At 41.9% G+C, this 70,238-nt stretch overlaps 5 protein-coding genes across 9 annotated transcripts; 2 read left to right on the forward strand and 3 right to left on the reverse strand.

Moving 5' to 3' along the window:
• The first annotated feature begins 21,321 nt into the window (after positions 1 to 21,321).
• On the forward strand, positions 21,322 to 24,928 carry glrx2 (glutaredoxin 2). 3 transcript variants are annotated; one of them, XM_047587420.1, is made up of 4 exons: positions 21,322 to 21,384; positions 22,563 to 22,629; positions 23,148 to 23,324; positions 24,216 to 24,928. In XM_047587420.1, the coding sequence occupies exons 2-4, from the start codon at positions 22,564 to 22,566 to the stop codon at positions 24,378 to 24,380; spliced, it is 408 nt and encodes a 135-aa protein (XP_047443376.1). In that variant the 5' UTR covers positions 21,322 to 21,384; position 22,563; the 3' UTR covers positions 24,381 to 24,928. The 3 variants fall into 3 exon arrangements, with proteins under 3 accessions (XP_047443376.1, XP_047443373.1, XP_047443375.1); XM_047587417.1 differs by lacking the exon at positions 21,322 to 21,384 and adding an exon at positions 21,391 to 21,594; XM_047587419.1 differs by lacking the exon at positions 21,322 to 21,384 and adding an exon at positions 21,654 to 22,453.
• Positions 24,929 to 25,615: 687 nt separating this feature from the next.
• On the forward strand, positions 25,616 to 32,687 carry uchl5 (ubiquitin carboxyl-terminal hydrolase L5). Its single transcript, XM_047587416.1, has 11 exons — positions 25,616 to 25,796; positions 26,242 to 26,305; positions 26,390 to 26,495; positions 27,839 to 27,964; positions 28,438 to 28,499; positions 28,897 to 29,027; positions 29,233 to 29,296; positions 29,382 to 29,484; positions 31,265 to 31,378; positions 31,597 to 31,695; positions 32,278 to 32,687. The coding sequence occupies exons 1-11, from the start codon at positions 25,721 to 25,723 to the stop codon at positions 32,320 to 32,322; spliced, it is 990 nt and encodes a 329-aa protein (XP_047443372.1). The 5' UTR covers positions 25,616 to 25,720; the 3' UTR covers positions 32,323 to 32,687.
• A 5,111-nt stretch (positions 32,688 to 37,798) lies between these two features.
• Positions 37,799 to 40,092, reverse strand: rgs2 (regulator of G protein signaling 2). Its single transcript, XM_047586167.1, has 5 exons — positions 39,921 to 40,092; positions 39,712 to 39,801; positions 39,244 to 39,305; positions 38,853 to 39,019; positions 37,799 to 38,677 (listed from the first exon to the last, which is right to left on the reverse strand). The coding sequence occupies exons 1-5, from the start codon at positions 40,013 to 40,015 to the stop codon at positions 38,489 to 38,491; spliced, it is 603 nt and encodes a 200-aa protein (XP_047442123.1). The 5' UTR covers positions 40,016 to 40,092; the 3' UTR covers positions 37,799 to 38,488.
• Positions 40,093 to 53,445: 13,353 nt separating this feature from the next.
• On the reverse strand, positions 53,446 to 56,121 carry LOC125009843 (regulator of G-protein signaling 21-like). 2 transcript variants are annotated; one of them, XM_047588059.1, is made up of 5 exons: positions 55,893 to 56,121; positions 55,592 to 55,651; positions 55,232 to 55,293; positions 54,943 to 55,109; positions 53,446 to 54,822 (listed from the first exon to the last, which is right to left on the reverse strand). In XM_047588059.1, exons 1-5 carry the CDS (start codon positions 55,970 to 55,972, stop codon positions 54,634 to 54,636), a joined length of 558 nt encoding a protein of 185 aa, XP_047444015.1. In that variant the 5' UTR covers positions 55,973 to 56,121; the 3' UTR covers positions 53,446 to 54,633. The 2 variants fall into 2 exon arrangements, with proteins under 2 accessions (XP_047444015.1, XP_047444014.1); XM_047588058.1 differs by having other exon boundaries at positions 55,232 to 55,296; positions 55,893 to 56,117.
• A 4,948-nt stretch (positions 56,122 to 61,069) lies between these two features.
• si:ch211-117l17.6 (regulator of G-protein signaling 1) lies at positions 61,070 to 64,841 on the reverse strand. 2 transcript variants are annotated; one of them, XM_047586201.1, is made up of 5 exons: positions 64,670 to 64,841; positions 64,477 to 64,569; positions 64,330 to 64,385; positions 64,057 to 64,223; positions 61,070 to 62,422 (listed from the first exon to the last, which is right to left on the reverse strand). In XM_047586201.1, exons 1-5 carry the CDS (start codon positions 64,744 to 64,746, stop codon positions 62,237 to 62,239), a joined length of 579 nt encoding a protein of 192 aa, XP_047442157.1. In that variant the 5' UTR covers positions 64,747 to 64,841; the 3' UTR covers positions 61,070 to 62,236. The 2 variants fall into 2 exon arrangements, with proteins under 2 accessions (XP_047442157.1, XP_047442158.1); XM_047586202.1 differs by lacking the exon at positions 64,477 to 64,569 and having other exon boundaries at positions 64,670 to 64,837.
• Between the last annotated feature and the right edge of the window lie 5,397 nt (positions 64,842 to 70,238).

The raw sequence follows: 70,238 nt of genomic DNA on the forward strand, positions 1-70,238 counted from the left end.
TCATCTCTGACAATCTAAGTTTTACTCCTAGTTTAATATTACAATATATCATTTTTGGTAAGCCAAGTTTGCCATTTGTCATTTAAATGTCCCAGTACCTCCGTATGTACCTGAGTCTCGAAGCAGCAGTCCAAGTGAAGGCCTAGTTTTCACCCGTGCTGCATAATTTCCCCTGTGGCTGCTAATATCAAACTCAAACCCCTCTCGTAATCGAGGTGTAACCTTGTATTGTCCAGGTTTCACTCGTGTACCAACCGTCTTTTCTCTGCTAAACTGGCAGCTCTCCCTTCTCCACGGTGGCCCCGGACATCACTCAGCCCGCGCTCCAGAGCTATTCTACACGGCTTTCCCCCCAGTGGCAGCGTGACCTTTCCACTGCAGGAAGGACTGCAAAGTCACTCCATAATATCAGCAAAGTGACGTTTCATTTCAGAAATTACAGCTCCATCTTGATAACTGGCAGGAAAATGCCAGGCAGTAACATGAAAGCAGGAAAGGCGAGGAAAGGGCGCCGCCCAAAGAAAGTGGAGGTGCCTCTTTTACGTAATGTTATTCTTTATCATCAAACATTTCAGGCCAGCTGCGTTGCTAATTATCCGCATGGTGTGTGAAGTTTACTGACATCACCTCACATCATTCCTGGGTAATGAGGATGAAAATTTAAACAGCCTCCTCTTGATGCCACTTTTATCGTAGAAAGTGCTTGGTGTGACTGTGAGTTTTAAGCTTCCTCTTCAGTTTTTAGTTGATAAGTAGATGAGGCAGTAACAGTTAAAGACTGTTTTTTAGTTTTAGTTTAATAGAGCTGCCTCTACAACAATCTGTAGTTACATCTTTTGAAGACATTCACGATAGATTTAGTTGCAACCCCTAAATGCACTATAAATATACACCTGTACAGGTAGTCAGATGATGGTTAAATGTTGCAGATACATTTTTCTTTTGTCATTTAAATGAGAAGTGAAAGTTATTGGGTTTGGCAAAGGTAGTCAGGACAAAAAAATGTAGCAACCAGAATTGACAAAAACATGATTTACTAAAAACATTTCAAGAATGAAGAGAAGTATGTCCAACCATAACGTAGGTATATCAGCATTTTTAGATGGGATCATGAGATCCACTACTGTCAGAAATTTAAAATGAATGAAGGCTGTGAATGTAGACATTATGGACAGGTGAATTATTCAAAAAATTTTGTTTTCAACCAAAGAGCACTGAAGAAGCTCCTTGGATTGAAATACCTCCAAAAAGAAAGAACAAGTCCAATTGCCTTCATCTCACCTTTTGTTTTTTTGTGTTTTTTTTTTTTTTTTTGGATATACCATGCCCTGGATGACTGAGCACCCTCAGAGAGACTTCTTTTCATGCTTACCTGGTATCCACGTGGACTCCCGGCTACATTGTGATCTGTATCTTTTTGATCCGAGCAAATAACTTCACCATGTCTCGTTATCTTATCGGCGGAGAGTACTGTTACTGTAGGCTCGACTTCAGACCGAGGCGGACGACGCAGACGGGGGAAGAAAGTTCAGAGAGGCTTCATTATAACTCAAGTCACTGCGAGCGGAGGAAGGCGCGGGGAGATTCACGGGAGGATTCGGGAGATTGAGGCAGATTTTGAGGCTGAGTTGACGGAGAGTTCAGTGTGGCGAGGCGGGCAGAGAGCGGGCAGACATGCTGAGGGATGAGCGGGTCAAAAAGGCCGAAGACAAGGAGAACAAAGTTTACAACACAGACGATCCACTAAAAACTAGAGTCTTGGCCTAAAGCGTCTATCCGTCACAGTAGGTGCTGTAACGATCGGGGCAAGATGGGGAGACCAAGGTTTGTACACTGCAGAGATTGATGAGCAGGAGAACATAAGGTGGAGCAGGGACAGGAGGGATCGTCACGCACATATACACATAAATACCACTTTCCACACTGAGAATCTAATGCATGTTTTCTAATGTGTATTTAAGTCTGAGTTTTACACCACCACCAGGAGTCATACGCGCAGCACTCCGTGTTCATTGGCTGAGAGTTTCCAGAGACTTTGATGTGCAGCAGAACAGTCTGTTCAGCCTCCAAAGACTCCTTATTCAGTGCATCCTTCACTGGCTATCCAGCCACTGTAACATTTTATGAAGTGCAACTGCAGCTGTTGCAGCTTCACCACAGCCACAACTTTCAGAAGTCATGCAGGAATTTGCGGTTGGCTGGTTTCTGGTCCGGGCGATATTACCCTCTGGAGGGAGGGGGCATCAATCTCGCTTGTCAGGGGGAACAAAAGCCCGCGTCTGCAGCTGGGAGTGTTAATTAATTTATTTTTATTTCCCGCCTTTGTTCCCCTCCGAGTGTTCTCTTCCTGCTTTCATTAAGAGCTCAGTAGGATTCTTGAAAGCTCCATATCGCATCAAAAACAAATTAAAATAAAAAATAGCTTCAGATAAAACTCCAAATGGTATCAGAGCAAGGAGGGAAGGCTTCATGTGTGCACCGTGCATGTGTGTGTGCGTGTGTGTGGAGGAGGATGTCGACTGCTTTTCTTTGACTCCTCTGTAGGACACTGGAAAATGTGAGAGTGTTTCAGCAGATGATGAATAAGTGATAACAGAACCACAGGCATGCAGAGGAGACTTAATGTGATTTTAATCTCTGACAACAAGACGTTTCACTTGGTTTCCCAAATTGAATCAATTGAGTCAAACATTTAGAAATGAAGCCACGCTGTCAGTTTTGCCATTTCATCTTCACATCGTTGGCCCTGTTCTGATCTGGCATTAACGTGGGTCCCGGGCGATCTGATCACAGGTGGTGGAGCACTTGTGTTCCCACCGAGCATTAAAATGAGTCTCCGCTTGCTTCTTGAGTGAACACTTGTGATCTGTTCCCAGTTCCACATCCTTCATGCAAATAAGAAGTATCCCATGTTGTTTGGGAAACTGCAGAGTATTATGCACATATTATGCAAACTCAGAGAAAATGTGGAACCTAATGGGCTGTGGACTCTTCTCTCTCGCAACCAAAAAGCACACACGTTAAGTCATTATTTATCATTTTTTCTCCGCTCCAATGATTTTTTTCTTTTTGTGTGTGTGTGCAAAACTCAGATTATAGGGTCCTCTGTGGACACTGGTCTGGTCTAAGTGGATGCTACATGTCTAAGGAACATACACACGAATGAGTGTCAGGTACAAAGGTTTCCCCATTATGACCCCTATCTGGGGTTGTAATGTTATGCCGGCTTTTCAGATTCCTGTTTGCTGTGCATTGATTGAAGGTGTCCAGTTCAAAAGGGACTTTGTAGAGAAAGCTTCTGTTTCTTCCTATGACCCAACACGACTCCTGAACCATCATATGTCCTAAGCCTTCATATGTGAGTGTCTTGTGCAGCCATGTTTTGTTCTGAAGCAGTGGTAAGACACCATTTTTGTTATCTTCCTGTTTTCTCCTGTTTCTGGTCTGATAGCCTTGGGAACATCTCCTCCGCCTTATGTTCTCCTGCTCCATGTTTTCCTGCATTTTTATTTATTTTAGAACTTGTGTTGGCTAGTAATTGTCATATTTTTCACATTGCTCACCCCAAAGCTTATTCCGAAGGTAAATAAAGATTATTCTGGACTTTACTGAAGAACTAGTTCTTCTTTGGAGCAGGGAAAGTGGGGCATCATCCTTTATGCTGCATACTGTTTTCCCCTCGGCCGGTTGTAAGTGTTCGCACAGCTGAAAGGCTCACAGTCGGCCCAGACCGCCTTCAAACAGCACCTCCCAGTGCATCTTGGGTTGTGTTCAGGCCTTAAGCTGTCCCCGTGTGATCTGATCCCACCTCCTGGTGTTTGGCTTCCTTTATGTGACGCCCCTTTAACCGCTTGAACACCACATTATTCCAGCACTCACGGCGTTCACAAAACATGATTAATTTACTTAGTTTTGTATTCGGAGGCTTCCTAAAGTATATGACGCACTCTGTCTCTGCCAGGCCCCTTTCCTCTCTCTTATTGTATACTACTTCTTATTACCATGCACTGCAGTCTTTCTCTCACAAGGTCAGCACATGTGATGTACAACTACAGTTCACCATTCCCATTCTGGAGAGATAATAAAGTCAACTGTTTGGTGAAGGGAAGCGCCATCCTTCTTGGTTTATTCTAATTATCCGGCCTGTCTTCCTATAAATACACTCTGGATCAGTCATCGCCGGAAAGAGGAAAAGCAGAGAAGTCGTGGGTCTGGAAAGAAGAAAGAGAAAAAAAATAAAACTGACAAAGCAAACCGGAGAAAGGTACGTGGGAGGGGAGAGATAAGTAAAGGTGAAATCTGCAGGAGGATGTTGTAAGAAAGAGAAGAAGAGGGGTGAAGGAAAATGAAAGGGTGATGAAAACAGAGAATGCGTTTAGGATCCAATTTCCCATGAACTGCATCAGCTCTGCTGAAACAGATCTGTCTCTGATCATTTCCTCTCCGGCCACGCAGGAGCTGCGTGCCTGCAATTAGCCGTCGACCTTTCGGGGGAAAGAGAACCGCAACCATCGGAGCTTCTTTTGTTTTAGCGCTCAAACTTAAGTCAACAAACCCGGGAGGAGGCGCCAAGTGAGGGCGAAAACGTTGCTTTGCGATGACAGGCTCCTCCGCTGCAGCGCCTCTGTTATCCGCGCCCTGCTAGCATTTCAGAGATATTTCAATAAATAGCCTTCGCACAAAGAGTCTCTTTAACTAGACAGAAACAAAACAAGCCTGACAGCGCTCTGTGTATGTGTATGTGTGTGTGTGTGTGTACACCCCCCCCCCCTTTGAATTTGGTCATTATTCGGCACAGAGCTGAGAGGAAGCCAAGTGTGGCAGGTGAGAGCATCTCGACTAGACAGCTGTCAAAGCCGCTCTGAATGCAGGGGCAGTGCAGGAGAGCAGCATCACCGGCGGAGGCCTCGCCGCTCTGACTGGTGAGAGGCAGGTACAGTCGGCTTAAAGCAGACACGTGCAGAGGAGGAGTCACACACACACACACAGTAACACACACCTGCACGGGTGGTTTCGTCTCCTTGGCAACCGGTGATTGATCGCCTGAGTTATGCAGCAAAAGAGAGGGGGAATATTAATGGCGAGGAAGCGGTGGCGGTTGCGGGCGGGCGGGTGATGGGAAGTGACGGCATAGTGGGTGAGAAAACGGCTAATGTGCACACAGAGGATCTCCAGCTAATATGCCGAGGGAAGCATCAAAGGAGACCGGCGCTTAGAACGATTTGCGTTTGGCGGAGTCTGCGAGGCGACACTGTCACACTGAGGCCCCTTCATGTGCGAGTCAGGCTGCTGCTCGCTGCAGATCGAGTGGATGGCGGCGTGGACTGTCGGTTGTAGCCCATATACGACGAGGCTTTGACCACTTTGACCACATCATAAAGTGCACTGTATACACTATTCATTTATTAAATGTGTACATAGAGTGTACACTATATCTCTGGAGAAACATTGTCAAGTCTGCAAAAGTCAATCTCTATATCTAAGACATGAGGTCCAGAAGTTAGTTTTATTGTTACTTGAAGAACATTATGCCCTTTGAGGGAGTTCCTTGGCTACGTAGCTTGACATTTCTTCACTAAGATAAGACTAATTAGCCCATACTTTGTGTTCTAGTTAATTTATATGTTATATATATGTTTATATATATATTAAATTCATATGCAACTTATAGAGCTCCAGGAGGTGACGTCACTCTGTGCCGTTAATCACAATGCCGCCATATTGGCAGGAAGGCGCGCTTCTCTAATGACTATTCGGTTATCAACTGCGAGCAACTAACTAACCTGAGGCTGTCGTGTCCCAGGAAGCCAGAATAGTCGGAGGCAGGCAAAGTGGAAATCATTTTATAGGGTTCCCAAAGATCCCACAAGATGGCAGATGTGGATTAATGCAATAACACGTGTAATCGGAGCACTGAGATCTCTCAAGAAGCAGATTTCTCTTGCGCTTTCCAAGAATAATGTCTTGTTTATTTATCATGTTTTTAACACAATGTCCAACAGATTTCTTTTTCATTAAGGCAAGTTAGGCTAATGATTATAACGTGAATAGTTCCAGAGAAGCTAGGTTTTGGCGATCCCTACCGCATTAAAAACTGCACTAAAACCTATACGTCACCATTGGACACTAGAAATATCTGAGTTGGGGAATATAGAGGGTATGCACGTGACGTCACAGCAAGCAAAGTCTCCATGGTTATGGCCACTGAGTGGCAAAAAGTGACAGTTAAGCATAGAGATTAGCAGCATTAGCTTGAATCATAGACCTTAATAGCACTTAAATTGTAAAACTGATTTAAAAAATTGGGAAGAGCTGAGAAGTAAATGGATCGCTGGAGCGTTAGCATCTTTTATTTAGCTTCATTTATCATGATGAAACAACCAAAAACTAACTGAAACTAACTGAAACTGAGGCTAATTCAAATCCATACTAGTTGGCATGGATAATTATCGAGTACAATTACCTTTAATTTGACTGATAATCCACATTTTTCCTGGTCTCGCTGTATTTACTGCTACATTTCACCATGTTTTTGCCACTCAAGGGGTCATGGCCCCGGGCGGCAGTGATGCCAATGCATGCCCTCTATACAAGTGGGTTACCCAGGCAACCAGAGCCGGGAATGTCCCCTAGCGACCAACTGTCAGCAACAAAGCTTAGCAGGACTCCCTTTATGTGTGGATGTGGATTCAGGCTACAGAGAGAGAACTTGTCAGAACCGCAAACCGGTTCTGACAAGTTCGGCTTTTAATACACAGCAAAGTTTCATAATAGAGATGGTAGGGGGTTATGGACTTGTCCCAACTTTGAAAAATCAGACAACCAGAAACAGAACCATCCCTCTGATATGGATCATACTGCATAAAGAAGCTGCAAATTAAAATTCATTAAAACCATTTTATAATATGAAAACAGTTTGTTCTGCTGGTAGAAACAAAAAAAAAACAATACAGTCCAATTTTATTGCTATAGCATCAGTAACAAAAACCCCAGAGCAAGCACTCACGCCTATACAGTATGAGGGATTCAAATAAAGAGGAGGCGAGGAGAGCTCCAGGAGAAATGAGACAGACACCTGACCAAAACATGCATGTAGAATGTAATCGTGATAAAAGCAAGAGTACGCTATAAAAATCATGCATGTTACATGAGATTGAAAATGAATATAAATAAGAGCATAGGGGCATGAAAGTGTTAGGGATAATAATAGCTATGATGTCATAGTTTTCGGAAAATACAGTGGTTTGCGTTGAAATAAATGCTTTGTTAAGGTTAGAAAACCTTTTACTGTCGTAGTGATGAATGAGTAATGGCTCATCACCACGAGAGGCCACACAAAGCAAAATGTTCCCGTGGTTCATGGGGTCGCGTTTCAATAAATAATGTGTGTTGTCAGGATTTAAGCTGCATTAATAATGCAGCAAGAATCTACACTAGGTGATTATGTGGATCTAAAGAAGAGATGCTATAGAGTTTCATTTTGGGAGGCGGACGATCCCACGTTTCTGGGAATTGACCCACACTATGGACTTTGGATATCTTTCCCACTGCTGCTGCAAGAAAAAAAACAAAAAAACTGCAGTTTAAATCTGCATCTTATAACTTTATTCAGTTCTGTATGAAACCGAGTGTCCCTCGAGCATGCATAAAAACGCAGCAGAATAGAAAGATCACAGAGTCGGACTCACAGACTCAAAGGTGTAGCCCTCCGGCCATGGAGTCATTACCTGTAATGACGGTTATTCCGCCAGCATGAAGCTGTGTGGTTGCCTGGACAAGATTTGTTGCCATTTCTCTTGCTATTTTATTTAGCTCCGCTGTACCGCGACATTACCGCGCCTTAAACCATGAATGAATCATGAAGTCGCATAAACTGTGTACACACCTTAGATATCACAGCCATTTTTCTTGAAGAATGAACGTCTCCAGCGCCTTTTACACCTCGACATGTATTTTTAAGTTTCGGCAGTAATGAGGTGTCTGCAGCTGAATTTACTTTTTACAAATTTTTCATGTTTTTTTTTTGTCTTTTTTTTTGAATGTGTGAATCCAGGAGCCATCTTACCTCGGTTACTACTAATGAGGACTAAATGAGACTCCAGAGGCTAACGTGATTCATCAATCTGACCTGCAGTGTGTGTGTGAAACAGACCAAATCGTGTTAAGCGTCAGCAAATGTTTTCAATTTCCACCCGTTCATTCATTATTTACACTACAGGCATTTATCCTGTCTGTGCAGGGCTGCAGGCGCTGGTGCTCCTACCACATACAGACACATATAGATTTACATTTGCAAATTGACCTTTCTTTGCACCGTGGTGGGAGCTGGGAGGACACCAGAAGACACAGAGAAAATGTAAAGCCACCGTTTAAACCTCACCTGGAAGTCTTTTAGACGAAGCTGGAAACAAAAGAACATGCAAACGCCACACAGAGAGCCACTCGAGAATGATTAAATGAATAAATTCAAGAATTAATCACACAGTTATGTCTTGATTACCTCGAACTGTGATTTGATTGTTTTTCTGAAAGAATAATAGTGCATCTGGCGTCCTCTTACACCCACAAGTGATATCAAACAGAGGGAGTTTTTTAAAAAAAGAAAACAGCATATATTTATTTTATACATACAGCTCTGCACGTATTGGTGAGGTGCAAAAGTAAAGTTGTTTTCAGTATCTGTTGTGACCTCCTTGTGCAGCAATTACACACAACTGAACGTTTCTGGTAACTGCTGATCTGTCGTCAGACCACTAAGATTCAGACCCCCAGTTGAGAATCCCTGGTCTACAGCAGCTTGGAAGAATTTTAGCCCATTCCTCAAAACAGAACAACCTCAGTTTTGAGATGTTGGTGGGTTTCTATTTCTATCGGATTAAGGTCAGGACTTTGACCTGGCTGTTCCTAAACATTCATCTTGTTCTTCTTTAACCGTGCTTTTGTGTTCTTGCTGCATGATCCCAGTTTCCCTTTAGATTCATCCTAAGAACAGATGTCCTGACATTTTCTTTTAGAATTCACTGATAGAATTAAGAATTCATTGGTCCATCAACGACAACAAGCCACCCTGGTCCAGATGCAGCAGAACATGCCCAAACCAAGACATTACCACCCCCATATTTCACAAAGGGAAATGTTGTTTTGCTGTGTTCAGACATGACACCTCTCATTTAGACTAAACTATTCTACTTAGATCTCACCTGACCTCAAACATTGAGGTCAGGTTTTGCAAAGTGCAGACAGCGAGAAATGTTCTTTATTATGGAGCAGTGTCTTTGTCCATGGTTGTTGAGTGCTCTCCTGATTCATGAACATTAACATTAGCCAACGTGAGAGAGGCCTTTAGCTGCTTAGAAGAGGTTCCTCTGGGTTCTTGTGTCTTGCTTTTGGACTAATCTTTGTTGATGGACAGAGTTTCATCGCATTGATTGGAATCATTTGTAAGGATGGACTTTAATTTGGGCTTGACATTAACTCATAATCCTTGAGGTGCACGTAATATTGCATACTATGCACATAAGCATAGTATGCATAGTCATTTGTTTGATTAGGTTCTCTTTGTCTGTATTCAGGACCTGTGTCAAAATCTGCTGTTTTGAGTCATTTCTATGACTTGTTTTAAACAACACCATTTCTCTCATTTATGTTTGACTGAGTGTTTCCACAGCAAACACTGGTCAAGAAGTCATATCTGGACGTTCTGTGTCCTCACAACGCCACAAGAGCCCCTTCAGGCGGTAAAAAAAAATGGAAGAAGAAGAAGCAGAGTGCGCAGATAAGAGAAGTGTCATCCACGAGGAAGAAAGCGATAACTGGGTTGTTGTTCACAGGAACGCGGAGGATTGTCTCAGGGATGCATCAGAGAGCGGCTTATTATCAGAGAGGACTCGTAACAAATGCAAAATCCGTCAGTCGTCGGCGTGTGTAGGAACAAACGTAGTCGTCCAGTCGTTCTGATCAAATGCTTGTGATGCAGATGTAGAAAATGAGCCCGCCTCGACGCCACATGCAAAAATAACAACATGAAAAGAGTCTGTGCCTGTCACACGTTTTCTTTTCAAAAGGAATGATGCATAATCATGACAGGACGCTTATTATCCAGCTCCTGGTTTCTCTTACATACGGAGCACATCAATTATTAATGTTTCTTTCTTTGTAAGCATTTGTGGGCGCCGCTATGAAGATATATAGTTTTTATTTAGTTTCTTATGAGCACGTCGAGCCTGCCGAAACCTCTCTGTCTTTATTTCAGGCCAGCCTTCCCGTGGCCACGCCGACCCGACCCGGAGACCCTCAAGCCCCGCACCTCTTTGTTTTCTTTCTCCGGCTGTTGCGCCTTCCCGTGAAGGAGATTATTGCGCTTCTGATAAAGTGTTTAAGTTGCTGCAAGGTCAACGTTATTCCTGCCCCAGATAAAGCAACACACCGAGACCTGGTGCTGAAGCCGGCCGATAAAACTGCTCCGGGGGGAAGGATTCTTTGAAAAGATAAGAGACAGAGAGAGCGGAGGAAGGAAGAGAAGAAGAAGAAGGAGCAGGAACAGAAGGGAGAGATCGGGGGAAGATGGATCTGCAGCTTCTGCAGCCAACAGGACGTCATCTGTGATTGCTGCAGGCCACCCACGAAGGAGCCGCAGCAGCGACAGGCCTTTTGCTTATCTACCTCAGCCTACCCAGCCTCAGGGGTTGAGGATTATTAGAGATAAATGCTGCATTTTCCCTCTGATTCGTGGCACCGCCGCGCTCTACTTTGCTGCATTCGTCATTGTGCAATTTGTGGTGGCTTTGTAGCCCGCGTACGAGCCCGGGGTTACATTTGCAGGTGATATTTGAACCAAAGCGTGTTACAGTTGCATGAATGAGCGTGAACAGAGACAAATTTCCTCGCGTCGGAGGTGTCGGCTGTTTCCGATGCACCCAAAGTTTGTCACATCTCAGCTGATTAAATCCATCCCGGGGTTAAATATTCAGCATGAGGCCCCGTGACATTCGTACAACAAAGCAACTCTGCCCTCTTCAGTACGAAACCGGAACTGCAATAAACACACCTTTTTTAGTCTTGATTCTTGATCTGCCAGAGCGCAGGTAGAAAAAAAAAAGTTACACCATTTGAAACAGATTTTACCTCTGGGCTTTCTGAACTGTGAATGCTGCTAATTGTTAATTAAGTGCAATAACTTCTATTTTAAATGACACGGTAGGTTGTTATTTTTAAATCACATACTATAGATAGATAGATAGATAGATAGATAGATAGATAGATAGATAGATAGATAGACCGAGCATAAAGTGCACATGTGCAAGCTTATGCAGACAATAAGCTTCCCAGTGCAAACGGTGGAGACATTGCAAGAACAAGAAACAGTGCAAAACATTACAAAATGTGAAACAGTTTTAGAAAGCTTGAGACAAATTTACATCTCAGAAAACCTTTTTTACATATCATCAATCAAAATGAAAACACATTTACAAGTTCCGAAACAAATTCACATTTGAGAAAAGACAGAAAATACTTTCACAAACAGCGAAACAAATTTAACAATAGGAATGTACAATAAAAACATTTGACACACACGATACACACAACTTTAGTGATGTTTGAATGTAATGGTTGTTTGAACCTCCTGGCCACCGTACAATGCACCTATAGCAAGACACTACTTAAAAACAGAGAGCAGTGGCAACCAGTAAGCAAACTAACGCAGTATGAGTTTGACCGATCAGGAGCATCGCGTGTGCAAAAGGATGCAAACATGTGTGCAAAGGGCTGAGTGTAGGTTATGATATGACTGTGGCTGTGGGTGAGCGCGTCTGTTTACGTTCAGTCCAGTTTCAGCGAGTTCAAGAGTCTGACGCCTTGAGGGAAGAAACTCTTGCGTGAATGCCCGAATGCTCTGGTAGCTTTTCCCAGATGGAGGGAGGGAAAAGAGTGTTTGCGATGGGTGGATACAGCGGGTGGTGCAGATGTTTGTGCTGGAGGGTAGTGCAGAGGCTCCTTCTTCTTCTTCTTCTCTTCTCGGCTGTTCCCAAACCAGACAGTGATGCAGCTGCTCAGGATGCATTCAGATTCAAATTAAATCTTTGTCATATTTTAAATGTTTTTAGATGTCCGACAAAAAAATTATTAATTCCAAATATTCAATATAAAAAATGTTTGTACCTTATTTGGGCATTATGTGAAAATTACCAATTAAATGTGGAAAAAAAGAAAAATATATATGATTGACTGAATAATAACGCTGATTATTCCATTTTTTATCACCAGCGTTGCTTCCTATTTAAATGTCAGTCATATAAAAGAGGAAAATTACCAGGTATGAGGCACATTGCACATTAAATTAACGTGCATTATCGTTTTATTGTGACGTCCGTTTGACCGCCTGACGAACTTAACCCGTTCAGAGAAAATAACACAGCGTGGCCAGGTGCTGCTGACCTTATTTGGAGGGGACGGGAGGACTTCACGTCGTGAAGCGATACAGATCAGGGGAAGCAGGGTTCAGTGAGTGTTTCAGCGTCTTCCAGGGGGCCGTTTTATTTGCCACCGTGTATCGGGAGCTCTGGGATTACTGTGCTCAAGGAGCTGTGAAATCTCTTCCGACACCTCGAGCCACTGAAACAACTGGTGTCCGCCTCCCCTCCGCAGAAACACACACTGAGCGCCGTCCATCCTGAATAACAAGGAGATAACACTCCACCCCCCACTACCACCCCCCCAACCCTCACACACAACCTCTCTTTATATAAATATATATCTCACACATACATACATGCCGTCAAAAAGAATGGGAACCTGTCCTTTTCAGACCTCTAAACACTAACCTGACATGCCACCAATCCAATTTGTGTCAACAGCGGCCCCTCCACCCATCCCCTCGCCAACAAAAACAGCAATTCGTGTTGACAGCAGTCAGGAGAATACTTTCTTGACACACTGTCGTAACCTTCCCCCGAAACAAATGTCACCGTCAAGAGTGCCGGGGCGATCTCGTCTGACACGAGCCATGTCCGGTCCTTCTTTCAGCCGAGACGTTTAATAAAAAACAAAAAAAAAAAAAAACACAGATGACACGTGGGCAGGAGAGGAGACACGGGTTTCGTCTGGCCCAATTGTGAGCTTGTGTTTTTGATTTTCTTCTGCAGTGATCCTCCACTATCTAATCCACACCTTGGTGGATTTCTGTAAAACATTTTCTTTTCTTTTTTTTTTACATGTTTAATGTAGCAAGTTACCTGAGATAAGACCAACAGGAGGATTTAGGCTTGCAGAAACCCTGACAATGTAGCTCATAAATAATGAAAAAGCCTTCTCCTGCAAACTAAAGTTTTCTTTTCTTGTTCGCTAAACACAAAAGTCGCTGAGGGTTATTTGGACCCACATAAACGCACACCATCCTATAGTGGGATGCGGCAACTAAAATCACACTGTTTCAAGGCCGTGATCTGCAGTTCATGAACGATGTGACTGAGAATACTTCCATACAGCCTGATTAAGATTCCTATTAGCCTGATAAGAGAGTTGACAGATTACCTGAGACCTGCAGGTGTGTCATTTATGAAATTACCTCAACGGCAAACAGGCTGTCAGCAAGTTTGGTGTTTTGCTGATGAAGAGGTTCAGGGAATGAAACAGTGTGTGTGTGTGTGTGTGAAAGTATAGTGGAGTAATCCTTACGTCCTTACAGGTTTAAGTGGATGGCGTTTTGCGACCTCTTCTCCAGAGGTTGTGGATGTTGTTGCGCTTTGGCTGCAGCTCTCTCTTTTCTACAGCCGTGAAGGTGGCAACAATTTGACGTTTGTTCATAGCACATACATCGCATAATTCCCAATGTAGCAACACACAGGTGTCAATATAAATAAAGGTCTTATCCGACAGGTTACAGGCTACAATGGACACTAGTATTACACCAATGATCCGAATAATGACCCCACAAAAAAGCTTCTTGTAATCACATTTATCAGAAGAGACAGCCCTAACCAGAAGGAGATCGAGGGGGTGGTGCAAAGTGTTCAACAGAGGGTATACACTGACACTGCCACCCAGGGCCACACCCATTGAGTGGCAAAAACACAGGAGACCAGGGAAAATGTGGATTATCAGATCAAATTAAGGACTATTAATCCATTGTCTGTCTTGTTGGTCCTGTGTTGTCAGCGGCCACAGTTAGAAGCTTCCACCATCTGACCACTGGAAATTTGAATCATGTCTTCCTTCATGATTTTCTTTTTGTGCACTTGTTTGAATTTTCACTGGATCCAATTCCGCATCAAAGAAAAGCAGGAAAAACAAAAAAAAAAAAACAACAGTATGCATGATTGCACTCTGACAGCCATTCAGAAAACCTGAGTCATGTGTGCAATCAGGAATGGCTGCTACATCGGCCATGTCCTGCTGGAGAGTTGCTGATCGTCCACTAGGAAGAAGTGGGGTCTGGAGAGATGGTGGTTGATCGGGGTGGGGGAGGGTTGTGCAGCCAAGGAAATTCACGGCGGCTCCTTGCAGGACCCTGTGGACTGATTACATGTCCGAGAAAATGCATGCAGGAAACGGATATTAAATCAACACAGCTCATTGCCATCCCGGTATAAGACCAATGCGTCTGCAGCTAACCCCCATAAACACATGAGGCAGTGGGAGAATTGCATTCCTATGGGGGCGCTGGATCAGTTTGGCAATCTTCTTTTCCATTGTAATGATTAATAGTGATGTGGCATAAATTGTTCTGTCTGAAATTCTGTTGTTTGGAGCTGAGAAGACACTCTGCCTTTGAGGCCATTGGATGGATAAGCAGTAAACAATGGAGCATAAATTCATTAAAAAAAAATAATAATAATAAAAGAAAGAAGGTGACCCTACAGGAAAAACACATATAATTAATCCATCTCCATTTTTATCTCAAACCCTTTACGCTCTTACCGCTGTACAAAAGAGTCTCTATTTTTAGCTGACAGCCGGGTGACAGTCGTACTTCAGTCTGGTCCCCAGACCATTTTCCGACACCTTTCACTTTTCCCAAAGTTGTGTTTATTTGAGCGTAGCATGTCACAGTCTGAATCATATTGCTTAACTTCATGGTTTTTGCTTGCAGCATTGCAGCACATAGCGATATCTGTATTAAGGTACAACTTAAAGTCTTGATTGTGTGTTTTAATAGGGGATGGCTTAGCATTTTTAGGACCCCATGTATAAAATAATCTAATTATGGTATTAGCTGTGTACCTCTTTAACGAAGGTATTCAGTTAAATATATTAGGGGTATTTTGTGCTTAACTAATAAACAGATTGAAATAACTTTGAATTAGCACACATTAAAAGGTTTGTACCTCCATGAAGGTATATGAATATATAATGAAAAGAAGAAAGCGATCACTGGCCACTAGGGGGCAGAATAACATAAAACTTCCACAGACAATATGAGGGCTCGTCGGGACATCGGACAAATACTTGTCAAGTCAAACATTTACTTACAGCATTTTCAAGTTTCCATTAATTTCTGAGAAACAAAATGCTGTTAGACATTCAGTTAATGTTTTTCATTGCTTGTCATTTGGTACAAGGTTAGCAGATATCTAACAGTTTATCTGACTGTTTTTGTTAAATTATCTCAACTTATAGTGTCTATAAAACCAAATTGTCGTTATATATAAAAAGGTCTTTTTATATCTAAAGGGAAATCTTAAATTCTTAAAGCTTCATGAGTCAATCCATGGCCACTAGGGGGCAGAAAAACACAAGGCTAGCAAACATATACATAATCATGCCATGTTGAGATTTTTATGACTAATGTGTTGGAAAACATCTACATAATTCAACACCCAACAGTTTGTACTCAGTTGAAGTTGGGCCACCTGGTAAATGTTAGTCAAATGTTTATTCATTTTTGTCTTTTTTGCAGTTAGATGCCCAGTCAGTGTTAAAGCTAGCTGCTTATTTTTAATTTACTGGTTGAAATATCTCAACCTATCAGTGAAACTGTGTCTATAACACCAAAATCAATGATTTAAAGAAGACGCGACTCTCCACAAAAACGGTTCTTAAAGAAAGTCAGTGCAGTGGTGGCGAGCACTTCTATGCATCTGGAAGGAAGTCCTCCTTCTGCACATTTCTTTTACCAAAACTGGCTTTTTAATATGCCCTCATTTACTCTGTCGCAATCCTCTGCCTCAGCCTTGACTTCTTTGGATCTGATGTGGCTTAAGCAGACTTGGATTCAACCCAGAGCCTCTAGCCAGCAGCAGCCAGTCCTGACTGATTATGTTATCCACACATAAAAAAACAGAGAATCTGACTGCAGCTGAGCTCCAGTCCTGACCAAAACACGCGCAGTGAGTGAAAAATCACGGCGACACACACTTTACTTATTTGCATGATAAGTGTTATAGATTTTAGTGTTATCTTATTGACGAACTGACTAAAAAATGAATTATTATGCACTTTGTCAATTGACTGTTAAGCAGAAACGCCACAGCACTCAATCAAGCCATGGCCGAGAGCGAGGCTTTGATCAATGGAGACTGCAATTGAGATTTTCCCTCAGTATCAGGATACTCGGCCCGAAGCAAACGCTAACTGGAGAGGAAATCCACCGAGATCGTGTGCAGAGAAATTCACAGAGCAAACAACAGAAAACTCTCTATGCGGTCTCCTCAGAAGCTGAGATGACAGAAATAAAATGATGTGTTAAATATATAACAACAGAAGATTTACACTTCATCTTTCGAAAGCTGGCAAAAATAAATCCAAAGCACCTGACAAACAACAGCAACAGAACCATGCGGGAATGAGATTTCAGTTAGACTTCACTGTGGCCTGTTTGACGTGAGCAATGTTGATTTGTAATTAAACAAAAGAAACAGCTTATTTATTTATTTATATTAAAAAAAGACTTTTTATAATTCGAACTTACAGCAATGAGAGGATCATAGTTCTCCAAAAAGTAAATCCACATTTGCCAGTCCATCAAAAAGGCCAGTCTGACCTCCTGAATCGAACATGAGGCGTTGAGGCCTGGTCATATGGTGTGCGATTTGTCACGACTGCGTGTTGACGATGTCTCTTTTTTTTTCTTCTATTTTTATTTTTTTCCTCCACAGGACTGAAGAGGAGGAACAGTCTGTCAGACCATCTGACTCATCACTTTTCACACATAAAATGAAACGCATATTCCTTTAAGCTGCCCCTATCCTCCGTTAGCAGCGTTTATGTGATGGCTGTGTGAAAACCTGAAAACATGCACTGTCATTCCCGCATTTAACCCTGAGGGACCGAAGCCTGTTTGATACCTTTTTCAATACTTTTGATTTTGCATTTATACACGACATAAAAGAAAAATGGTCACCATACCCATGTTTGGTTTCAATTATTATTACTAAACTTCCATTACTCAGGTTTTAAATGATGGTGATGACGATTATTCATGTTATGCACATTTCTGCACTTTTCTTAATCCTTCCTGTGTAATAATATATATTTACTTCTGTCTCTATTTCTTCCACAAAGGGGGAAAACTCACTGTTAACAGCAGCAGACACATCCAGCGATCACACAGACAGACAAACACACAGTGCACATATGGGTGGACTAAAGATTGAAAGTATATAAAAAAATATATATAAAAAGATATATAACAAACAAAAAAGGTAACATCAGAATCTGAATCAGAATCAGAATTATTTTATTAATGTCAGGGGGATATAAATTTTTGTTACAGCAGCTCCTACTCAAAATGTACCAGTGTTAAGAATAAAGAGCAATGTAGGTGACAAGAATGAATTAGAGTAAGTAGATAATTATAGTAAGAATACACGCATCAATGTGAAAAATATCAGAAATATATATAACAATATGTACAAGGATAAGTGAACCTGTGTTCTGAGTCGTTGCTCTATAATGACATTGAATATGGGGCATTGCACAGTGGAAAATGATTGCACAGAAATGATTGCACACGGTGAGTCCACAGTGCAATAAAATATAAAAGGAAATACTTACAAGTGAATGAAAATAAAGCGGACATGAGTTACTGCACAATTGTCAGTATAAATATGGGTCATTGCACACGGTGAGTCCAGAGTCCAGTAGTACATAAGGAAATATGTACAAGTATGTGAAAATGAAGTGAATGTTATCAGTATAAATGTGCTTAGAAATATAGGTTATGCACACTCAGGGTTTGGAGTTGTGCAGGTTGATGGCCACAGGCAGGAATGATTTCCTGTGGCGCTCTGTAGTGCATCGTGGTGTCATCAGTCTGGTGCTGAAAGAACATTCAAGTAAGATATAGAAAGATTAGTAGGCTTATATACAGTCTGCAGTTGGGAGGGATGCAGACAGTGCAAAACAGCAGGTAAATGCATGCACAGGTAGTTACATACAGAACAAAGTAGTGGATGAAGAGGAACATTGCACATGAAATTTGCTCACACACTAACTTTGTAAATTTTCTATAATTTTACTTTTTATTTTATTTTAAACTTATTTTATTAGATTTTTATGTTACTCTTACTTTTCACTAGATTTCTCAACAGTGTTTTTTTTATGTGCAACTGAGTGACCGAGCAATTTCCCTTGTTGATGATTAAAATCTGTCTGGGTCTAAGTCTATCAACATCAAACAAACACTGACCGCAGCGCTCCAGGTGACCTGTTTTTTTTTTCTTTTAGTTTTATTATGGCTCTCTGAAAACATCACATGATCTGATCTAGACTAGCAAAGGTTAAACGATAAAGCCACTTTGAACTTCTATGAAACCCTTTTTGGCTTCCGCCATGTGAACTTGTTGCTTTTCTCAGTATCCTTGAGGAGAACGTGTTGTTTGCGTGGGTTTCTTTAAGTTCCTGACATTCATGAATGTGGCTGTCGGTTTAAGAGCTCTCACCCCCCCGCCGCCGTACGACCCTGATGTGGAGCTAAAGGACGTGGATAAAAGAAGAGCGTGGAAGCGTAACATTGGATTTATATCGCAATGTTCAAACCAGAAGAAGCGGCGTGAACACATTCCACCGTGTTGACTCTAATTTGTCAGAGTGAGGACTAATGACAGTGAGATGTGTGATATAGATCACACTAATGGCTGCTCAGTCTTCAGCGAAGACAAATTACCCACAGCGAACAATGACCACTTGTCTATCAGTCCCAAGTATCCAGTTCATCCAGATGCTGCAGCCTTTCTGCCTCGTGTAAGGTTTAAATATGACATTCACATTCTTGTGTAAATTTGCATACGTCGCAGCAGCATCTTCATCTGTGCCAGGAGACTGTTTAGATGCCAAGTCAACGTTTCCATCACAAATTAGTCGGTTCCGTGGCTGCACAAACGCGTCCGCCGATCATTTGTCAACAAATGCAGTTCCGTGTGTCAGCGTTTCATTGCGGCTGGAAATGTTTCTGCATGGCCCATTACCAGCCAGTTTTACATGGAGGGGGTGGGGGAACACACTTTCCTGAACATACCTGAAATGGTACTGGCTTTTTTAAAACTCTTTTTTTTTTTTTGTTTTTTTTTTTCAATTCATATAATTTTAAAGTGCAGCAGCCGATTATCAAACAACAGGGGACGTCATTTGTGGCCACTCATCGCTCTCTCCACAGCCATTTGAGAAAGTGTTGCAGAGTCATTACATATAAACCAGTGTGAGCTTCTTTATGACGCTCAATTAGTGCGTTAATAAGGGAATGACTCGTCCTTTTTTAATCCACAAACTTGAATTTTGTGACATATGCCTTTTAGTGGCCATTTCCACGGCAACCGTGCAGCCAGCCAGTGGGAAACCGTTTTTCATTTTGCCCTGTGACCAATGTTTGCTGAAAAGACGATAATCTCAATATATGTTATGTTAACTTGACGTGCTTCAAGGATGGATGAGATGTCCAAACACACACACACACGCACACACACACACACACTGCTGTATGAAGATGATTGATGAAGCCTTCCCCCAGCAGGAAGCACGTAGACGGCGAGGAGGAGCCTGATCCGTCTTGTGCCATCAAAATGACTGAGGTTGTAGATCAGATGGACATTCAATCTCTCCAGTCCTCCGAGTCTGTTAGCTGTGAGTGTATTCTTCACTGCCTTTTTTTTTATTATCTTTTTTTTTTTTAACATTTCTGGTTTTGTGTTCAGATATCACTCCAGGGCACAACTGCTGATTTCTCTGATGCCGTGAATCCGCTCTGAAATTAAGTGTTTCTCCCCTTGCTTTGAAAAAAAGATTTTTTAAGTGAGACACTTCTGCGATGCCTCATCAGATGTCTTTAGATTTGTGATCGATCGATTCCCCGGCCTGTGAGCCTGCTGTGGGCAAACATGTTGAATGGGAAACAGTTACCACCGAACTAATGCATTTCCTCCTCCCGCATTTGAAGAGGGAGGGGAAACAAGAAGCCTTTGAGGATAAAGGAGGGAACGATATGCATTTGCAGCAGGTTTGATGCCTGGTCTGTGCAGACACAGAGAGATAACAGGAGAATCTTATCTCGCCTCCCCGCTGTTTCTGACCTAAACACAGGTTTTATTCAATTCTGTTTGGTTCAGTTTCATTTATAGAGTGCTATCGCAACATGATACCACCTCAAGGCACTTTACATAGTGGGGTGGTGATGTTGCAGCGCTTTAGGCGGAAACAAATCAATCCTCTCACAAGCGAAGCACTCTTTTAACTGGACGAAACCACCAATAGAAGCTGAGTTTTGGGTGGGTGGTAGCGTGCTGCACCTGAATACTAACATGTGTGTGTTTTGGGCCACTTTATTCTGTATGTATTCAGGAAGCTACTGAAACACATTACACCCAGGGACCAAAATGCACAAATAAAAGTCTATTTTGCCTTTGATAGAGGAAAAAGAAGGAACCGGGCTACCTGAGTTGTGGCAGTTTGTACACGTTTCACAGGGTTAGATTACCAGCGGGTCTTTGTGACTGCAGGTGAGAGTTGTATGCATAATATATACATAACATGATCTGTACATTTTACTTAATATTTAAAGTGTATATAGAAGTGTATATATTTAGCGTTAAAATTTTCATTTTATTTTCCATTTTGTCCATTTATGTATGTCCAAAGTTGAAGATCATGCATGCATGCATGCATTGTGATATCATACACTTTCTTGCTTAGGAGGGAGCTGATATTTAGTAAGATTTTAAAAAAGACCCTATCAGCTGCTGCTCTGCTTTGAGTGCAGATTGTGTGTGTACTGCTACTACTACTAATATTATTATTATCACATGTGATAAAGATTACCTATCTATCTAGCTCCTAAACCACGTGTTTGCCATACTAGGCCTCGCCCCCACGTTTGTTTTTGAGGACGTTACGTTACGTTCACGTTACGTTCGAAAATCGGCTTGCGTCAGGCGCTACTTCCGGTGGTCACGTAAGGTAGGCTCAGGCGTACACAAAGTAAATAAAGGGGCAAAAGCAGGTGCGCTGCAGCAGGCAGGGTGCCGCGTAGCCGTAGAGCCGCTTGTACGCTAACCGCATGTTTCAGCCAGGGCAAAAGTTCGATTCTTTTTTGGCCTTGTGTTCCTTCGTCTCCATGTTTTTCCGAGCAGGATGTCTCCCTAGGGTGGCGTGGACCGGCTGCCGAAGGTCATTCCCGTTAGCTTGACTACAGTAAAACCTAGCTATTTGTGTAACTCAGCAGATCTGCCACACGACCATCGAAAACCACACACGCGACCATGATTCCGTTCTGTTTGCCAATAATGCAACGTTGTCCGTCTTATCATTATGATCCGAAAACTGCCCATTCGCCGCCGCGCCACCGTACGCCAATGTATCGTAATAACCTGACATAATTAAAGTTAAATCGTTTTTAAAGTGACTTGCATACTGTGCACACACAAATCAAGCAACTTTTCGGATTCAATACATTCTTCTGGTAAATTCGGCATACACGAGACCCGTCAGTAACACGTTGCTTCAGAAAATATCAACTTTTTTCCTTGTCACTGCTGTTGACGTAACGTTCCACTCTGCACCAGACGTGTTGCAGTGGCCCGCTGCGTTGCACCTGGACACGTTTACAAAGATTTAAAACGAGTACTGTGATGTGCATTAAATCTATGCCGAAATCAGAAAAAAAGCCGGTAACGTGTAATTACACACACAGATGCACGTTGTAGAAGGCGTGATTCTTTCTGAATCGCCCTGCCGGCTTGGTGTTACAAGATCCCTATGGAGTTTGGAGTGTCACCTGCCCACATAAAATCTGGGCTACTTAACTAATGCAGAGAAGACCATATGTACTCCTAATCCTGGATTAACTGGCGTATAAACCCTAGACAGGGCGTTATAAGAAGCAATACGGCGCGTGTGTTTACTATCTAGCTACAACAATGTCCATGGATATATTAAGAGCAGCAGTTTTCTTTTTGCTAGATGTTATTTTGCTGCAAATTGTTTGCCTTCATGTCGTCTCTTCATTTGATCTCTTCATGTGTCGAAGGTTACTGCATGGGCTTACTCAAACCCCGTGTGTGTGATTGTGTGAGTTAGATTCTGCTAGATTACAACAACGTACAACAACCTCTGATACTGTAATTTGTCTTTTTCAGAATGGGGAACTTTACATCCTCCGCACCTCGGGGTATGGCCAGCACAGCCTGCGTACAGTATGTGCAGGTAAGAACTGTACATGTTTATAGATCCAATGTCGGCTTCTTGTTTGGGTACAGTAGCTTGCTGTGTGTCTCTCACTGGCTGAGTTTCAATGCCCGTCTGTGTTTGATTGATAAGTTTGTTTATTCTTCTGTACAGCACTTTGTGGTTGTTTTAAAAGTGCTTTATAAATAAAGTTGGATTGGATTGGAACCAGTCTCTTACGTTTGTTCCAGAATACTACATCCTGTCTGGTGTTTTCTGTACTTTAAAGTCAAAAAGCTGTGATTAATTGGGATATGTGACTCATATAAAAAACACACACACACACATCCAAAAGCTACAACAGACAAACCCCTAAAATATCCTGCATGTTGTGCAACATGAGGCTGATTCCTAGGAACTCTTTTAAATATTTGACATCATTTAACAAAATGTAGGTTCCTTTAGTTTTACTTCAGCAACTCACTTTCTGATATATAGATGCTTGCTCTGTGTTCTGTTGCTATTAAATCATGTCCTGTTTTTGCCTGATCTTTCAGGAGATGGTGTCACAGAACTGTGTGGTGATATTTTCCAAGAGCACCTGTCCTTACTGTAGAATGGCCAAAAATGTGTTCAATGAAATCGGAGCGAACTACAAAGTGGTTGAACTGGACGAGCACAACGATGGGAGGAGATTGCAAGAGGCCTTAGCTCAGATGACCGGTGCCAGGACGGTAAGAACCTCCGGTCGTATTCTTGGATCCCGACTTCAAAGTAACGTCACAGCCTGTTATTTTACTATCTAAAAAAAGATAGGAGGGGGGGAAAAATTACAAAAACAAGTATGGTTCACGGACTGTATGTTCTGGAGGCTCAGCGTTTAAGTTAAATTTAGGCGTACGTGACGCATGTTTTTGTTGGAGCTGCAGCCAAATAGCCCAAGATAAAGAGCCAAGAGGAAAGCTGTATCTTTTCAGGGACAGACCACACAAATGCAACACAAATTGTGACTGGCGCTTATTGCATTTCTTCTGCTATGTTTCCCAGCGGCCAGACAAACACAGAAAATTCTCCCTTCTTCTGGCTCCTATATGTCATGTACTAAAAAATCTTATGTGATTTCAGTAAATTTATTTTTTTTGAGTAGTTACTTAGTAGTAACACCATCTACTCACACTAGTTTAAGTAACTATAAGGATACAGGATGCTCATGTACATCTGTTACAGGAGCTGTGCTTTATGCTATGTTCATGCCACAAGAGACCAAGTTACAAAACAGGGCAATGTAGCATGCTGCATTATCATCAAGGTACTGAGAATATGTACAAACTATGTCTGAACAAACCATTACTCTCTTCTATACTTCGGTTTCTTATTTTACCACATAGTTAATGAATTCTGCAAATTAAAATTGAAACAGCTCAACATCAAACTTTGGATGGGTCATTTAAAATGACTTTTAATCAGTGTGCGATAATATTATAGCGTGAAAAAGTACTTTTCTAGCAGAACAGAGGGTTGAAATAGAGTGTCAGGATGTGTAAGGATGTCAGGTAACTCATAAAGTTTGAAGGTATAACTCCAAACACGTCGTGCTGAGGTCACAATGTGATTTATTTGTCCAGGTCCCGCGAGTCTTCATCAATGGGAACTGCATCGGCGGCGGCTCCGATACCAAACAGCTCCACCAGCAGGGAAAGCTGTTGCCCCTCATCGAGCAGTGCACTCCCTGCTGTGCCGCGGCCGGCTCCGAAGGCTCGGGCAGCGGACAGTTTGAGTCGGCTAAATGACTAACCGTTCTTGTAGTTTTTTCCAATCCCGTATTTATGAAAGGTTTGACAGACCTCATGCTACAAGTTGTACGCTGCTTGATCATGACTCTGTCGTTTATTTATCAAAGTACAGTGGCTACTTGACGGTCAGACTACATACAGTTGCATCCAGGGATGTACAATAGTATTATTATTCAAGCCTGCCTCTTTTAAAGCAAGGCGCTGAACAAACTACTTCTCACACATCTGCACGGTTGTTTTTATTGCACAGTAGCGTCATTCAACTGTGAACATCATTGAATACATCACTGCATGTGAATACATTTAGTTGTTTTTTTAATTCTAACTTGTTTATCAAAGCATTTTTATGAACTATGTATCTGAGATTTCAAATGTAGCTGACAGCTGTTTATTTGTTTTTTTATTGGGAATGTTGTTTAATACGTGGGTGTATTAATAAGGAATCATATTGCTGGTCATTGCTAAGAATATATGTTTAAGGTGCAAACTATTTTTAATGCAGTGAATGTATGTTTATGTTCAATAAAAATGAACGAAATCCCTTATCTGCTCTCGTATTTGCGTCTTCAGACTAGGCGCTTCCTTTTGTTCACCTCGTCCTCTTAGGAAGGCGGGTAATGTTTGGCTTTTATCGTGAATCTTTTTTTTTTTTTTTTTTAAACCAATGTTAGAGGTTTCTGTGTATTAAAAAAACATTCAAGCGCAGTTATTAGCAGGTATTTGTACCTGATCTTGGAATTAATTGAACGTACGGTGTACGCTGTGACAACAAGCTTACCCAGTAGTGATATGGGATACAGCTAGATTTAGTATCGATCCGATACTTAAGGTTGATGCCTCATCACTGAATCTGAATGAATTTTCAGTGTTTTTGTGATTTTCCTATTGGATTACTAATCAGTAAAAATCCAGGACGTAAATTGGGGTAGGTTTCTAAGTAAATAGAAAATACTTTATCACAAGAAAATTCAGAGACAACACAAAATTATGACTTGACAACAAATAAAAAAACAACAGGCAGAGTGATCAGAAACTACAATACAGTTCTAAAACTAAATCTCTCCCTTAAGTGCATTTCTTTCCGTTACATTTCTTAAAGTGTACAAACCCATCACTTCAGTCGTACAAGAGAGAACCTAAAGCTTAAATATCGATCGATATCGATAACGCTGACTGTATCGGCGTTTAACCGATACCTGGGCCGATGGGTCGCATCCTGCTGACGTCACCGCCGCAGTGCTTCGGTTAAATTAGCTTGACTAACGGTTGCGCGGCTAAGCTAATAGCGTCTCCTCGATTTATGCGTGCGGTAGGTTGAATAAACAACGCGGTGAAGAATGACTGGAAGCGCAGGGGAGTGGTGTTTGATGGAGAGTGACCCCGGGGTGTTCACGGAGCTCATTAAAGGTTTTGGTGAGTAGCCGTTTGTGTAAAGTGTAGGCTATCTTTCAATACAGTGGCTAGCCGACAGAGCTAGCAGGCTGGCTGGCTAGCTGCTCTGAAGCTCTCCGTTAACAGTCAAATTAACCACTGTTGATTTCCCATGTAAAAAGTAAAAAAATAAATAAAAACACGTTACATGCTATGTGTTTCTCAAGTGGCATCTGCATTTTGCATGGCTGCAAAATCTGTCTGTAATTGTCAGGCAGCCTTAGAAAACTTAATTAACTATGCTAAATGGCTAGCATTACTCAGCGTTCAAAACAACGGCGCGTGGAAACAAACCCCCAATGAATGACATTTGCTTTCTCTGCTGTCAAATCGCCACCGAGAGAGCTTAAAAGCAACCTACATTGATCTAACTTTCATCTCCAGACTGTGTGGATGCCAAACCTAAAGCTTTACTTGTCGTTGTCAGGCTGCAAAGGAGCCCAGGTTGAAGAGATATGGAGCATGGAGCCAGAGAACTTTGACAACTTGAAGTATGTTCATCCGTGCAACGTTTCCGTCCTGCGTAGTTCCTCTAGAATAGGGGCTTTTATCTGAATGTGTGTCATCTCTTCCAGACCTGTTCACGGGTTGATTTTCCTGTTCAAGTGGCAGCCGGGTGAAGAGCCAGCCGGATCGATTGTGCAGGATTCACGGCTTGACCAGATCTTCTTTGCAAAACAAGTACGTTTGGTTTTTGGTCCGTAGGAAACGAACGTATGAATCGAACAGTTAGATATTAGTTTAATGTGTATGCTGTTCAACCATAACATTATAACTGACTAATCCAGTGAATATCCACTAATTATCATCTTATTAAGGCAACTGTCAGTGGGTGGGACATACATTAGACAGCAAGGGAACAAAGTTGGACTTTGACGTGGACTAAACTCTAATGGCTTCATCCGAGCATCTCCAAAACTGCAGCTGTGTCTCTCAAAAGTGGTCCCAGGAAGTAAAAGCAAAGCAGAAATGGATGAAGGTGGCCCTGTCTGATGATTTTTATTTTCTTTTACATCATATGGATAGCCAGCAGGGTTTCTGCGGAGTCTTAAAGAATCCAAAATTTGTTAATCCCAATTTAAGGCCTTAAAAAGCCTTAAATACAAATGTATTTTGCATTATAGGTCTTAAATTACACTTAGTCAATTTTTAAATCCTTATTTACATATATTAATGCTTCATTTACAGTATGACCCCTTCTGGGCCTGGCCTGTTAACTGTTATGCTTCTCTTCATCATCAGTGGAGCCCACCCCCAAGAATTTCCTGATTTGAGAGTTGAATGACAATACATTTTATAATTCTGGGTCTCTGATTTTATTTATTTTTTGTGCTTTGTGTAGGTCTTAAATTTAACTCATAATGGTTTTAAAAATACATTTCACTTGTTCAAACCTGTAGACACCTAAAGCCAGGTGCATGTCTGTCATTTATCGGGGTAATATATGGCACCAGGATGCAAGGAACACCCCCACTGCTAAATGCCACGAGGGTGTGCTTGATCTGAACAATGTTCAGGTGGTGGAACTTGCTAAAGTCACTTCCAAATAAATGCCGGCACCCATGTTTCCCAGGAGAACGACGTGGTTATTGTGTTGTGGCTGATTGGTGTGTAGAGAACTTAATTAGAAATGGAGTAAGAGAGATAACGGTGCTTGAGTCCTTGTGTCCTTTCAGATGCATTTGACTCAGTATCTTAACAGCTGAGGTATGGGCCAGAGTCTGCGAGTGGAGTAGTTCAGCCAAATTGGATAATTAATGAGATAATGAATTGCTGCTCTTCTATTAGCCCACGACAAAGTGCAAGGATGCTGCTCCTCATTCTAATAAGAGACTTAATCCCTCGTGTGTGACATGAGAACCTCTTTCTCTGCATGGTTTGCAGGTAAAATAAATAATTCATCAAATGGTCCTCCTTTTTGTTTTTTTTAAACATCTGTTCTGTCAGCCCGTGCAGAATGCACGTTTGCACCAGTAAGATGGTTCTTTTATCTTTATCTGTTTTTTCTCTCTGTGTGTTTTCAGGTCATTAACAACGCTTGTGCCACCCAAGCGATAGTCAGCGTTCTGCTCAACTGCTCCCATCCAGACATGCTGCTCGGAGACACGCTGACAGAGTTCAGAGAGTTCTCACAGAGTTTTGACGCAGCTGTACGTTGACGGCCTTTATTTTTGTTTACACTTCTTTTTGGTCGTGAGTCCAGGAGCCGAATCCTAAATGACATTCTTAAAAATCATGCCGGTGCTCCTCCCTCCCTCGGAGCAGTTATTCGTTACACTCACTTCCCGTTGCATGTCCAGCGCTGGCAGCTTTATCTTTTTACCTTCACAGCTGTTGAGATTCAGTGGTGTGACCTTCAAATATTCAGGAGAAACGCAGATCTGTGACGCCAGGTTTATTAAATTTACTCTAAGCAATTTCAAAACCAGTAACAATTGATTATGAGGGAAATTGAACTAGATTAATCATGGCCTATAGTTAGTAACTGTGACGTTAATGGAAATTGAAAAGCACACGGGCCTTTTACCAGAAAAGGACCTTTGGTGCTCTTTACACAGCTGCATTATAAAGGGGAAGTGTTACACAGCCAGAATGATAATCCTCCACCTTCTCCTCTCCTCAGATGAAAGGTTTGGCTCTCAGCAACTCTGAAGTGATCCGACAAGTTCACAACAGCTTTGCGAGGTAAGCCCCCGCTCATATCATATCCAGCTGGAGAGGCTCAGTTTGATTGGCTTCATGTTATTTTTAGCTTTTCATTCTAGCTCCGTGAAGAGTTATTGGCCCATTTGTTGCTAATGCACCATTTGTCTTTAGTGAAAAAAGGCAAATGTGAGAAAGGTTCATTTGTTAGTAACCCCAGAAATTTGAAGTGCTGGTTCTCTTGTTAAATTCAGGAAAAGTCCAAATTTTATAAAACAATTTCCTCGTGTGAAGCACAGATTACATCACAAATTAAGTTGTGAGATCTTCTGTTGAGGCCAAACGTCTCTACCTTTTCGTACATCATACTCACCTTTTGACTCGACATTGTCCTGATCTGTGTGCATGATAATGATCTCGTGTGTTTTTGCCTTTGCAGGCAGCAAATGTTTGAGTTTGACGCAAAGTCTTCAGCGAAGGACGAGGATGCCTTCCACTTTGTGAGCTACGTCCCCGTAAACGGCAGACTATACGAGCTGGACGGGCTTCGAGAGGGACCGATCGACCTGGGTCAGCAGAAAAAAAAAAAAAAAAATGTTATTTTTATATTCCGCAGGTTAATGTTTCAAGCTTCCATGTGTGAGGCCCCCGCTGTGCACTGCTGATCCGTCTTCTTGGCCATGATCCATTTCCCATAAACCTGCCTGTTTTATGATGATGTATAGCCGGCGTCCATATATACGCTCTTATTTATTCCTTTTTTTCCTTTCACCAGGTGCGTGCAGCCAAGACGACTGGATCAGCGCAGTTCGTCCTGTGATCGAGAAAAGAATACAGAAGTAAGAATTACTTGTACTTTTATTTTAGGCGAACTTCAGCCCCACCAAATACTTTCCAGTCTCAGTCCATCGTTTCTCTTCTAAGGTACAGCGAAGGTGAAATCCGGTTCAACTTAATGGCCATCGTGTCAGACAGAAAGATGATATACGAGAGGAAAATCACAGAGCTCCAAACTCAGCTTACCGAGGTGAGTGGTAGCAGAAGAGCCGAATCCAGCGCAGACATAACAAAGAATAATTTATTCTCTTGCTTTCTCCCTCGGAGGCTGCATGTAAAATGCATCAACTGGCAGCTCTCAAAGGTTTGATGTCATATGGTGTGCTTAAAGTTAAAAATAAACAGCGCTGTGTTTTGCGGATTCCATCCCGCAATGTCTTATTCATCAAATTTCTCCCGTTACACACGATGTGTCAGATACAACTGCTGCGGGTTTTTGATGAAACCCGGTGTGCCGGTGCAGTCTCCTGCTGAGTCGCAACATATAAAACGACACATACTCGCTCAGCGCCTTGGAATATTATGAAAAGTAGTGAGATCCATTTATGGAAAGGAAGTCAGAGAAGCGAGAGAACAAAGTGGATTTTAAAGTAGTAGTCGATGAATATTTAATATCGAATATTCAAGAGATGTTCAGGGTTTCATCAAACCATCTTTAACAGCATTTAAAAAATGTGTTAGTTTCCCATTTTAAATCTGTTTTATTCTGCGTTGGATGTTGCTATAACTACCCACACTTAATAACGTCATTTAAAACCCTATTCACACGAGGGTTAGTTTTACCTGGGGACGTCACGGGATTCAAATATTACCTCCCTACGTCTGTGTTTCACGTGGCACATTCACACAGGATGAATAAACTGTGTTTTACTCCAATTCACTTTCCATAGTTATGTCTCCTATGGCTCCTTTCCACTTCACTCCTCTGTCTCTCAGAGGACACTTTTTGCTTGACTTTAGTTACTATGCAAATTCTGGATTGATGATGAAAAGTGTGTTCTTAAAAAAAAAAAACATGATGAGATTAGATTATTGATCCTGAGGAAGAAATTGTGAGCGACCTGGCAGTATTTAAATCAGCCCCACCTTTGTAGATGAACGGATTAATGCTCGATTTAATGATTTCATGTATCTGAGTGGGTGAATTCTTAAATGACAAGACACAGACAAATAGGGTAAGCAATTTGCGTTGTAATTTTTACAGATCACAGATGACCTCAGACAATATTCCAAGATACCATCCTCAGGTAAAATTAGTCCCGTGTGAATAGGCCTCAAGGTGATTTCATCACTGCAGCAAGTTCAGACCTTCAACCACTGGAGGTCAGCAACAACAAAGTGTTCAGGTGTCGCAAACCATAAATCATGCAAGGACGGATGGTGTTAAGGTGCTGTGTCGATTGCACAAAGTCACTGAACTTATTGTTTCCGGCTGCAGATCTACCTCTTCTTTGTTTTTATTAATAACAAAACCATTCTTTTAATTATGTGAGTTGCTTAAGGTTAATAAATATGGTGCCTTATCCCCATCTGGATATTGGGGTTGTGTATCACAAGCTTTCAACAAGCTTTAATTTAATATTAATTAAATAATATTATGACCACCTTCCTAATATTTTGTAGGTCTCCTTTGTGCCTCCAAAATAGTTCTACCTCATTAAAGAATGGACATGGGTCTTCTGAGGGTGTCCTGTGGTGGCAACACAGTGTTGTTAATGAGGTCCTGTGGGTCCTTGGCTTGAGAGGAGGGGCCTCCGCCATGTTTCTGATCTCCATCACACGTGGACTAATCTCATTTGCACAGTCTCACAAGATTTCTAACAAGAGAAAACAGGAAATTGTGTATAATAATAATTGATTCAAGGATTTTATTAATGGATATCACTTTGAACATCATTTTAAACAAGGAAGTGTGTGTGTGTCTATTTATGCATATGGACCTGTTTTTTTCCCCCCCTTCTTGTTTCCAGGATGAACCAATGGACACAGACCAGAGCAGCACATTTCTCAGCTCCATCCAGTCAGAGATCGCCAAGTACCAGCTCCTTATTGAAGAAGAAAACCAGAAACTTAAAAGATATAAGGTGGGTCTCTCCTCCACCACAGAGTCCCTGGGCAGTATATCATGTGACTTCAACTGTCATAAAGATACAGAGCTGACTCACAAGAACTGTGTATTTTTTTTTTAAATTTATTTATTTATTTAATCTGCTACAGCTGAAAGTAATTTAAACCCGAGACATTTTGTCCCTCTCCTCCTTGGTGCCACATCGCTCTTCTTGAAACTGATGTGTTCTTACAGATTGAAAACATTCGGCGAAAACACAACTACCTTCCGTTCATCATGGAGCTACTGAAGACACTGGCAGAGTACCAACAGCTAATACCTTTGGTGGAGAAGGTATTTGCTCTTTCCTTTTCAGTAGCTTTCCGCTGCCTTATTTACTTTGAGCTCGCAAACATCTCAGGACACATAAGTACTTTGACATTTTGAAACACTGCTGGATACTCTTCGATTATACGTGCACGTTATTTTAATGAGCAGTGCGAATGCCACCGACAGGTGTTTTCTGTAAGAGGATTGATGGAACCAATAGCTCTCCGTCATTCGCTCTTGAGGAAGTTGAGGAAAAACAACAAATGAGATGAAGGCATCTGCTCTGCAAATGCGTTTTTTTGTCTGTCCACTAGAGGGCACACCTCATTTCCAACTGGTTGTGTTTTAATGGAAAGTTCTTTTTGTTTCTCAATGTCTTAGGTGTTGTGTTGCTATAACAGTTGTGGTTTGTTTGTTTAGTGATCAGTCTTTCCTCATTCTTGTGTAAATACAGGACATCAGTAGGAAATAGCTCTAAGGCATTTGTTTAATTGTTATCTAGCTCGACAATATAAAAAAGGAACAAAAGAGTTTTATCATGAGGTAGATTAAATTGCTATATTCTATAGACAATAATGGAAATTGTCTCTGGGTTTGTCTCATCAGGCAAAGGAGAAACAAAGCGCCAAAAAAGCCCAGGAGGCCAAGTGAACAACAACAACACACACTTTCACCAGAGAGAGAGAAACCTCGAGTACACATGAACGAAAACACACATCCATCCTGAACCCCTAGAGTCACACTTTCATCAGTGCGAATGCTGCGCATCAGCTGTCAAATTCATATTAATGACCGTGGATGGCCTGCAGCACTCTCTCTCTCTCTCTCTGTCTCTGTCTTTCTCACTGTGGCGCCCTGTGAACCATCCGGACGACTACAGATTAAGAACTGCACTGCAGGTGTAGCAGAGAGACTCCTCCACGCGTGCGTGTGTTTGTCCGTCGGCTCTAATGCATGATAGAAGGAAACGTCAAATATGTCCTGTCTTATTTTCATAATAAAATGTCTACACGTTGGCGAGCTGCTTTTTTGTTGGACAGATTTTCGAATAACCAGCGGTTCCGTCCCACGTTTCGGTTTCGACTGCAGATGTTTGTCCTGTCGGGGCCGTTTAGTTAGAACTTGAGGTGGGGCTTTACCGCCACCTACTGGTGTAGCAGTGGAATTACAGCAGCTGTATAAACCGTACGTTAGACTTGGAGAACTTTTATTGATCCACAAGGGTCACAGTAGCTCAGTTAGATAGAAAAGAGGAAGTAATAAATAAAATGCCAGTAATAGAAGTAAATATACACTAAACATACAAGTAGGGTAAATGATCAAGTGTAATAATATGAATAGAGGAGCATGAAACATGAATAAGATGGAGCTAATTGTACATTTAAAGTATGAAACTTTATTTAAGAATCTTAATTAATGAAGTTATAGTATCTTTAAAGATGAGTCTTCAACGTTTTTCGGACGTCAGGCTCCTAAACTGGTGGGAGATTAAGTCAGGATCCCTTCCCGACTATATGTGTTCTGTATTTAACTCGGCCCAGTGCCATTTATAAATATACGCTGTTATAACCTTTTTGCATTCGGTATTAAGTTATTCAAATAAAACACAGGTTCAAATATTCATTTTTATATTTCAAACATGTGCAACCGTATTATCCCTTTACAAAGACTTGACCCTAGGGGCAGTGGACCCGCTGCTGCAGACCCATGTTATAAGATTAAATCCAGTTCTTTAATTCAGCAGATCTGCGTCTTTATAATAGCACTCAATAACAGCATGAAGCCTGCCACGTATTTATATCTACACCGTTAAGAAAAGGAATCGGAGCACGTTTAATGCCACGTGTCTTACTTGCTGCAGTGCGTTGATGGTTTGAACATGGGAGCCTGCAGCGGTCTCTTCGTTTTATCCTGTGAAACAGAATCTGAGGAACCGCACTTCGCTGACTTATTGCACAAGAACAGGGTGTACATTTGAACGCCTGTGCAGTTTTGACGTATCTGCTGCTCCGCTGACCAAAGTAGGACGTGGCCTGTTTCTAAATTTGGACCCAGTGTTTACCTTTACACCTTGAGTACTCCTTGGATCCGAGCCCAGTCGTGCGTTGCCAAGCTCGAGCATGGCAACAAATGAAAACTCACCGGTTTTACTACCAGCCCGGGGAGGAACGGCGGGGAACAGTGTGCCTGTTTTAACATCCTGTATGTCAGGCTTTGTGGACGGTCAAATAAAAGGCAGGGATCCAGTTCTGCAGGTTGTTGGCGAATGCCGTGACGTCTCACAAAACACTTATCATCAGACCAATAATCATTGTCAGTGCATACGTAGGCAAATGCAAAAAGGCTGAGGCTATAAAAAAAAAAAAACATCAATTAAGTGCTAAAAATAGCCCCACTGCTGCGTAACGGAATGTGTGCAGGGTAGGCCTACTTCAAAGGTCAAGAAAGTTTATTTGTACGGCTCATTATCACATGCGGCGCCTCAAAGAGCTCCAGAGGCCCCTGTAGCAACCGTGGTTTTATACCCAGACATGGAGAAATAACAGAACCCTGAGCACCAGGCCGCCAAACCAGAACTGCTTTCAGTGTCACTTATTTTCGTGATGAATCATCCTAGTACACGTCTTATTAAAATATCAGCAAAAGAACCAAAGATGGCCTGGAGCTGCTTGTTTTTTTTTGTTTTGTTTTTTTAAATCGAGCCCTAATGTATGTCATTTTACAAATGATATAAAATAGAGAAGTCTTTTTAGAGAAGCTGTAGCCAGTATTTTTTTTTGTTGTTGTTTTTGTTTTTTGATGATAAAGATGATTCATAGTTTTTGTAATCAACATTTGAAGATGAAAAACAAAGGAGAACTTTTCTGGGAGAAATCCCCGTTGTGTAAAGCTGGGGGTCCACGGACCCCTAGTGGTCCGTGATGTAATTGCAAGAGACCCGTGAAAATAAAATCGTTCAAAGATCGTAGGACGTTTATAGAAATAGGATTATTTTATTCAAATGAGACCTTTATCTACCGAAACTACAGAGAGTAACAGGAATTTGTTGCACCATTCATTTCTCAATAATGCTCTTATGGTGAAACATCTGCAGGGAGGTGTTGTGGTAAACTTATCAACGTGCATGTTCAGGTCAGTGGTTGAAATTAAGCTAAGCCAATTTGTGATCTACCCTGAGGGTGGGTGGGATCCTCGGGGCAGATGCAAAAATATGCAAAGGGTCCAGGACCTCAAAAAGGTTAAGAACCACTGCTTTAAAGGACCAGATGTGTTTGTGTGTACAGTTTAAACTATCGTCTGAGGGGGTTACCCTCTGAATAAGAGTATGAAGTCATGCTGGCAGGTCTGTGAGGCCGTATTTGGGCTAACGTGCTCACAGTCACTACACACAAAGTACAAATGAAGGAATGTAATTTAATTTGCAGATATTGACCTAAATCTTGATCTTAGTCGAGATGAAAAGTCCACCAAAGCTTTTGAAGTTCATTCTCAGGAAATCCATCCCTGCTTTCAGTCTGTATCTGAGAGGTGAACAGAGTCCAGCATTTCTGAAGTTACGCCGCCAGTATGACTTGGAATCAGATGATAATTTACCACTTCAAGAAACTTTTAACAATATGATTAAACACGTGTTTTCGATCCAGACGGATTTAAACCACTAACGTTCGGATCCACTTTTACATCCTGTAGCGTACGGAGCAGAGTGTACGGTTTGTGTAGAGCTGCTGGTGTAGAAGATGATCTCATCCCACCACGTCTGGCCTGCTACCAGACCCGGAGAGTCTGGCCACTGTCAGCCTTCACTTTGACTTCACAGACGGAGGAGAGATCTCTCCCTGCCGTCAATCAGGGTGTCCTCACTTCTTTTAAACTTGACGAACTTAAACACGACCGCCGTTACAGTAGTGCGGGAAGAGGAATGTAGTGTACCGAACTGACGAGGAATGTTGTTGTGCGACTGAACACTGAGCACATGGCTTCTGAGGAAACGTCACTGTACATTGTCTTGACGTGTTCGACCTTTTTATTTTCAACCGAACAGCGGGACTACACCGCATTTATCTTTCAAACTAAATATATCTAGACTAGATGAGTCACGGGCTAATTAATAGTCGCTCAACACAAGCTAGCAGTACACGTGAGCCGCGTACTGTATTTGTTACCTTTGAAAGCAGCAGTAAATTTTTATATTTTTTTATTTACGGTTTAAACACAGTCAGAATTTGTGGGCAGCTTTTTAAAATGTGAAACATTTAACGGTTGAAAGGGACGGCGATATTTCTACCAGGAACTGGTGGAGACCAGAGTCGGAGTGAATATCACGCAACTAAATTAATTCTAATGTAGTTCCTTATTTCCTGGAAGAAACTGTCAGCTGTTTGTCATTTGATTAATGCTGCTCTCTGCCTCCGCCAGTTACAAAGAAATGTTGGATTATCCGGTTTGTACAAGTTAAACGCAAAATTGACATTTGACCATATGTCAGCATTATATTAACTACCTAAAATGAGAGAACGCATCCTTGATTGTTGTAGCTTGTACCAAGTTCCATCCACTACCATGGAGCGGATAGGGCCTCTACGCAGCCTATACAGCAGCCAGCAACCAGGGGGAGCTCCACATGTTTCGGCTTTAAGGAACCGTCATGGTGTCCAGTTTTTTTTTTTCTTTTTTTTCAAAGAAAGCTAGCCGCTGATGCTTGACACTGAGGCGATGACACATCAGCCAGTCATATGCATTTGCTTCACCTGTTGCCGTGTTATATTTATAGTCAATGCACGTTTCAGCCCACCTCCCAAACCTGTTGATGACATCAGTGGGCACTTAAGTGACACTCAAAACCAGGCCTTTATTTTGCGTCTCGGAACAGCAAACACTGTGTTTTGTTAACTTCCCATGCTTCCAGCGCTCAACACACCTCCCCAACAGACTATCTCCCATAACAAACACCAACTACCCACAGGGTCACATGCACCCACAATGGAAAAAGCTTATTGTTCTTGTTGGCGTGTCGCCTGCTAGTGAGACTCTGATCACTGCTATCAGTTGTGAAGTAGTAGTAAAATTCATGCTGGTAACGGCGATAACGATCTGATATCGTGCAAATGCACGTAATGTGTCATAAAAAAGAAGAAGAAGTGTATTTCAAACCATGGCTTCATAAAGAATACAAGACATCAGAGTAAGAGCGTGTATTTTAAACTCATAGTGGCCTCATTTACTATATAGCCGAGCTAACAATAAAAAAACATAAAACAAACACAGGACACAATCACACATATATGTGAAAATGCTGTTTCAAACACTAAAAAAGAATAAGAAAAAGAATAATACCATTAAAATAAATTATTGTTTTATTATTTACAACTACTTATGAATGAAAACTTGAATCTTTATGCTGAGTCTGTGCTCTCCTCTTTCTTGTCATAAATGCCTCGTATTCTGCGTTGTGGTTTAACCTGAGGTGTTTCAGAAGGTTTGTTTTGTTGCCAAAACTCAGTTTAGTTTGTATCCACTGTGTTCCTGTTAATGATGCGCACTACCTGAAGTGACTGTAAGTGTGAAAAGTATCGTTATTTTGATTTGAGGATCGATTTTAGAGCATAAAGATCTGGAGGTATCGATATTTCAGTATGGATTCGTACATCACTACCACTCAGCCTTGGGAACCAGCTCACAAGAAGGAGAGAAACAAGGGAAGTGAAGAGGGCGTACACAAGGCTCACGTTGTTTTCGGTCTTCATCTCAGTGGAGCGTTCAAGAACACAAATATTTCTGTTGAGCTAAAGAGCATGAGTGCGTAGAGGTCAACTCTGCGAGTCTCAAGCTACTTGGATTCTGAGCTAGGCCTTTTTGAACACAGACTACTGCCACCTGCTGGTATGAGCAGTTTTTTGTCTGGCCGGGAGTTATTTGTTTGGTGTGTTGGGGCCTTAACTCTTTAGCCATATCCACTTTAAAGGTGAATAATATGTCAAATATGTGAACCGTGAACTATGAGTTAAAGCTAAATATCGCAGCAGTTGGCTGGTGGTGAGATGTAGACGAATTAAGTGGAATTTTGAGTTTCCAAAGAAGGCTCGCATTTCTCCATTGCATTTGCAAACGCACTCATCAGAGACACTCGACCACTTGAGAAAACATTTTATTTGGCGAGCAGTCCGGCTGCTCCAAGCTTAAATTTACAACATGGTGCGGTTTCACAATATTTACAATATACAACATTGTCACAGTAAATTCAGGCCAAACGCAGCCATGAACGAAAACCATGGATATTATTAAATAAATTAAACTGATATTTTGCGTGTGTGTAAACTAGTGCAAATGAAAACTAGGGTCAAATAGTAAGTGTATCAGAACCCTATTTTAAATCTTTAAGTGGATATCAGCACAGAAAAATACATTCATCGTCTGTTCGATGTGAAAAAAGTGTTCAGACTATTCAGCCTTGAATGCAGTGTCACTACAACATCTTCTAGCTCAAACTACCAAATTCTAATCGTGTAGTAAAATTAAGTTCAGGTAATCCCATTTGATTGAAATGGTCTTTGCATTTCCTGTGGAAACATACAGCACAGCTCCCCCACCCCACAGCATAACCACCCCGACTTCTTCGTTGAAAGCTCTCGGCAGGACCGAACTGAAAATGGCTTTGGGTTTTTTGCATTTTCCACACTCCGTCGTTAATGTTTATGCTCAGAATTTGCATTCGGGTCCATTATCTCCAAGGCAGCGGCCGGAGTGGACATCGTGTGCGGTCACATATTCGCAGTCACAGCTGTAAACAAATGACTTCGGGAGTGGCTGTGTAGTTTGCCTAGGACTTAATGTGACTGTCCTCAGCCCTTCTCAGCAGTTCTTTGTAGAGCTCGGAGTCGATAAACCTGGGGTAGGCGTTGTTCTCCATCAGGCTGTAGACTTTCCTCTGAGCCGCCAGGAAGCTGGTTGCGGTGGGCTCGCGGAGGTTCTGAGCGATGGCATTTTTGGTGTGGAAATCCAAGTTTATCTGTGACCAAAGAGAAACAATCCAGAATGAGCCAATGATACCAAACCTAACACGGAACACCCTGTGTGGCTATCAAAGCTGCACGGCACGTGCATTCAAATGAACGTGAAGAAACTAATCTAGCAAGTCAGTTATTTGGATGTGCAGCACATTCTAGCGAGGATCAAGCCGTCACCTCTTTGGGGGCTTCGTTTTTAATGAACTCCTCGTAAATGACGTTGGCCTTGGACGCCATGGCTTTGTGCGACGTGAGCATCTTGAAATCCTCACATGCCGTCCAAAACTCGATGTTCTCTTCGCAGAACTCGGACTTGAGGAAGATACGAAATGCAGCTTTGCCATCTGCGGGAGGGGAGCGGAGAGAAAGAGGAGTGTGTTAAGACTTGCCCAGTGACAGCTAGCTGGCTGTTTGCCCATCGGTGCAAGGTAAAGTAAGTGCTAGGTCATCACAAGGTTTGTTTTATTGAGGCCAATAAAGCGCTATCAATCAGCGCACAGTTAGCATGTGGCCTTTGAGACTCTTTTTATGTTACGATGTGCCAATAGACTGCGCGAGTGATGCTTACATTTATGACTGAGCAGTTGATCGAACGACTGCGCCCATTGCTTCACGTCATCGGTAGTTGGCCTGAGGGAGGAGGACAAAGATCACGTAAGAGATAACTACGGTAGAGGCAGCTGCCTTGTTAGTGAAGCGTCGCAGAAAAATCCTCAAAGTACCACATCTGAATGTTCCTAGAAAAAAAATACGTTTAAAAAAACAACGTGTAATTACTCATTTAAATTGGTTGAATTTTATTTTACTGCACAGACTTTGCTAGACAGTCTGGAAGTTAATAAATTATGTGCTGCATATGAAGTCACATATACAGGTGCACACTAGCGGAATGGGAACATGTGCAAAAGTTTTGAAACTTTTGTGCAAAATACATCCAAAAATATATATATAAAAATGAATTATATGATTTAAACTAACATGGAGCACAAATAAAATGCATATTTATAACAGAATCCTTAAATTAAACGCGTCTTACCTGTAGGATCTGTTTTTCGTTGGGTGCAGTATCGGCTGGGAAGAGTTCGACTTCAGGAGAAATCTTATTCTGTTTCTCCAGTTTTTCCTCCTGTTAAAAAAAAAGAAGACAAAAACAAGAGTTAAATCATGAGTGCATCATGGAAGTGCAATTCTTTCACAAGGTAGATCCCGAGCGGGAACGTTAAACGCCATCAAACGGTGACTTACTTTATCCCCTTCTTGTCTGCCGACGGGTCAGTGGTTTTCAGGCTGTCAGTGAATGCCATGCTTTGGGATGAAACAGTAGCGAGGTTCTCTCTCATGGCTTTGTGTTCCTCTCCTTTTCCCTCTTGGCTGCTCCAGCGCCTTTTATAGTTTCTCTCCTGCCCTGATCTGCGGTGTGTGTGTGTGTGTGTGTGTGTGTGGCAGGGTTGGGAAAGGCGGTCTTGGTATGACAGGTCTTTAATTTGATTGGCTCTTGCTGTGTAAACAGCATCTTGCCCTGGTTTGACTCTCAGGGCCCGAGGCGATGATAGGCTGTCACTGCATAAACACTCCCTCCCCTAAGGGCTTCCATTTTTAAGAGTAAGGTCAGTACGAGTGACGTACATGGCTCACGCAGTGCACTTATTTTAGTAAAGTAAAGTTGTGTGTTTGGGAGCGAGGGAACTTTTTGATCCTTTCTTGTGTGTTTTCCTTCTAATTAATGAGTGTATTTTCCGAAATTGCAGCTGCCTGTAGATTTGGATCCATTGCAGATTCATTTTACAGTTCCAAGTATATTCTTAGCTTCTTAGAGTATTTATTGCCTAATTACAATTTTAAGTAATTCAAATAATACACAAGTTCAAATTTTATTATTTATTTAATTTCAAACATGTGCAACAGTAGAGTGGTGCATCTTCTACATTTGTCCCTTTACTAAAATATGTTGGATTCATGTTAATGTGTATTTAAATTTGTGGGGGGAAAAAAAAAGAAAGTCTAATCAACCAAAGATTCTGCGACCCCCCCCCCCCCCCCCCCCCCCGCAGTACCTCCGTGGACCCCCTGGATGTCAAGGACCCCTTGTTGAAGACCTGTGGCCGAGAGCAGTAATTCTCAACTGGGGGCCCCCCCAGTGGTCCGTGGTGGTAATTGCAAGGGGTCTGATTATTTTCCTCAAATGTCACTGACACTTTTATCTACCTAAACTACAGAGGGTACCAGGATTTTGTTTTGGGGGCGTAGATCAAAAACATGCTGGAGATCCAGGACCATAAAAAGGTTGAGAACCGCTGCGGCCCCGCTGCGACGCCACCTCCGATGAAGGAATTCAGCATGTTTCAGCATTTACGCTGACGGTGAACAATGCTTGCAGTGTTCACGCTCTGAGCATTACTCACACAAGGTGTGTATCCATGAGGCATCGTGCCCTCTGTCGCGATGGCATGCCGCGATATGACAAGTTTGTACAAGGACGATTATGTAATATCCTCTTGCATCTGCAGGCAGGGTGATTCAAAAAACTTATAAAGGAAAGACACCCAAGCCCAGTGAAGGTTTGTTTTACATTGCTCTCGCTTTAACGGCAGTTTGAGAAAGAAAAAAAAAAGTAAAAGCTTTGATAGAATCACCCAACCCAACCGGTGCTCTTTCATAGGTCAGCAAAGGTTTCATGCGACTTGTTTTGAAAGGATTAAATAACCATATATCAGAGTATTTAAGACCTGCTTCAGTGGAAACGTGGTTCAATCAGTCAGAGAGGCCTCGGTCGAGGAACTGACCATTTATAGCAAAAGGATATAGTTAGATTTAGAGGATAAGCTTTGCCTTTTTGAGGGATCTCTCAGAAGAATTTGAGCAGCAGTGAGGTGCTGCCAAGGGGAAACCGATCCTCGCTCAACAAACATAACGAGCAAACATATTATTAAAGTCAACACCTTGAAAAGCAGGAGAAGGAGGAGGAGGAGAAGAAGGAGGAAGAGGAGGAGTGGGATGGAGGAGAGGGAGGAGGAGGGAAGCCGTGGCAGCAACCGTGCTGGCATGAGGGTATAAACATTGCGAGTGCAACGTGTGCATGCGTTCCCATGCACGTTTACCAATATGACCGTGTGTCACTTGACAGCTGATTGATGAGGTTGCATCCATGAATGGAGCAGCTGATCATTAGACCAAGCCCAGTTTTCCTGTTTCTGTCTGTCATTCGCATCCTGTTTGAAACTTACGTAAGAACGAGAGTTTCAGCCTCTGACACGCGGAGGAATCTTGGCAGCCGAGCAGATGTTTTTGGCCCCGCAGGAGCCCGAAGAAGTCCGTAACGAGTCCAAGAGACGCGCTCGCTACATATTATTGCTAAATTAGTTTTGGCCAATCCGCACATCTGCACAGAGTTTGCTTTTTGTCTGCGTGATAAATGAAAGTTGGGATTCTTCTCCTGGTTGGGCTTTGATGGGTGTAGCTGGTGGATAAAGCTGCTTTGCCTTCAGTGGGGTTACTTGACGGTGCTTCTGGTGGTTGTGGCACCTTCGTGATTCAAGTTTGTGGGTGCAGGGCTCCGCTTTATGTGGGTCACGTGTTTCGACGACTGTCCTCATTGCAGCAGCCTTGTGTGTGACTCCCATGTTTAGGGATGTATGAACAACTTTAAAGTCTGCTACCAGAGTCTTTTTAAAGTTACATTTTTTGAGAAGGGAGGTGTCTTTGCAAGTGTCTTTGTCTTGTGCATGGACATGATCATCTTAACCAAAAGGGCACGGCTGCAGTGGCGTGAGGAGACGCCACCTTTCAGCCGCAGACACTGACCATGTCTCATCCTTTTTTCCTTTTTATTGTAAGTTCTAGAAATAAACCATCTATTTTTGTCTGTCATCATCCACAACTGTGCCTTTCTTCCCGTCCACCACTTCAATAGAATATTTCTCAGAAATGTATTAAGGTGTTTTTTTTTTTATATCACAAGACCTTCACAGAGGAACCTCTGTGAATTTGCCGCTGCATGTGACCGCACTCACTTCTGTAATCAGTCGACCCGACTCTCAAGAAATGACATTAGCTCCGCATAAAGCGCTCTGTGTTTGCGAGAAGCTAAAATTACATTAATGAATTCAGACGTGCCAGAAAAATGTTTTCTGACTTTTTACCGATCTGTTCGCATTGATGAAAGCAAATGTAATCGGCTTAACTCGTTTGACATGCCACTGTGTTGACTTCAATTTTTTTTTTTTTCCTGCTTTGTTTTCTCAGTGGATGAAGGGCACGGATACAATACATAACAGTCAGAAACCAGTAGGTCTGGTTCCTGTTCACAGCGGATGAGTAACCCACAGCCCTGCCATCTTTCCGATGATTTGTTTGCTGTGGTCATGAAAAAATGTTTGTCCTTCCATTAAAGGTGCGGTAGAACGGTACGCGTAAAGATAATTCAATTAAAGAGACGGGGCACAACTGAGCAGCAAATGAGTAACAGAAGTAGAAAAGTACAAGAACAACTTTTTCAAAGTTACTGTAAAAATGGAGTGCAGTGAAGATTTTCCAGGAACTATACCGGTTGACGTCGACGTCACATCCCAGAAACTCCAAAAGTGCATTTCTGGTATGGGACAGTTTGCACATGGAGTGCAAAAGGAATAATCACATTTTGTCCCGCGGTATCGGTGCTACAACGCGTGTGCGTCACCTGCTCCGTGGTGTTGTGATTATCGGCGGCCTCCCCCCTCCTTTCTCTCTCTCTGTGTGTCGCACCAGTTTGGAGCTCTGCCGGGTGAAAACATGGTGTTCACCTCGTGTGTTTATTATGATGTGCGGACTGTGTGTGAGCGGCCGTCTGTTTAGAAGTGGATGAAGAGCAGAGCCAAGTTTCCACTGAGGCACAAGTTCTGTCCGGCGGGCCTTACGCAGACGGTGATTCCCAGCACTGGCTCGCAGTGTTTGTCTCCTTCGTGTTTGGGTGTTCATAAAGTCCAGCTGAACTCTTAACTGAATTGGGGGCTTTTCCCTTTCGCCTAATTTCGGTAAACACAAGTGCCTAAAATTAAAAAGAGTTTTCAAGTGCTTAAAGGGAGACTCGCTGCAGCCCAACAGGACGTGTCAGCGAGTAAACCACAGATAGTGTGTCCTCTGGCTGCTGCATGCTCACTGTATCCAAAACATTTAGGAAATGAAAATAAATGAAAGAAAAGCCGTGGGTTGTGGCAGATACTCTGAGAGTGAGACTTTCTTTTTTGGCAGAAAAGTCTGAAACTCATGATAAAAGTTCAACCAATAAACGTGGGATAAACTCCCGACAGGGCAGCTGTACATGATGTCTGCACGTACGTTCTGCAGAGCAAGTTGTTCTCACCATGAGGTCAGACCTCATCTGTCAGGATCTATAAGGATTAAATGAATGCGATCGTTTGAATAATTTTGGATTTAAATCATTGATAAAACAGTTGTTTGAGTGCAGCGTGAGATATTCGGATGTGGCTTTTTATGCTGCACTGGAAAGGAGGGTTCAGTTGAGTTTGATTTATATAGCAGCAAATATGCCTTACAGGAGCCACACTACATTTCAAGTTGGAAACAAACTTTCCCCTGCTGCTTTAATAATCCAAGTAAAGTGAAAAGTAAAGTTATAGCTAGGGATCCTTTCTTGTTTCAATACTATGAGTTAAAATAACATATTAGTTGACATACTCCATTGAAGAAAACTCATTTAATCTTTAACTCCATTTATAAGTGAAGGTAATTAGACCTTATACTCAGTTTATAGAGGTAGAGGATATGCATTGATGACGCTGCCGCCTGGGGCTGCGTCCCTGAGTGGCAAAAACACAGTGAATTGTAGCAGTAAATACAGCGAGGCTGGGAAAATTGTGGATTATCAGATTAAATTAAGGACAAGTGGACTCAACAATGATCCATACGAACTAGTATGGATTTGGAAACGTGGATTAGTGTCAGTTTCAGTTTGAGGTCATTTCAGTTACGATAAATGTAGCTAAATAAAGGTGCTAACGCTAAGAGCTTTGCTGAGAAGTGATGTCACAATACTGTAGCGTTAAAAGGAGGATGATGAGAAGTGATCATAAATATTCTGTTTTGTTTGTTTTATTATTTACTGGTGGAACTAAAATAGTTTCTGTCGGCCAAAACCAACCGCCAAGACAACAACATGATCTGAAGAAGTAACTTAAGGTATGACTTCATCAAAAAATACTGCGTAAATGAATATTACCTGACGCAAACTGTGAACCACAACACCAGGTTTCAGTGCCTGGATTCCAGTAGTTTCCTCTAATGCAGTGTCCCAAAAATAGCAGCAGCCTCTGTTTCCTAGTATTAATTTCATGTCACTTCTCCTCTTTCTCCTCCCCCTGTTGCTTTTTGCAGCTCAAAACGTACAAAACAAGATATGAGTTAAATGAACATTGGCACAGACGAACATCAGTTTCATTTTTGAAATTTCAGAAAACTGAGTTCAAAGTCAAAACCACGTCATCGATTAAACAGAAGAAAAACATCCACATGACTTAACGGGGAATGTGAGGTTTTACAGTGCAGAGCCTAAAACTCCCAGAGAAAGCGTTAATGCACACACCGATGTATTGTGTTGTGTACCGATTTAACCTGGTGTGTCTCAGTTGTGTGGTGTAATTCCAAGAAAGTCGGCGAACTTGACAATCTGCTCAAGTTTTCCTTTGAAGCTGTAGTCTCATTTCAGTGCAACACATTATGAAAATGCATGAACAACTAAATGGGAGGTAATTGGGAGTCCTGGGAGTCTCGGGAGGAGTTTTTGCATCACCAATTGCCAATCAACTGCAGATGAACTTCTTGTTTGACAATGTGCATCTTCTGTATTTTGTGGAACTGGTATTGTTAACGCCTAATTCTGAGGTCAAACGGACAGCAGCTGTGTCCTCATGTACTGGCCATCTCTGCGCCCTGAAGCCGGCACTGACGACTTGACCGTGACCTCTCTTTGCTCTATTTTACAATGTCAGGCGTGTCACAACAGGACCACCCAGGGTTGTCTTTCTGCCTTGGGCAATGCTGAGTTTTGGAATTATAAAACGTCTACATGGAGACTGATTTCGGCACATTGTTTCAATGTCACAATAGGAAGCACGGGTATCTGACTCTTGCCATTTTTCTAAGCAGATAGAAACATGCTGGAGGCCCACATGGATAAGAGACACAGTCATGCTGTATTTTATTATCACAAGGAGTGAACCTTTTCCATTAGCCAGACCATCGCTGACCTAATGGATGCAGAATCAGATCCTGTTATCTCTTTCATAAAAATGTGCCTCCACTTGAAAAGGTTTTCTCTGGCTGGCTGAGATAGTATGCGCATTTCAGAAGTTGCAGTGTGTAACTCTTGTACATATCCATATTGGTTTATTTTGTTAGTCTTTTTGTCCACTTCCATCTCACAGTCATAAAAATCATAGATGGTCACTAGCAGTGGTGGGGAATAAACTTCAGTGGTCCTCGGAGGGAAGCTTTTGCCAATAAAAATACACAGAAAAAGAAATATGTACAAGAGGATATTACACAGACCAGCCACAACATTAAAACCACTGACAGGAGAAGTAAATAACACTGACTATCTTGTACCAGTTCAAGGTTCTTTTGGACCCGGCATTTGTGTGGATGTTACTTAGCTATGTAGCACCCACCTAGACCAGCCAACACTCACCTGGCCTCCAAATGATGATCCACAGAGGCCCCTGCCCTCAACCCATAGGACCTAACTAACAGGACCCCCTCAGAAGGCCCGAGTCCATTCTCTGATGAGTCCCAACTGTTTTGGAGACACAATGGAGACCTACAAAATTTATTTTGGGATATTGGGAAGGTGGTCATAATTTATTATGAAGTTATGTCTGATCAGTGTCTATTGCTCAACTAAGGCAAGTCCAAAGTCCCTGTGGAAACTTCAGCTAATATAAATCAGAACAGTAAAAAAAAAAAAAAAAAAAAAAAAAAAGGCTTAAACAGCAACACAAGCTAAAGGTGTGTAGCGCTCATTGTTCTGTGTAGACTGTAAAACAGTAAATAAGTAGTAAAACACGGCAAGCTCTGGTTGCCTTCTTGCTGTCAATGGTTTCTACATTCCATATGTCACTCATCGCAGTCAGAAAAAAAACAGAAAGAGTGAGATGAATCATGGTAAATATGAAATAAATATAAAAAACAAAATATGAAATAGCAGATTCGGTACAGCAATAAATAACGTGAAGCTTGGATTAAATTAAGAGTGACAATAAAATATTGCACGTGAGTATTGCGGAAGTATAAATCTTAAGTTACCGTCACACCTGTAGAGTTCAGGAGAATAACGTTGGGAACAAAGGTTGCTAATGTGTATGAGTCATTCTTATTGGCTGTTGCCTCCATTGCATCACCTCAAGGATGAAATTTGCTCAAATACGTCTTGTTGAAATCGTTCAGCAGGAGTCCACAAGGAGAAATGCAAACGCAAATTCCATGTAATTTCATGTGTGAGGCTCAAGTTGAACAAAATCCTGGACAAGTTTGAAACTGTTTCAAAGTTTGAGTTAAAACATTTTTCGGTCTCAAAAAGGAGACGCACATAAAACACCACTACAACATGCACCTTGCAAACAATCCCATTCACAGACAGACCATAATAGTAAAAGTGTAAAGTAAGCAGCAAGAGCCAGACGATGATTAGCTTAGCTGTAGCAGGAGGACAAAACAGGTTATTTTTATCCATATTTATTTATTTTTTTAAAATCATCTGTCTGGGAATTCTATTTCTGCATATTTGGCACCAACGCTACCAACTCCTCAGGGACATATCTGGTTCTGTAGCTGCTAAATGCTCGCCTGCAGCCTTACATGCTAGCTGTTGAACGAGCAGATTAAACGGAGTTTTCAGTCTTTTAGCTGCAAGTTGCTGCCAAAAAAAGAAAACAGACGCAGCTAGCTGCCAAGTGAGGTGACAGCTCTCTGTATCTACGTCACTGCGAGCATTTTTCAGATGCTTGCCTTAAAACAGGTTATCTATTTCTGTCCTCTTCAGGCCTTAATACCGAGATAATCTGATCATCGGCCGTCTTCACACTTGATAGATACAACAGATACGTGATAGATGAGATTGGCATTAGTCTTTTTGTCTGACTATTATCAAGGTCAAGAGGGTTTTTGTTGTATTTCATTCATTTATAGCAGGTGTGGTACAAAGTGAGATGAGACAACATTCCTCCAAGATCATGGAGCTACATGAAGACAGAGGCTTACACCAATCAGCCACAACAATATGACCGTTGACAGGATGAGTAAATGACATCTTGTGACAATTCAGTGTTCTTCTGGAAAACTTTTGGACCCGGCATTCATTCATGTGGATGTTACTTTTGACCAGACCAGGCACCCCCACCCCAAAGCAATGACACTCCTTGATGGCAGCAGCCATCCCCAGCAAGATGCAGCCTGACACAGATACACAAAAAACTTTAGGAACAATTAAAAAAAAAAAACAAAAAAAACACGAAGAATAGATCTTCAAATTCACTAGATCAAACCATAGGACCCAAAGGACCCCCAGAAGACCCATGTCCATTCTCTAATCAGTCACAAGGAGTCCTGACTGTGGATTCATGCACACTTGGCCTCTCTGCTGACACTGTTTTAAGGCCTCATTGTGCCCAAAGTAACCAGGTAATCCACAACTTCTGGCTGGAGCATGTAGCTACGGTTTTAATCTTTGTCAATGCACATACTCATGTAACCAATCACTGACAACATTTCCTCCTCCAAGTTAATGCATTGGTTGGTTTTATATGGCGCCTTATCATAGGCAGCCTCTCAGAACATGTCCCAGTGTGATCCAAACAGTCTTGAAGAGCAGAGATAGCTCCTTCTGGCCATATTCTAACCTCGTTCAGACAAGAGATGTAGTCTGAGAAGCTTATAATTCTCTTCCGACTAACCATATGTTCAAGTTCGGTAGCAGGTGTCATTTGATAAGGATCTTTCCAAGACTCATTGACCAGATATGAATACACCACAAGTAAGCACATGAATCACTTTGCAAATATGCTATCAGGTGTGGCTCAATGCATTAGAAAGACGCTGTAAATGTACAATGTCACCAGGGTGTCTCTAATAACACTTTATGTGCAAATCAACCTGTACACACCTGTGTGACATGCTTCTGCTGTTTGGTGAATCCCCACCCTCATTGTCATCATCACTGTCATCCTCTGGGATTTGTGCCACCGGACGTGACACAAAAAAATGCTTCTCGTTTGTCCTGTGCCTTTGTGTTTTCCTTTGATGCTGCACCCGGAAATTATCATTAGACTAAATCAAGCTTCTGTCATCCTCCCTGTCAACATCCAGAGTTTATATTAACTAGGAGCAGTGGTGTGAAGGTAGTGTACCAGAAATACAACAGGGCTAGGAAGACAAGAAAGCGCTGCAGGTATATCTAATAATGAATTTGTTTATGTTTCATTTTTTTTGACTCTGCAATGGCTTGGTCCTCGTCTAATTGCCTCTGCCTTCATGTGGACACTTCGAAAGGATATTATTCCATCTTTCCATATCAGAAATGGTGGTTGTTCACTCCAGGCTGTCAGGCATCTGCTGGAATTTAAAGTGACGCTAGCTCATACAGTTTCAAGGGCTTTAAAGTAGCAAAAACTTCTTGTCACAGTCACTTAGCATGTGCTGAAAACAAAACATACAGCATCATTCACACTTTTAGCTCTATCATCCACCGACGGTTAAGGTGCATACAGGGTTCGATCAATTTTCCAATTGGAAAATATTTACCAGGAACATGCAGTTGAAGAGGGCCAAATGGCCAAAATGATTTTAATATATTTTGTTTTTCTCAAACAGAAGACAACACAGCGCATGGAACCAAACGACTGCCCATTTTCCATCAAATGTTTTGCATAGTGGCTTATTTGAAAGCACGTGACGTGGTTTTACAAGTTGTACAGCCTCACCAGTAAATTCTTTTAATCTGCACGGGGGTATAGGTGATTTGTTTGAAGTTAGCATACGGCCTGTAACAAGTGAGGATCCTTTCCATGTTTCCACTGAACGTGCAAAGGGCAACAGTAAACACTGAACAAAAAAGGCTTGGTGTGTTGGAAAGCCAAGATAAGCTGGTAAACCTGCGGGTATCATCATCAAGTGTTTCATTCACTAGCTTTTATTCATATCCAGGAAAACAATGTGAAACAAGGGCAACTGGACTTTCAGAGTTTCGTCACTTAACTGAATAATCTATTTGGATGAGTGTTTTCAAGAAACTCTACAAGTCCAGTTACCCTGGTTTCAGCTTGATATTTGGATTTCCCATGACCCGGAGGACTGAGATCCTTCATGGACGTAGTACACATCCAATAAAATAAGTCAAAATGACCCAAAGGAATAAAATAAGTTGCCTTATATCCACTGAAAAAGATCTATGGCCCAAAACGGCCATGTTTGTTTTCTTGATATCTTGGGATAACGCACTCCAGTATCTCGATACATTTAATTCAAGAGTTCCGTCATGCTGATAGATGCCCTCAACACTAAATAAAACGTTAAAAATAATAACCTAATGTAATAGGTCTACTGTCAGGTTTTATTTGTGCTGTAATGTTTGCTAGATACTGATTAAGTTTCTGGAAATAAATAACTCGAGATCTCGAGGAAACGGGGGAAGTGAACTCGTTATCATGGGAAAATGGAGAGAATAATACGAATGAATGCATGGCTGCATAAGGCTTCCGTATCCTGCAGGATACAGTAGGAATGACGTATAATTCCTGACATACTGGTAAACACACGTCTGACCTGGATGCACGGACTAATACCAACGAACTTACTCCTAATATTTGCATTGCGAATGTAAACACATATGCTTTGAATTTTCCGATAAGATAGATTGCCCTTAAAATGAATTCCGCAACTGGCAACATTAACACTCATATTTCAGTAACTGGCCCTCACTGTGAACTAATTCTGCTGTGTTTGTGGCCTAGTTTCATTTACCTGCCTTTTGTTTGGGAAACTGCAGCTAACTTCTAGCAGTGTTTGCGATAAGCAATGTTCGATGCAGCCAAAATTCCACGATGAATTCCAGTCCTGCAAGGGTGTGTGTGTGTGGGTGTGTGGGTGTGTGTGTGTGTGTGTTGCATGTGGACATTAAGGCACACCAATCTAGCATCAAACTGAAGTTACCTTTAAGTAAATCACACTGCCTGTGGGACACAAGAGAATACATTAGAACTGGGTCATCCGTTAATTATTATTTATTTATTTTTTGGGTCCAAAAGTTTTCCAGAAGAACACTGAATTGTCACAAGATGGTTGATGTTATTTACTTCTCCTGTCAGCGGTCATAATGCTGTGGCTGATTGAGTCTATGTCTTCATGTAGCTCCATGGTCTTAGAGGAATGTTGCCTCATCTCACTTTGTACCACACCTTCTATAAATGACTGAAATAGAATAAAAACCCTCTTGACCTTGATAATAGTAAGAGAAGAAGACTAATGCCAATCTCATCTATCATGTATCTGTTGTATCTACAGATGATGATCAGATAATCTCGGTATTAAGGCCTGAAGAGGACAGAAATAGATAACCTGTTTTAAGGCAGGCATCTGAAAAATGCTTGCAGTGACGTAGATACAGGACGTAGAGAGCTGTCACCTCACTTGGCAGCTAGCTGTGTCTGAATTCTTTTTTGGCAGCAACTTGCAGCTAAAAGACTGAAAACTCCATTTAATCTACACATCTAAGTATCATCCACAGGAATGCCAGGTCCAAAAGTTCACAACATTGAGGGCCGAATTTTGTGCGCAGGCTGGAACTGCGGTTTGTTGGTGATTTACTAAGACTGATCGCATAAATGACAGTGGGTGCAATCAGCTGTATGTAAATGAGGGTGTTGTGTGCGGTATTGGTGCTCACTGTCCGTGCCATTACATGGAAGGGGTCAGATGAAGAGACAAAAACGTGAATATAATCACACAGCCCACTTTCAAGGTGCCCACATGAAAGCTCCAATGATGTGCCACATACTGCTTACTGCTGTTGGCTAGGCTAGCTAGCTGGTGTCTTGTTGTTGGTTGCCAGTTGGTAGCTGATGGCTAGCCTGCTGGTTGGCTTCTTTTTTTCCCAATTGGACTGGGTTTCCAAATGTGTCTTGCCCCAAATCATGGCATAAGGGAGAAGTGCTGGTTGACATGTAGTTGCATATCATCATATCACTTATTACCTACTGCTGTTGGCTAGGCTAGTTAGCTGGTGTCTTCTTCTTTTTTTCTTTTTTTTTTTTTGCCTCGGATCTTGGCACATAACTGTGCAATAATATATTATAAGACAACGTGCAGTGATGGATTGCTAAATAAAAGAACACAACACACAACGAAATAGTCATTGTAGAACACGGTAAGTGCATATCAAAAACACGCAAACTATTTATTGGATACATCTGATCTGTTTGGATATTTACCAGATAAGAAAAAAGAATGTGTTTAATGGGGTAATGTTTAGTTGCAAAATGAATTCCTCCTCGCTACAATAACTGCAGCCCTATGCACAGTTACACATAGGTCAAACCAGTTGTACGTCCTCTTGAGACGTGTCAAATATAGATGCAGTTTCTATGAGCAAAACTGCTTTCAGGTTTGATTTTAGCTTTCCATGTTAAATTAATATATTTGCATTTTTCCATCCAACACACACAAAAGTGCATGTAAACGCCTCATACTGTATATTCATTGAGGTAAGCGTGCTAACTGGATGTCGACATGCTAATTTGCACATTTGAGAGATGCAACCCTTCGCGCGCGCTGTTAGTAAACAAGTTTGCACATTTTTTTGCACGTCCAAGTTTCTGAACTCCAAGCTGCTCCACATGCACACGAGCACATTTTCAGCTCTGTAGTTTTTGCTCTGTGAGAATATATGTGAATGGGTCAATAAGAAAAGCACCGTGTGCTGAATGCGCAGATCATTTACCGTCGAAAGCAGGTAGGCATCACATCACACGTCGTCTCTAAAATGTATCAGTTACCATTCAACAAATGACGGCTTTTGATGCTCCTGTAAGTGGTGCAGTTCCACCTCACCCGCATGCGTGTCTTGGATGGATGTGAGGATGGAAAAAATGTTACTGTTACATAAATTATATATACAGTTACATAATGTGTAAAATGACAGTATGATTCACTGAAACGGGAGCATAAATCAGTGTAGACTAATAAAAACCTTAAGTTAAGGTCACATTTCAGAATGAAAATAATCATGGAATTACCCTCCAGCTACATCCAGCAAAATATTAACGTGCTTCTCCAACCTTTTTTTTTTTTTTTTAGACCTTTGTCGAATGTGATCGAACAAAGCCGGTTCGGCTTGGCTTGCATTCCACTAAGGAACAGAGAAAGCACAAAGTCAGGCAGAGAAAATCTCGTTTCTCACAACGTCTGATTTCACTAGAAACTGGAAGTCTTGCCCTTCCTGTTTCTGAAACGGTACGTAAGGCTTGCTTCATGTTTGAGTCGTCAGTGACAAAAGACGAAACAGGATTCTTGATGACATCTTTGACACCTTCAAGTTATCTGCGTCAACAGTATGTACTCTGTACATAGGCTGGAGTTCAGTACAGTATTTGCTCCGCCAGGACTTGGCACAGCCTTATACATAAAACCCTTTCCCTTCACGAGTGTTGCTGTCTTCTTTGAGCAGTACACAAGAAACGGAAGTAAGAGGCCGGCATGTCCTCCTGAAAAAGGCTCTCTCACTTGCAAGTAGGCAATTTAAATAATTTAATGTCGTTCAAATCACTAACATTGTAACAAGCACTTCAACACTGCAGCAAACGTTGAACTCAAGTGGTGACAAGGAATAATAAATAATACAATGTTTAACTACACATTCACACAAAGTGCTTCGGGGAAGGAGTAATAAGGCTTATTCTCAGGGTACGCAGAGGGAGTTTTAACATCTTATCATGCAATGTGAAACGTCCTATTTCTAGTTTTATCCAACTCAAAATGTTTATTACACAAGATCACAACTCTTGACATTACGGTCTTTGGCCAGCGGCCATGCGCTGAGCGGTTGAATTTGACGTCAGCTGTAAATGGGAAGTCATTAGTTGTTATGGCGCAACATTTGCTTAAGATTCCACACAATTTGCACGATTATGTTTTGTTAGCATGAAACATATTAATCCTGGATCTATTCACTCGGTGTAGTTTGATCCAGATACTGAATGTTGGCACAAAAAATAACAGTTTGCATCAGTTTTTAAAACCCCACTCAAGGTTAAAAAGAGTGTGAGAGTGACATTTTCATTTAAAGTGTCCCAGAAGGCCTCTTTCAGAACTAAGTGGCACCCAACAACTCCTCTGTGCGCTGTGGGTTTGTCGTCTTCCTCAGCGCTGTCTTTCGATAGCTCTTTTTTAGGGCAGCTTATTTCGAGTCTGTGGCAGTGCGACTGAATTCTCCTTCTCTCGCAACACACGACGCAGTGTTAAGCAAGTGTGTCCGCCGCGTCTCACATCCTCTATCTTTATCTGCATAGGAAACACCTCGGCAAAGAAGGCCAAAGGGCGTCTGCTGAACGGTTTGCTTACACAGCTCTGTGGTCGGAGCTGGGCCTGCTGATTCAGTGGCTGGCAAGGATGCTTTCTTGTTATCCAGTGCAAAAGCACGCTACAGGGTCAGTATTGTGAAGGCTAGTTGTGCTTCTTCTTCTTCTTCTTCTTAGTCCTCAGGTGTGTGGTGCTTGGTGTGGGGATCCTCCCATGACGGGGCTGGCTAGGGCACAGGTTTGCTTCTGGATCTAGCAGCCCGAGGTGCGAGGCCTAGGTATGTGTCCGTGCTGACCCTCCTTCCTCCTTTGTCGCCAGTCCTTCCTCCTGAAGGAGCTCAAACATTCCAGTTATGGCCTTTCGTGTCCTTTCGCTCTCCTTTCTCCCGGCCGCGCTCTTCTCAGCCCTTCACGGCGTCTGCGGCGAGGTTTTCCAGGAGAGTCCTGTAAATGTCCGAGCGGAGGAACCGCGGGTACGAGTCTCTCTCCATCAGCCCATAAACTATCTTCTGAGCGTCGTCAAAGCAATTCAAGGTGGGAGTCTTGACGCTCCTTTTGATCTGCTCCCGGGTGTGATAGTCGATGTTGATCTGGAATGAGGCATGCAGACAGGAATGAGGAGGGGTGGAGAAAGATTCAACACTTGGCTTTTATACTCCACTCAATCATACATTAAAATGTAAAGTCGTCTCCTCTGGAGGTGGACTTACCTCTTTGGGCGATTCTGCTTTGATGAACTGCTCGTAAATCTTCTTGGCTCTCGAGGACATTCGGAAAGTAGACTTCATCTTCTTGTAGTCCTCGCAGGTGAGCCAGAACTCGATGTTCTCGTCGCTGTATTCAGATTTGAGAAAGCTGCGAAATGTGGCCAGTCCGTCTGAGGGAAGCACAGAAAAAAAAAACATCCCCCGTTTCAGCTCACCAGTTAATCTCTTTAAACTCTCAGCCATAATTTAGTGTTTTCACAGTATTCCCATCCTCGGGGGAAAAGAAACCTACATTTAGACTCGAGAAGCCGTTCCAGTGACTGTGACCATTGTTGGGTATCTTCTAAACTTAGCCTGCTGGGAGAAGAATTCAAGTTGGATTACTTAACCGGAATCAAATTTGGGTTAAAATAAGTTGTGCAAGGACACAGAAGCAGTGTAATCAAGAGAGCGCAGCAGATGTACTTATCAAATTCATACCAAAAAATGTCAAACCCTGGGATATGTTGGCGCGCGTTCACGCTGTGCCAAAGCAAACACAACATCTCTACATCATTTGAATCCTTTCATGATGCCATAGATGGAAATGATGGGAGCAAGCTGGCTATTTTAAAACTGAAACGTATGCAAAACACTCCATAAGTCTCCTTACCTCTCAGCGCTCGACGAGTGGGAGAACATGCACTGGAGTCGGCACATGAAGTTTTTTCCACTGTGTAGAAATGAGAAATACGTGAATATGGATTTACTGATGTTAAATTAGTTTACAGTGGGTCTGTCAAGGCACGCTGAAAGTAATTAGAAAAAAAAAATGAAAAAAAGCATGTGATGTGTAAGGTCAGATGACATAACTTCGTAATACAACAAGTAAATAAATGGCTTATTTTTCATCGGGCACCAAGTCAGCACATTCGCTGGGAAAGACCAGCATTTTAGGTGAAAGTTGAACTCACATGTTCTTGTTTCTCGTCCTGTCATCTCTGTCCATGATGAAGTGCTGTGTGTTGAGGGGTCCGACGATTAGGCTGCTCATTGTCTTGTTAGGTCCACACTCTCCTGCTCTCCGTCCTGATCATGCTGCGGCTGAGAGACACTCAGGAGGGTTCCCCTTGCGATGCTCGCTTTTTATTCTGTGACTGTACTGGCATACATCAGCGCCTCCGTACAGACGAAAGAGGAAGCACCCCTTCCTCCTCCTCCTCCTTCTACCCCTACTTCTCCTCCCCCTCCTCCTTCTCCTTCCCCCTGTCCCTCCTCTCCTCCTGCCTCACAGTTAGCAGCAACACATATCACAGTGCGCCGCGATGTATGCCTCCCTCCTCTCGATGTGTTACTCCCTATTATGTCTCTGCTTCTTTTCCCTTTTCCCTTCAGCTCCTTCGCTCCTCCTAATTCCACCGGCAAAACAAACAACGATCTCTGTGGCTGAAAGCGTGCCGTGTTTCTATTATTTTTAGTCCGGCTGCGCACATGCAAATGAGAGTAACAGTCAGCGTGATAGGCAAATCGTGACCTTTGCACGTCGTGTGTTTAGGCAGGTCATGAAGAGGGAGTGAGAAAAGAAACAGCGTCGGTCGAAATGGTTTATCTGTGTTTAAACTTCTGCTACATTTATTTGTGCCACGATAAGGGAATTTATCAAAGAATCTGACGAGCCCTTGCGAGGCCACAGCCATGTGTGAGAGAAAGAGGAAACAGCGTTTGAGTTGCGACAGAGAGGCTCGGCTGGGGGACAGGAAGCCCGGACGTCATCTCATGATCCATCTCTTGCTATAGCCGCAAAGCTATTCATTTAGTTTTCAAACTTTCCAGCAACTTTTAGACTGAAACTGTACAGTCGTGGCGGGTTTTATCTTTATCCTCCTTCAACGTTTCTTAGGCCATGGACCCCCAAACAGATGCAGGGATTAAGTAGGGACCCCCTACCTACTATATGTGTTCTATATTAAACACAACCTAATGGTATTCATAAATATACATTATTATTATCATTTTGCATTCAACATTAAGCTATTCAACACGTGCAACAGTAGGGTGGCCATGCACCTGCCATAAACATAAACAGTCCTAAGTGATATGTGTTTGCATGTAACACAGGTAAAGATAAGATAAAGAAAATAATTGGCAGTAAATAATTGGGAGTGGATTGGATGTGTCATGGCTTGGTGATTCGCTACATCCCTGCTACATTCAGCAATGTTAAAGTTAAAACTTGAATAAAGTCGTAACTTTAATGTGTAGTATTTAAATAAATTTAAATTTGTGTGTGTGTGTGGGGGGGGGGGGGGGGGGGGGGGGAGGGGGGGGATTAAAAAGCATATATAAAAAAATATCTCATCAACCAAAGATTTTGTGACCCCCTAGCAGTCGTAGACCCCCTGTTGAAGGGGGTTAGATATTTTACAGTTGAAACTTGTTTCTTTATGCTTATTAATGTTTCTAGTTTAATATGACACACAAATTCTATGAAGAGTAACGAGATATAACTCCACTAATTAGCAAATACTCGACTGAGGACATTGGGACTTCATTATTTGCAGATTATTTGAAAATTAAATTTTTAGATATTGTTACATATTGGCGACTTTATTATAATACTGAGTGAAATAATCCCCATGTCCACACGTGAGGACATAATTTTTTTCCAAAAACTACTTCCTGTTCAAAGATAATGCTCAGTTTTTATAGTTCTATAGGTCATACTTATCCCAAATAAAGACAAATGGAGAAATTAAATATGCATGGCAAACAAAGGCTCAGGTCTCAAGAGGTCAATCTGATGACATTTGCTCAGGCCTCACACACTTGACAAGAAAATAAAGCAGAAACAAAATGGAGTATAGGCTCATTTCTTTCACCCTCAAAATGAAGAAACTGTAACGTCAAAGCTGTCCCACAAGATCGAGGACTACACAAATGAGCAAGGATGCTGTCGCCAACGTCAACACACTCTGAGCCCATTAGTTGTTCGAGAGACTGGGAACAGATGGAGGGGTGGGGCCGAGGAGAAACCACCGGGGTCGGCCAGAAATCGAGCCGCGGTGTGAGAACTCGTAGCGAACTGGACAGCGTCTTGGCGTGGGACTAGCATCGGCCCAAAATTAGCATTCATGGCGCTCGCCCTTTGACACCTCATGTTTCCTTCAGATCAGCCGTGATCCGTCGCAGATATTTTGGCTGGCAGCGGTTTCTGTTGATAGTCGGGGAAGAAGAAAGAGCTGTGGGAATTTACGGGCGCTCGGCGTCCAATCCCGACCTCTTATCTTATCTTAAAGGTGATGGTATGCTTGAAACAAACTGTCTAAATCGGGAGGTTGAGAATAACATATCTTTTAGCCGTTTGTGCTGGAAAGAGTTTTTAACGTCCAGTTGGTTATGCAAGAAAGAAGATGAGTTTAAAGCTTAACCTCTGCACAATTGTCAATTTCAGTTTCTGAATAATTCAGTTCAGTTCTATTGGTGAGACCAGGACTAGAGATGAGTAGTATAGAGTCACTCACAGGGAGATGGAGGAGGAGGGGATGACTAATAAGATTTAGATTCATCAAAACGTCTTAAGCTTTAATCTTAATAGTAGTGATGGCGTCTGCCTCCTGAACCCAAACTGGAAGCCGACTCCACTGGAGAGGGGCCTTGAAGCTGAAAGGCTGTATTCTACTGTTTGAAACTCCAGGAACCACATTTGTTTTGATTGATTTCAGGGTGAACTTAGATGTAAAGACCTCATATAATGCAGCTATAGTAGGTTCAGGAGGAAAGACATCAAAATGCACTTTACATTTCACTCGCTCCAATTTAGCCTCTTGCTAGATGTGGGATGAGATGGACTCACGCCATCTGCCATGTTACTTCCCACCAGTCAGATCAGTTTTCTACACTTTCTTCTTCCATTCTGCTCAGAAAGGAGGAATGGATGCTCGGAGTTTTGAAGCTCCACATCTTGCCGGTCAATAAAAGGAGGATTTAAATTGAAATTATATGGACGTATGCACGTACGCCGGAAAGAAAACCCAGATAAGAACGGTCCTTGAAACCGGAATCTGTTTGTAATATTAAACATGGGGAATAAATTTGAGCGTTTACCGTTAAATGTGTGAAAGTCTAATGCAAATGTGCTTCACACTCATCCGTCTAAGCGCCGACACTTTGCGGTGGATGTGACACTAACTCCAGTGCACACGGAACACATTTACTGATTCAAGCATGTAATACCCGACAAAATATGAAGAGCAAATGCAATTCTCTGCTGCCGACCTCACATCTGTCGCCTTTAATTACTCAGTAAATAGGTTTGAGGAGCTCAAGAGAGCGAAAAGAAGATTCTTTTTGCTAGCCAGCACCGCTCAAAAAAAAGCCGAGGCTGTCCTGTTACAGTCTGCCCTTTGGCTTGGCTTCAGTGATGCTGCTTTCTCCTCTTTTGCCCAAACACGGTTATAAGTACTGAGGCGTTACAAAGAGTCAGCAAACACTGTGTGAACAGAGCTTATTGTCTGTTCTTCCCTAAGAATATGGAAGTGCACATCAAGTAACATTTGGGCCATTTTGCCCAGATCTGGTTGGTAAAGCCCCCCCCCCCCCCCCCCCGAACTGCGACTCTCTTGACTAACAGCGTGTCATTGACAGTACTCACTTCCTTTTCGCTGCCATGGCAACGGAGCCGGGCTATGTAAAAACAGCGGCAGATTGTGTGTGAAGGATAGTGAGCCGTGTGATGGAGGAGATGTGAGACCTTTGTGATTTATCAGAAACAACCCCTGACACCCAAGGGTGTGCTCGGAGTTAATGACGCAAGGCAGAAATAAAAATAAAGCCGTTTAATCTCCATGCCTGCAAATAGTTTCATATAGAGCCGGCCCGGCAAAGGCGCCCATGCATGTCCACATGCAGCTATAGCATTACGCACATCTTCACGGCACACAGAAAGATTTCAGACAGATTGACATCTTGGTTTTGTGCTTTTTGATGTGTGAACTAGACTGTGTGTGAGATTCAGGGTACAAGGTGCAATATTTGGTGCCAAAGTGCAGTTATTCTGCTCCTTCTTAACCCTCAGGCATCATTTGAATTTACTAACCTCTTAGTGGACAAAAATGTCCATGTCCATAAACTGCTATAAAAACTTAACGGATTAATATTTTTTTCTGTTTTTTTTTTTTTTTTTCTGCATAAATCTCCACTTCAGCATTTTACAAAACTACCAACAAAATCAAACATTTTGTGGAATATTAACTCTTTAAATTCTAGTTTAATTGCTTGAAACAACTGTTGATGTTACAAAAAAAAAAAACAAAAAAAACATGAAAAATTAGTGGAACTAAGTTTTTGGAACTAACACAGCCGAAATGGCAGCCAAATGAAGAGGACATTTTTTGCATAAATGGACAAAAATATCCTTAAGTTTGCCTGAGGGTTAAACGTAAAATGACATATGAGAGGATGCACCTGAAATGTCTTGAGTCTTTATCATATTGGACTTGTTGGACACATGAAAAGCAAATAATGCAGTACCAGTTTACAGGATATGACTTTATTCCACATAGGAATCAGAAGACAAGTATTTTGTTTAAATACACCAATCAGGCATAACATTATGACCTCATTCCTAATATTGAGTAGGTCTCCCTTGTTCCTCCAAAACAGTTGTGCCTCGGCAGAAAATGGACATGGACCTTGTGAGGGGGTCCTGTAACTAATATAATGTAGTTAGTTTGGGGGCTTTGGGTCCCATGGATTGAGGGTAGCTGCCTCTGTGGATCATCCAACAGATACTTGAGCAGTTTGGGATTTAGTGAATGTGGAGGCCAGGTCAGCACCTTGTGCTGTTCTTGATGCTTTTTTGGGTTGATCCTAAAGCATTTTTATGTGGCTTTTTATGTTCTGCTGGGATGATAGTGTCATTGCTATGGGGAGCCTGGTCTGGTCTAAGTGGGTGCTACATGTCTAAGTAACATTCATACAAATGAATGCCAGGTCCAAAAGGTCCAATGTCGTTTACTTCTCCTGTCAGCGGTCACAATGTTATGCCTGATCAGTGTATATTTCATATACCTTAAATCATGTTGTATTGTAAGTGTATTTTGTGTGTTAGTGCAGGTACATTACATTTAGTAAAAAAAAAATGACAAAAGAAGAGCAGTAACACTGTTTAATCCAGAAGATTTAACTATAAAAATAATTTTCAGTCATTCCATAATCATTTGTTTTCTAGTAAATTAGAGTATTATGAAAATACAAAATGTAAAATATAGAATTTCTATACTACACAGTGAGCCTTAATCTTTTCATATACATTTATTTTTTCCTCGTTTGAAAGTCGAGTTTCCTCTAGTGGAGCTCCCCCATCATTGTCTGATGAGATTATTCCCATAACAAGGCAGCACACGTTCAGGCCGATCTGTTACGCATCAGGTTGTCTGACGACTGCAGTGTTGTCGTTTAAGCCCCCCGAGTTATTATTAGCTGCCTCGCTACTCCTTTTTAAGGCACAACCTTTAGGAATACGGCCATTTACAGAACAGAGTGGGATCAAGGGTTACAGAGGGGTTACTTTTTTCCAGTTTGGTAAACCCCGTTGCTGGTGCGTTGAGTCATACCTGCACCTAATTAGAGGAGATAGCCAACATGTGACCAAGAACAGAATCCCCTTGTTGTGGGAGCTGTGGAAAACTTCCTTTTTTAATATATTTTTTTTGACTCATGCCGATCCTCATGTCTCCAGTTAGTCAGTTAGTCAAATAAATATAAACCCTGACTATATGGAAAGAGTCAGAAAATAAGAATAGTTAGAGACAAAAAAGTATGATTGACCTCTTGGGCTTTGCAGAAGTAGGTAGCTGGTCAAGATTAATCATGCAAGATTAATCAACGAAACTGAATCATTACACGTATCAGAACCTGTTTATTTATCAGTCCTTGCACTTCAACTTACTTTAACTTTCAGTTAACACATACAGCACATTTGAAACTCTTCCTGAACTCTTCCCAGCCATTTAAATCACTGACACAAAGGCATCCTCTCTCCTCCACACGTATAAATCCACTCACGTTACTTCTCTCTAATGGTCCCCTGCTTTATTTTTATCCACTTCATTGCACGTGGTTGAAAACTGTGTCTCAGTTTGGGTTTACAGCTAGTGCTAGGTTCATTTTCCTCAAAAAGAAAACGGTTTCGATCCGAGCTTCGCTTCTCGTACAGCGTCAGATAGCTTTTTTTTTTCCAGTTCAGCCAAACACAAAGGTTTAAACAAGCTGGGGTTTGTCTTTGCGCTTTAAGGTGGACAACAGCTTCCTCCTAAAGCTAAATGTACCACAGAGTCCTGGACTTACGCCTCAGGCTCAGGTAGGCATCTGAGTGCAAGAATCTCGGGCAAGAGTCTCTCTCCATCAGCAGGAAAACTTGTTTCTGGGCCTCGTCGAAGCAGAATCGACTCGGCTTCTCCAGCGACTTCTTGATCTTCTGCCGCACATGGTGGTCGACGTTGATCTAAGGAAGAAATGATGAGGAAATTCGGTGAATGTAATGTAGAATTAGGGTGGAATAAATAACAAGTGTGCACTTATTGGGTTAGTTTCAGGTCTGTTTTACACTCAGTACTAGTCATAATATAGAATTTAAGGATCTTTTCTCCTTCTGTTGTCACAATTGGTTTAATAATTAAGAATTTCTCTCCGAATCAAACATCTTGTCCAAACTTTTGAGGACCGCAAGTAGAGAAAATTCTTATCTCAAGAAAAATCTTGTGTCCAGATGATGATGTTTTTTTTTCTTCTTCCTATTTTCATTTCCTAAAAATAGTGCTTGCTCAAGGGGTTTTGGGTTTAAGCACTGTAAAATGCATTCATTCATTAATTTTCTGGAGCCACTTGTCCACTGGAGGGTCACAGTGGAGACTGGAGCCTATCGCAGCTGCCACTGGGCAAGAGGTTGCCAGGCTATAACAGGTCTAACACAGCCACGTACTCCGGCTTCCTCCCACCATCCAAAGACAAGCTTGTTAGGTTAATTATTGATTCTAAATTTCAGAGGACAAGCGGTTATAGAACATAAAGACTGGCAAATGACGTTGTCTGACATTTTCGGAACTGTCAGATGTGAGAAGATGTTATAATTGTTAGGTCTGCCTTCCATTTTACATTAGTACATTTTAGATGCTTTTCGGTAAAGATCTACACCAGGAGTTTGTACCTTGGGACAATCCTTCAACCACAGTGTTATTGTCATTGACCGTCACAGTTGTACACGTTCGTTTCTCATGCCTCTAGATATAGTCCTATCAGAGTCAAGCTGTGGTCTGTGGAGTACTTCTGGCCTTACCCTTGAGGGTAGTTCCAGTTAGCTTGCAAATTGCCCAGATCCTTGTTATATGCTGTCATAAAAAGGGGAATGTACACCAATCAGACTTATAATTATGACCGCGTTCCTAATATTGTGTAGGTCTCCCTTCCAAAACAGTTCATCAGAGAATGGTCCTGAAGGTTTCCTGTGATATGTGACCACAGAATGTCATTAATGGGGGGGGGAGTGCCATTGCTATAGGGTGGGGTTGTCTGGTCTGGTCTGGTCTGGTCTAGGTGGCGCCTACATGTCTTAGTAACATCCACACTAATAAATGTCAGGTCCAAAGGTTTTGCAGAAGAACACTGAATTGACACCAGGTGGTCGATGTTGTCGACTTCTCCTGTTAGTGGTCATAATGTTACGCCTGATTTGTTGCTGAATGTAAATGTGTCCTGTTTTTTTTTTTTTTTTTTTTTTTTTTTGTTTGTTTGTTTTTTGAGTATCCAGATGTTTGTCTCTAAACGGATTAGGAATATTCGAATGGCCTACAGCTGAGCTTTCTGTAACAAGGTTTAAAGCTGGAGAAATGTACGCAGTGGAAATTATGACATTAAGTAAGCATCCATATTGCTTCATCCCTCTTTGACGCTTACTCATTCAACTCCCTCCTGCACTTCTTGCTGTGTTGTGTTGATGCAATGCTACTTTCCCCACTGTTCTGTAATATCAACGTGGGAAAATGGACTTTGCATTTGAGATCAAGTTCCTCTTATTTAACTGTGCGGATGAGCTGCGCGGATGAACCAGCGTCCACTCCACGGTGTTTCTGTCAAACTGACCTCTCTGCATGCTGTGGGCTGGATGAACTCCTGGTAGATGTTCTCTGCTTTCCAGCGAAGGTCGTCTGGCGAGGCGGTCGCCCTGAATTCTTCACACGCGAGCCAGAACTCAATGTTTTCCTCACTGAACTCAGACTTCAGAAAAGAGCGGAACGCTGCGAAGTATTCTGTGGAGACACGAAAAATAAGATATATATATATATGTGTGATTATTCAGTGTTTAAAATCCATCAGAAAGATCATGAAGGTGAAATCTGTGAGTGGACGTCTTACTTTTATCCTTTAGCACTTTTTCCAGAGTCAAGTGGAGTTTGTGGTCATTCGGCCAGCTGGAATAAAACCGAATTTAATTATTAATCTCCATTCCAATGGTTTACAGATTGAAATGAGCACAGTACAGTACAATGTACAGTATACTACCTAAGGTTTGAAGAATATGTCTCATTTAGCTTTGGCTCTGAGAAGCACTGGACATCCTTCGTACGCCTCTTTCGATTAAGCACAATGTCAATCCTGCAAAACAAATCAAGCTAAACTTTACTAGCTGTACTAAGGAGAAACCTGCCCATCTCGCTCGAATCATTATTCAGTGTAAAACATCTGTCTCACTTACCTCCTGGGCCGCTTCACGTTCGGGATTAGACCCTTAATTTCGTAAAAACGAATCTTTGAGAACAAAAGCTTTGGCATTTTAACATCCCTGGTGAGGTCCTCTGAGGAGATCTACTACTCTGCTGCTGTGATGAGTGTAAATAGCGCAGTTTCCACCTGGTCCTACTTTTAACCTCGAAGGTAAGGAGTGATACCAGTGACGCTGGAGGCATGCTGGTACAGGTATCCAAATGCCAATTGGATAGGTGTACAGACAGCGACTAACAGACTGAGCTACTGTTGTTAATGACTCACAGCTGTAAAATTCCAGAGTGAAAGAAAGTTTTTTTGACTTCTGGGTTGATTGTGCGAAGTATTGTATATTTAATGCTTTATGTATATTACAGCACATGTTATATATGTCACTATATACGATACACAATATCTACATATAGTACCGTCAATAACAACACGAATTGTCTCAAGACGCTTTACAAAATCCTGTTTGAAACCCTCAGAGCAAGCATGTAGGAGACAGTGGCAAGGAAAAAATAACAGGACGAAAACTCATATGGAGGGACACATCTGCTTAGTAGAGACTGGCCAGGTAGAGACAGAAAAAGAATAAAAACATCTAGCGGCAGCATACATTCAGAACGCGATTGTGATACAACCACAAGATATAACTGTTTGAAAGTGAACACAAACAAGAGCATAGGGGCATACGGCTCTGAGTTAGTGAGTTAGTCGCCATAATGACTGAATATAAGTGGAGCTGAGGCAGGTTGGAGGATTGTGCATTGGTGTAGGAGTGGATAACTGCAGGCCATGACGACTGGGCAGGTTGATGAGGACCAGGACAACAGGCCTCCACAGGTTAGAAAAACACACAACTCCAGGCCAGAGACACTCACAAGAAGATGTGGGAGGAGGAGGGGAGGAGGAAAGAGAGAGAGACAGCCGTTAGCATGCTATACACCAGGGGTGACGAACTCATTCTCAATAAGTAACATAACAGTAGAATAACCTATAAGTAACGACGACTCCAGACTTTTACCATTTGTTTTAGTGCAAAGAAGAACACGTAAATTAGTTTGCATTTAATAAACTCTCCTTTATTCTGTCCACTAATCTTAGTAAAACAGTGGACAAATTAGGAACAAAAGTTATTTTCATATGTCTGTCTGTCTGTCTGTCTGTCTGTCTGAGAGATGTCTACACTTTCTGTATATGTCTATATAACAAATTTTCAAATATCATCAGTTAAGGTGTCATCTCTATTTCCGTCATGTAGGGATTTTTGCTTCAATGTTATGAGAAATCTTAATTTTGAGAAATAAGCCAAAAAACAAACAAACAAACACAAAAAAACCCAGACATCCCCTTCTACTTTTTCTATAAAGTTCCCCATTACATGTTTTCTGTAAAAGAAGACAAAGAAAAAAACAACAAAACAAGGAACACATATAAAGTGAATCATATCAAACAGAAATTGAAAGAGAGCGATTGAAACTACCCTGGACAACCTGGGACTTTTCAAATAAGAGTCTTCGGCAGTAAAAGAAAAGATAAGTCACATAATGTTCCATTTGTGGCCACATCTTGATGCCTATATAGCGGATTATTGTGTGCTACAGAGCCTCATTGCTTTACAGGTACTTCTAAAAACATATCACGCCTTTGCAATTTCCATCCCGTTACATCGTCCTACTGATAATCTGAGGCTTTACTGCATACTGTTCAGTACTTAGTTGCACAGTAAAGGAGAGGAAAGCCTTTCTTTTTAATGGCTAAAGTGATTTAAACTTAATGAATTTTACCACCATCCTCAGGCGAAGGAAGCACGATTTTAAAACTCAAAGTAATGAGTTGCCAGTGTGGCAGATCTAAGGGGAAAAGATCTCCTGTATACAAGCCGCCACAGCTGAACACCCACCTGAGGAGTCTCACCCCACGAAATATTTTAAATGTCTAATTGTATGGTTAAAACAGACAAAGTTTGAAACTGAAGACAGAGACATGGTTCCAAAAGAATACAAAGTTATTATACTGTTATTTATTATTTAATTAACCCTCTTGACCTTGTTGCCTTGTTTGATTTCATTCTTTTCAGCACAACCTCACATGTGACATTTTACAGTGTTCATTTTGACAAACTGTATTAACACACTAGACCACACTAAAACCACACAATCCGAGAAGCAGTGGGGAGGCAATCTACCTAGGTGGGGTAGGGGGGTATCCCAGGCATGCAACTCACCATCACATGGGTGCACACAGCAATAATCAGTGACTCACGGCAAGCAGATGTTCTAAAAAAAAAAAAAAAAAGGTGCTCTTACCACTACACACTGAGGGAAACCACACTAAGGTGCCAAGTCTCCAACACGAACCAACTACCAGCTCCACTAAAGAAATGAAACAGTCACTACCACAGGGAAAAAAAAGTTTTGCCCTCATGGTCAGATGTCCTGAGATGATAACTGTGGCTAGGTGGTCACTCCAGGGGAGGCGCAACAGGATTGGAGGCAAACAACACACAACACTTGTGGCAGTCTGGAACTTATGATGTCCTCTGGCAGAAAACACAGACACCAAGCAGGCAGACAACGGGCAGGCCACAGTTCACTCAACTCAGGGTCAGGGAGAAGGTAAATAGCTACAGAGCTACAGTCCTGAAGCCACAGGTGTTTTAAATATCTCAGGCTGATAAGAAGGCCTGGACCAGGGAGGAGCTGACCTACATATTTTGGGGTGCGTTCACAGCTCATGGGGAAAAAAAACAAAAATATAAATCCGAACAGCACTGATACATCAGCTTGTACAGAGAAAAGATTTTGAACACCAGATTTTAGAGAATCTCTGCAGGAATAGGAGCCATTTAAACCGACATTTAATTCAGATTGAGTCAGAGATGTCTTCCGTTCACTTCTTATGATCAAGGGGTTTGTACGCAGAACAATCAAGGATATTTTGTAAGCTAAGAAAACATGCACACAGAAAATGAAACTGAGTCATATAAAGAAGGTGTAACGTTAAAAGAGACAGGAAGTAAGTGGGGAAGTGCTGCAACTAAGCAAGTCTGTGTTTCTGATGCCCGTGCAAACCGTCCCTAGTGTAAATCAACGTGACAAAGTTCCTCCTGTTTGACGACCTACAACATACATGAACATGCTAATGGGAATTTTACTGAGACAGTGAATGTGATTGAGTGGTCTTTTATTTCAATGTGGGTGCGGTGCGGTGCTTTTAGAATTCCCTCAGGAATCTCACTGTTGGCTATACTGGTATGTTTGTGGTTAGAAGAATGTTGAAGTGGGATCAGTTCAAACTTTCCAGCCCTGATCTAGCGGAGCCACAACAGATGCACGTGCGAGGTTGGGCCTCGACCTCTTAGGCGACCAACGCCCCTGATATGACATGCTTGAGTGAATGGTACTTTCACATGATGGCATGAGAAAGTTCCAAAAATGCAAAGAGACTGTGTCGACAGTGTCATCGTGATCGCTCCATTGATTTTGCGGAAAGTGGGTTTTTGGATGCACCAAAAACGTCACCTGTGTCCAAAACCAGCAATTACAACCCCAACAACTGGCTGGCACATAAATACTGCGCCTGCATGAGAGGAAATAACTCCTCATTACATCAGATGGCAGAAGTCTGTATTCATCATTAACAAGTGGAAACCAGAGGAGCTACTATTTTAGCTGGTAGGCTAGGAACTTCCTAGCCTTTAGCTGAAATTACCAACTAAAATAGTAGCTCTTCCAGCTAGGAAGTTCCTAGTCTACCAGCTAAAATAATAGCTCTTCAGGTTTTTATTTGTTGTCAAGTCAAGTCACAAAACAGCGACTCGAGTCGACTCAAGTCACAGTCGCATTGACTCGAGTCCACGTCTCTGCTGGGAAGAACTGCAAACCGTCCGACATGCGACAGCTGGTCTCTCTGGAATCATGTGGATTAGTTGATCAAGTATTTCTGTATCTTAATGTTCAGATTTGATGAAACTGATAAAATAGATCGTAGTTTTGTTGACACCAAGTGTTTCCAACTAGTAGACATGTAGCACCCACCTAGACCAGACAGCTAGATAGCAAAGACACAGGATGCAGCCTGATACAGACACACACACAAAAAACTCAAAAACAACACAAACTGGTCCAGTATCTGTGGTATGATCCACAGAGGCCCCTCCCATGGGCCCCAAAGGCCCCCCACAAAACAACAGTCATAATGTTATGGCTGACTGGTGTATTATTGCTCTATGCTCTGTTTTTCACAGATGAATTAGAAGAACCCGATGCCATCCTCAAACTGGTTGAGAAAAAGATTAATTATTAGAATTTAGAAGTCTTCCCGACAGACCTTCTGCAAGCGGCCTACCATCCGGCTTATTAAACCTTTCTGTGTCAACATGTTCCCATCATGTCAGCCTTTCAGTAACTGCACACTCGATGTCGTTTCTCAATGAAAACGAAAGGCACCGTGAGAATGGAAAAATTGTGACACGGTCACACAGTTTACCTCAGTGATCCACACCTGCTGAGTCAGACTGTGTAAAGCGTACGCAGAGTGCACTTACCCTCATCCAACAAATCTAAGATGATTTCATTTATTTACTTTAGAGACCTCAAGATCGACCTTTTATTACTTGTGGCCATTTGTGGACGATTTTACAATGTTGTCTTCCAGTCAGTAAAATACATGGTCCCCCACTTTTTTTTTTTTTTTTTTTTTGCATGAGTTTAGATGGAAGAATACTGCTTTGTGCTGTGTGCACAGACAACCGGAATAGGCCTACATGAGTTTTTACTCAATCAGCTGAAAGAGGTGGGTCACTGATCATAGCTGCGCCCTTTGGTTACAACACAGAATAACAATAGAAAAAAAAAAAACAGGAAAGGAAATGCAGGGCAGAACACTTCCGACATGGCGCTTGCACAAAATAATTGTGGCCAAGCTGCTTGGCTTACGTTAGTCTGTGGGAAGATCTAAACCGAACCAACAGACGGTTTATTTATAGAAACACAGATAGCTGAGATAACAACAGGTATGACGCGACTCACCTACTGTAATGCTATATGTATGTTTTATCACAGGTCACGCACACTTGTGGAATGAATTCCAACTGCACTCTGCAGCATTGTGGATACATTTGAATTGTTAATTATTAATATTTTGTCCTAATTCTGTGACACGGTTGTTTTTATATGACTGTTTTGCAATGCTGCTATGCCAGACCAGTCACTTTCATTCACTAGCACACCTATTACATTCATTTGTGCACTACTGGATTGTAGATTTTGTTGTGCTTTGCTGCTATAGTTTTTTATTTTTTATCATTCTGGTCCTTTTTTTGTCTTTTTTTGTTGCTTTTTTGTGCTTCTTTTTCTTGTTCCTATTAATCCTGTGGATATTTGCATTTTTAAAGCTTCACTTGACCTATGTTACTATGTATCAACCTTTCTGATTTTGAAGACATTTTGTTGCACTTTTTTTTTTATTTAAACATTTCCTCTTTTATTTTTATGTTTATGGATGACACAGTGTTGTCAGTGGTTAGCTCTGACGCCTGGGTTTGAAGCCGCTGG

This window comes from Mugil cephalus, chromosome 6 (genome assembly GCF_022458985.1).
Source record: "Mugil cephalus isolate CIBA_MC_2020 chromosome 6, CIBA_Mcephalus_1.1, whole genome shotgun sequence".
Classification (NCBI taxonomy): Eukaryota; Metazoa; Chordata; class Actinopteri; order Mugiliformes; family Mugilidae; genus Mugil; species Mugil cephalus.

Bases quoted from the DNA above. Each gene is read 5' to 3' on its own strand.
- glrx2 (XM_047587417.1), top strand. From the start codon at position 21,485: ATGTTTCAGCCAGGGCAAAAGTTCGATTCTTTTTTGGCCTTGTGTTCC. The intron at 21,595-22,562 runs GTCATTCCCGTT...TGTCTTTTTCAG, and splicing joins GCGTGGACCGGCTGCCGAAG to AATGGGGAACTTTACATCCT. The intron at 23,325-24,215 runs GTAAGAACCTCC...TTATTTGTCCAG, and splicing joins AGATGACCGGTGCCAGGACG to GTCCCGCGAGTCTTCATCAA.
- uchl5 (XM_047587416.1), top strand. From the start codon at position 25,721: ATGACTGGAAGCGCAGGGGAGTGGTGTTTGATGGAGAGTGACCCCGGG. The intron at 25,797-26,241 runs GTGAGTAGCCGT...TGTCGTTGTCAG, and splicing joins GGAGCTCATTAAAGGTTTTG to GCTGCAAAGGAGCCCAGGTT. The intron at 28,500-28,896 runs GTAAGCCCCCGC...TTGCCTTTGCAG, and splicing joins GTTCACAACAGCTTTGCGAG to GCAGCAAATGTTTGAGTTTG.
- rgs2 (XM_047586167.1), bottom strand. From the start codon at position 40,015: ATGAGAGAGAACCTCGCTACTGTTTCATCCCAAAGCATGGCATTCACT. The intron at 39,306-39,711 runs GTAAGACGCGTT...CTCCTCCCTCAG, and splicing joins ACGAAAAACAGATCCTACAG to GCCAACTACCGATGACGTGA. The intron at 38,678-38,852 runs GTGACGGCTTGA...CTTTGGTCACAG, and splicing joins AAAACGAAGCCCCCAAAGAG to ATAAACTTGGATTTCCACAC.
- LOC125009843 (XM_047588058.1), bottom strand. From the start codon at position 55,972: ATGAGCAGCCTAATCGTCGGACCCCTCAACACACAGCACTTCATCATG. The intron at 55,652-55,892 runs GTGAGTTCAACT...ATTTCTACACAG, and splicing joins AGGACGAGAAACAAGAACAT to TGGAAAAAACTTCATGTGCC. The intron at 54,823-54,942 runs GTAAGTCCACCT...GCCTCATTCCAG, and splicing joins AAGCAGAATCGCCCAAAGAG to ATCAACATCGACTATCACAC.
- si:ch211-117l17.6 (XM_047586201.1), bottom strand. From the start codon at position 64,746: ATGCCAAAGCTTTTGTTCTCAAAGATTCGTTTTTACGAAATTAAGGGT. The intron at 64,570-64,669 runs GTAAGTGAGACA...TTTGTTTTGCAG, and splicing joins AACGTGAAGCGGCCCAGGAG to GATTGACATTGTGCTTAATC. The intron at 64,224-64,329 runs GTAAGACGTCCA...GTGTCTCCACAG, and splicing joins AAAAGTGCTAAAGGATAAAA to AATACTTCGCAGCGTTCCGC.